This window comes from Triticum urartu, chromosome 2 (genome assembly GCF_003073215.2).
Source record: "Triticum urartu cultivar G1812 chromosome 2, Tu2.1, whole genome shotgun sequence".
Taxonomy (NCBI): Eukaryota; Viridiplantae; Streptophyta; class Magnoliopsida; order Poales; family Poaceae; genus Triticum; species Triticum urartu.
Window position 1 is genome coordinate 35062016 of NC_053023.1, and position 70547 is coordinate 35132562.

Here is a 70547-nt window from a genome sequence, read left to right on the forward strand (position 1 = left end):
GGATGGTCCAACTAGCATTTTTTTTGTCTTGTTTCACAGCTGATTCTATGCAGTCAAGACATCTCTACACTTCTCTATCTTACAATGGATTCCTCTTTTCAACAAATCATAGAGGTCTCTTCCCACTATTGTGGTTGACACTCAATTGTAATAATAATTCTTGACTGGAGTTTGTTGGCACTGAAACGGTTCCTTAGCTTGTCCTAAGTGACATTTTCATGTGTGATTATACTTGCATAAATGTGTGCATATGGAGAATCATGATGAATCTTTTAAATAATTTTGAGTTTTATACATTGGGAACACTGGGTGGTCTTTTAATACAGGAGACATGTTGATTAAGGAGAAACGATATTTCAAATTGTTTGTACGAGTAGGGAATAAGAGATTGTGTATTTTATAGGGAAAATTCAAATTTATAAATAAATTGTCTTGTATTAAGTTTAGTATAGTGTGTTAATCCAAATAGACGTGTGTTGCACGTGCACACTTATTAGTTCAAATAAACGCGCGTTACACGTGCACACTTACTAGTAGTAGTACAAATCAGCAAAGCGAGGTCACCGACGGTCGCGGATCCGATCGTGGCACCCACGCCAAAACGTCCGAGTGAATCCACCATCTTTCCCCTTGATGATTCAGCCTTGCACGACCCCATCATGCATCCACGCTCGACCACCTGTTCCTTCCTTTCCCTGTGCTTTTTCGAAAATCAGATTTGCTTTTGCGTCCAATCACTCGTTATCGATCATAAAAATATCTTCCCGAGCCGTTCTTTTCCCCAGTAATGTAATGTTGCATCCTCCATCTGCCTTGGGATTATCTCCAAATCGAATAAATATCTTTGCCGAATCCATTTTCGCCAAAAAAAAACATTCGCGAAAATAATAATAAAAACATATATTTGCGGGGCGAATAAATAATATAATTAAAGGCAGGCCCATTAATTTTCTTCCCCAATGTGAACGCGCTCGAGCCCATTAATTTCGGCGCTGTAAATAAATATCCTACGAAAATAGAAGGAAATGACATTAAAAAAATAGAAGGAAATACCCCTGAAAAAACTAAAGTAGAAGGAAATAACGTGTTAGCCTTCCACAAAAAAATAGAAGGAAATAATGGTCGCGTCTCGCCTCTTTCTTTCGTTTTTGTAGAAAAAAGTGGAAGAAAATTGCTGTAATAAATAAATAAAAGAAAGAAAGAAACGCGCAGAAGAAAAAGGATGGAGGGAGAGATACGACTATTCTATTATTCCTTGCCCCTGGTCGGGCTCCTTGCTTGCTTTGCATCCTCTGCTTCGCTTCGGCCTTGGGCTTTGCTCCGTCCCCACACGGATACACGCCTCCCCTCGCCGTGGGGGGAGGGAGGGAGATCCGGCCGAAACCCCGACAGAATCACACCTTGCTTGTCTCCCCCTGCAGCCTCGTTGGCTCCGCCCAGCTCTTCTTCTCCGACCCAGCCCAACCCTCTTCTCCACTCCAAGGCTGCTGTTGATCTGCTGGGATTCTAGATGAGATGCTGCAGCGGGCGGCGAGCAACGCCTACTCGTGGTGGTGGGCGAGCCACATCCGCACCACCCAGTCCAAGTGGCTCGACGCAAACCTCCAAGGTTCGTACGATTCTATCATCGTCCTCCGCCCAATCCAATCTTTGCTTACCGCTACTTGTCCTGCCCTTCTTTGCTCCGATTTAATGCTGTCCCCCCCTAGTTCAGGTTCAGATGTCTTACTAAAATCGTCCGTGTCCTTGATTCGATTGGGAATGGCCGGCACCGTGTACCGTGCTGTGCATCTTAGTCGGATGGAATTTATAGCAAATTTGTACTGTTTCTCAAACAGTTGCCCGTGCTTGTTCTCTGAAGAGGAAAATAAACCAGGATGGTTGTCAGGTGTAAAATCAAAGGCAACAAGCCTCAACCAAGATGAACCGTAGTGGTCATCAAAAGCAATAAGCTTCCTCCCATCAGGACTCGGTCAAATCCATGACCAAGTAGTCAAATTGTGGTCGTTTTCTTTTGTTCACATATTGAGCAGACTAAGTTTTGTTTCGACTCCATTGTTCACATCTCGAGGTACCTATGTGTTCCGGTGTTCATGGAAATAATTGTTAATTCATATTTGATCCCATCACTACTGAAACAAAAGCTAGTATCTGTTTATATTTGGCAGTACGCAATGCAGTGTTGCCACTTGTACACATACGAGGTAATTAATACTCGGTGCTATGTGGCTGTGCAGATGTGGAAAACAGGGTCAAGATCATGCTCAAGCTCCTCGGGGAGGAGGCCGATTCGTTCGGCAAGAGGGCTGAGATGTACTACCGCAGGAGGCCGGAGGTCATAAACCATGTCGAAGACGTGTACAGGGCCTACAGGGCTCTTGTTGAGCGCTATGACCACCTGTCCAAGGAGCTGCACAAGGCCAACCACACCATCGCCACTGCTTGTCCAGAGGAAGTGCAGTATGCCATGTTGGAAGAGGAGGACGATAATTTCCCGAGAGCAATCATGCCCATCAACTCGCGCAAGATACAGAAATCGACTGTGGATGACATTCTGAAGAGAAAAAGAGAAGGGACTCCCGGGCGTAACAGGACAGTGCATGAGAAGCCTGATCCTAATATGAGCAAAGATAAGGCCGAAGCAGAGATTGGCAGGCTGCAAAAGGCTATACTTGTCATGCAGACTGAGAAAGAATTCGTTAAGAGTTCTTATGAGAGTGGAATTGCCAAGTATTGGGAGATTGAGAAGCAGATTGCAGATATGCAGGAGGAAATCTGTCACATGCAAGATGAATTTGACGCTCATGCAGCCATTGATGATGATGAAGCCCGTGCCTTGATGACGATAACGGCTCTTCGGTCATGTCAGGGTACGGTTGCTAAGCTTGTGGAAAAATTCGAGGAGTTGATTAGGAGTGCAAAAATGGAGTCAGAGAAAATAGTGTCTCTCCGAGAAAGGTTTTATGCTTTGAGCAGAATTATTGACCCGTCTAAAGAAGAAGTTGACAGTGCAAACATGACAGCGAATGACAGAGTTTATCCCATTACTCAGGAAATACTCGAGTTACAGACTATATATGACAAAATCGAGGACTTCTTTGAAAACAATTCGGAGTCCTCTGTGGAGGAGATGGCATATAAAGTTGATGAACTTGTTGATAAGATCATTAACTTGGAGCTGAAGTTCCCAAAGCAGTCTGCACAAATCAAGCAATTGAAAGAAGAGAATGAGAAGATCAACAACAAATTAGACGATCTACAAGATGAGATGGCACTCCGTGATGATCCAAGCGACTCAAGTGAAGAGCTCAAGCTAGTGGAAGATGAATTGAACAGAACCAGGGCTCTTGAAGGATCTATAATCAAGGAGGAAGTTCTTGTTAGCGCAGCATTTTCTGAAGTTTTTACTTGCATAACTAATATATCAAAGGCATTTGTACCAGTTGGTGCTGAAGACCTGCCTGAGTTGTCAGCTGCAGCTGGAGACAAGGCAACACTGTCTGAAGATGTATCCATGGAAAATGGTACAACAGAGAACAGCAAAACGGACGGAGGAGAAATCAGTGGTATACAGGCGCAAGCTACAGGTGATAATTTGGGCAGACATGGTCCCCAAAATCAAGATGACTCAGAAGTTGTTGATCACAATTCATCAGGTAGTACTGATGGTGTCCATGACTCCAAGAATGGTGCCGAGGAAAGCGTTCAGATGGGGAATTGCTCTATGCAGGAAGGATTCAGAGATAACAAGTCACTACAAGCTGGCAACCATGTTGATCTGATTGTTGGTCCGGACAATGAAAATAGTCTCAACAAGTTGGCAACAGATAGCTCATCAAAAGAAGTAGACCAGAGTTCGTCAGGTGGTATGGACGTTGCTCAAGGGCAAACTGTGGAAGGTGAATATTCACCAACTGCAGCCAGTCAGAATCATCTCCTTCCCTCAGAAAGTCTCAATGCTTTAAATAAGAAAAATGACTCTAATGAAGATGGGTCTTCAGTGGAAGTTGCTGAGAGTTCATTTGGTGGTGACAACAGAACCCAAGACTTGAAGATTGATGGTGATGAAAATCCTGTTCCTGGGAACAGCTTGACCCAGGAGGAAGGATTTGGAGTTAGAGATGGCGAATCACCAAAAGCGATTGCTGAGATTAGTTTAGCTGGTTCTGCAAACTTTGATAGTTTCGGTGAAGAAGGTACGACAGGGGAAAATACGGTGCCCGAAGGTGCTCATAGTTCCAGTGATGCAGGTAAGAACCTGGACTTATGCCATGTGGATGAAGCAAAATCAGGTGAAGAGTTGCCAAAGCAAGGTGGCCAACTTGTTTCTCCAGTAAACATCCTAGATTTGAACACACACGGCGAAGTCGAATCATCTGATGAAGGTGTTCAAAAAAATTCACTTGGTCATGTGAATGCATATTCCTCGGAGGTGAGAGATGAAACCTCTCTCTCTGTACCAGCTAGAGATTCTGAGGAAACCAGAGGAGCGTATCCGGTAATATCAGAAGTACCAACAGATTCAGAAGATAAGGTCAACCACACTTCTGATAGTCAACTCGAAAAGAAAGATCCAAATGTCAAAATGCTTGCAAGCGAAGAAAGTATCTTGGACAACCATGGAAGCAGTAGCAGGCATGAAAAGTCCAATTTGATTTCACAAGAAGATGCACAGAGCGGGCTTGAGGGAAGAGACGCGATATTGCTCGCCGACTACACTGCAGTTCTCCGGAACTACAATGAAACCAAGAGAAGGCTTGCCGAGTTGGAAAAGAAAAACCAGGAACATCTTGAAGATACAAAGGCAGTAATAAGGGAATTGAGGAATGCAAATTCAATGAAATATGTTGAGATCCAATCACTCAAAGGCCTACTGGACTCTTCAGAGACGCCACCCACTGATAGATCAGATCAGACTTTGGTTAGAGAACTTTCAATTGTGAAGGAAACCGATTCGAGCTACACTGATGCACCGGAGAGTGCTTCGGCAGTTGAAATGAAGTTCAGAACTGAAATCGATGAGTTAGTCGACGAAAACCTGCGGTTCCTGACAAGGTACAGCATGGCTTGCCACCAGGTGCAGGACTTCAACAGCAGATACCAGGAGCTACAGAATGAAATGGAGAGTTCTGAAAATAAGAAAATGGGAGGAGGAGAACCTGATGCTGCGATGGCAGAGCCTGAACCTGCTGAGACGAAGTTGAGAGAGCTCAGGACTGAAGTGGACGTATGGTTTGAGCAGAATGTACTTCTCGACCGAGACCTGCAGCTCAAAACTGCATCTCTTTGCAGTCTGCAAGAGGAGATAGCCGAAGCCCTGCGGTCCAGCACGGAGACCGATGGCGCCAAGTTCACGCCGTACGAAGCGGCCAAGTTCCAAGGGGAGGTACGGAACATGCAGCAATCCAACAAGAAGATCGAGAGCGAGCTGCAGGCAGCGTTGGAGCGCATGAGGGAGCTCGAAGGCGAGGTGAACGTCACCTTGCGGAAGCTGAGGGAGAGCTTCGAGCTCTCGTCCAGGCGCTCGTCCCGCCAGGAGGCAGATAGCAGCTACCAAAACCAATTCAAGCATTTCCCGAGCAGACACAGAGTGCCGCTGCGGAACTTCCTGTTTGGTACAAAACCAAAGAAGAAATCGTTGTTTGCCTGCATCAATCCCACATACCAGAGACAATTCAGCGATTTTTGAGGTGTGTGTACCATTTTTTTTTTCTCTTCGCATCGTCTTACGCTTTTTACACTTGTCGGCACCGTAGCCTGTGTTTATCCTGGTAGCTGACGTTTCTGTATTTTGCTTGCAGTCAATAGAACGCTGAAGTGACTAGCAGCGAAGATTCGGCTCATTATTTCCAGGAGGTAGTGCTGATCTATTATTTACAGAAACTCCGTTATAGTCGAGTGGTCCCACTATTTGGATGGGAACACAGAAACAGAGTTGCCTCGTCTTTTTCATAGACAGAAACATTACCATTATACTGTACCATTTGGAAAAACAATATATACATTTACCATACCATTGCTGCCATGTCAACTTTCAAGAACTGTGTTCAGATATGTACGAGGCAGCTGATGTTGCCTCTTGTGTTAGCTTTTGGTTTGTAAGAGCAGCTTTTGTTGAATGAATCTGCTGCATCTGGAAGGAGCATTAGGGGGATGTATCTGGTGCACCGGGGCAATTTGTGCTACCGGTGCACCGGGCGCCTGTTGCACATTCAAAAATGTTTGATTTTTTTTAAAAAAATCTAGTGCATTGACACAAAATCAATGTACGTTGTCACAAAAATTTAAATCAATATTTGAAACATTGCTTGAGATACAAAAATAACAAATTTGACACTGAATAGGTAGCACCAATTACCTTGATGCACCAGATACGTTCCCGGAGCATTAGTATGGTGTCTTGTTTTGCACTGTAATATGGTTTGGTGCTTTATCTATTCATTTCATTGGTTTGGTGCATTATACTGGTTATATGTTCCGTTCATGGGCCTGCCTCTTTTTCATTTTTGTGAATGGGCTAGTGAGAACACCTGGTGACCTCTGGCCTGCTCACAGACACATGGTACTTCTTTTACCCCTCTGATCTTGCGTTGATTTTTCTTTTTGTTGAGGATCTTGGCGTTGATCCATCAGGATAGTTCATTTGGGCTGGTTACTCGGAGTTTCTAATACCGTGTGCTCCATCCTTTCTATGACTGCCAACCCGGCCCCTACGTGCGAGTGGGCCGGCTCAATTAGCGCAGGTCCTTTCCAGTTTTAGGAAGGTTCTAGAAAGTTTTCGTCTGGTTTATTTGTGTTTATATTTTTCTGTTTTTTTTCAGTTTTAATTATTTTTCCTGTTTGTTTTTATCTCTTGTTTATCTTTTCTTTAAAAGAAGTTCACAAAATTTAAAAATCTTCATATTTATTAAAAAGAACTTTCATGTTTTATGTTCCAATTTTTTTAATGTTCACAAACGTTTTAAAAATGTTCACGTTTTTACAAAAACCTCATGTTTAAAAATGCATAAATTTTAGAAAAAATTGATAAAAAATCTAAAAGCCAACTGAAAACCAATTAAACCATTTTTAAGGAAAAACTAAAAAACACACTCTAGCGGAAGAAATTCGCTGGCTACACGCCACCACTTGCTGGTGGCACATGCCCGTAATTCTTTCTGAATCCAACTTCCCAGTTTCCTCGGAGCCAGGTTTTTCCAACTCCGCGACTCCGTCGATTTTGCACTGTGTTTTGCCAGCTTCTCGGTCCAAAAGCAAGGGGTGGATGAGTTTCGCTGTACTCCGAGGCTGGTACGAGGATTTCAGAAGCCAGAGGGCTCCCTAAATTGGCCAGCCCAGTCGTGGAGCACATAGCGTCCCATTCTTGGCCCGCAACACAATGAAGGTATATGGATAGCGGCATGAGTTTCTAAAGGTATAATTGTATAATGGGTTGTTTGGATAATGCCATGGGCTTCTAAAAAGTTATTGCCTGATCAGGCTGGCTTGGAGAACATTATGTAGGCTGGAGAAGATAGAGGTGCCTTGATTGGCAATGCCCCAAATGGAGGATCCTCTATCATCCATGCTAAGAGCATCTCCAATAGAAGATGTAAAAATTTACATCTCTAAAAAGAGGCAACTCCAACAGATAATGCATATTGGATATGTAAAGAGCAACTCCATTAAAATATGCAAATTAGAGATGTACAGTCGCATTTGCAGCTCGGCCAGAGTTGCAATGGAGCTTCGCCGGAGCCTTTGTGCTGCGTTCGAGCTCGCCGGAGTTGCAATGGAGCTCCGGCGGAGCGTTGGTGCTGCATTGGAGCTCCGTCGGGTTGCAATGGAGCTCACCGGAAGTTGTCGATGCTTGGTTGGAGCTCGGGGGGGGGGGGGAGGGGGGGATAGCTGCGCTGAAGCTGTCACGCTCACTGCTGCCTGTTTTGATCCAACGGCCCCTTGCACGCTTATCAGACGGTTTTGTACAGGCAGATGATTTTCTCTAAGAAATCATCCGGCTGAATTTGTAGCAACGCCTAAATATATAGATAGCCATGAAGAACAACGGAGAGAAAAAAATACTACCAAAACTTATAGAAAGCAAATTTGCATAAATTTCCACATATAAGATCTGACGGATACATCGGATTGAGCTACAATTGTTCTCAGGAAATACCAAACCCGATATTAGAATCTGCAGAGATGCTTTGTTCTCAGGAAGTTAAAAATTTTGAGGATGCGCTATTGAGAGAAACTCCCTCCAGTCGGCATGTAATCAGGCGCGCGATTCTCTGGCTGTCTCTGCGGTTCTGCTATAAATACATGGAGAAGGAGCTCTCCTTCCTCTCACGTACGCGGAGTAATGGTATATTCTTGGTGCGTGAGCATGGCTTCTTCTTCCTTCGTCGCTTCGTGGCTAGCCAGCAGCTGCTCCTCATCTCCATTGCGCGGCGTCTCGGGGCTGGTCTGAGGCGGGGCGCGTTACGGTCCCCGCCACGGCGCCGGCTCTGACGGTAGGTATATTGGTATGTATAGCCATATGCCTTGCATGGACATGCAGACCTCCACGATGAGAGTGCATGCATGCTAGGACGCGTACATACAAATATACAATAGCACATAGTAGTAGTTGTTTACGTGTATTTCGTAGTGATCGAGTACTGACGCGTGCATGGGCGTGCTGCAGGTGGTGCGTGCGGGTACCATGGCGACGTGGAGCAGCCGCCGTTCTCCGCCATGATCACGGCGGGTGGTCCCTCCATATTCAATGGCGGCAAGGGCTGCGGCGCTTGCTATCAGGTTAGATGCATCGGCAATTCCGCTTGCTCTGGGTCCCCGGGGACCGTGGTCGTCACAGACCAGTGCCCCGGCGGGCCGTGCAGGCCAAGGCTTGCGCACTTCGACTCAGCGGGAAAGCGTTTCGGCGCCATGGCAAGCCCGGCCAGGATGACACTCGCAACGTCGGCAAAGCTTAGAATCAGTACAACGGTAACTCTCGCTAGCGCGCACACTTATGTGCCAGTGCTCGCCTACGTGCATGTTCGATTCGTGTGATCTCATCTCTTTGATTTCTGGCTCGCTTGCAGGGTTCCAGTGCAACAGACATGGGCTCGGACTTGCTTCAAGGTGGACGCCGGCTCCACCAACTACCTTGTGGTGCTCATCGAGGACGAGGCCGGCGACGGTGAGGGCATCTCCAGCCGTTGGCCCCTCCAAAACGCATAAAAATCGCCTTCTGGGGGCAAGCCGGCGATACAATCAGTGCTGGGGTGGTTTTGCGCCCAGTCGTCGCCCCCAGGCGCCGAAATTGGCCCACTTTGCAGCCCAATTTCGGCGAATAAAGGGCCTATATGGGTGAGAATAGCCCCATATTCGGCGTGGTTTCGCCGAGCGTTCAATTATCAACACAATTATTTCTTATCACATATTTCATCACAGAAAAATCAAATACTTCAACAAAATAGTACAACAACAAATAGTTCAATACAAATTATATAGTTCAACAAATAAAAACTCGTATTTCATCACACGGTGTCCCCCTTGAGCCTCCATAGGTGCTCAATCAGATCTTTCTGCAGTTGATGATGCACTTGTGGGTCTCGGATCTCCTGACGCATACTGAGATAGGCAGTCCAAGTTGCCGGTAGCTGGTGATCAACTTCGGCTAGAGGACCCTGCCTGTAGTATGGTTCAGTGTCAAACACTGGGTCTTCTTGCTCGCTCTCGATGATCATGTTGTGCAAGATGACACAGCAAGTCATAATCTCCCACATTTGATTTGGACCAGGTCTGAGCGGGGTACCGAACAACAGCGAATCGAGATTGGAGCACACCAAATGCCCGCTCGACATCCTTCCTGCAAGCCTCCTGAACTTTCGCAAACCAGGCGTTCTTGCCTCCTGCGCAGGGTTTGAGATCGTCTTCACAAATGTCGACCATCTCGGATAGATGCCATCTGCTAGGTAGTACCCCTTGTTGTATTGGTGCCCATTGATCTCGAAGTTCACCGGAGGAGAATGGCCCTCAACGAGCTTGGCAAAAACAGGAGAGCACTGCAGCACGTTGATGTCATTGTGAGTTCCTGGCATACCAAAGAAGGAGTGCCAAATCCAGAGGTCCTGTGTGGCTACCGCCTCAAGCACCACACTGCAACCGCCTTTGGCGCCTTTGTACATCCCCTGCCAACCAAATGGGCATTCTTCCATTTCCAATGCATGCAGTCGATGCTTCCAAGCATCCCAGGAAATCCTCTTGCTGCATTCTGGGCTAGGATCCGAGCAGTGTCTTCCGCATTGGGTGTTCTCAAGTATTGTGGCCCAAACACTGCCACCACTGCCCGACAGAACTTGTAGAAACACTCTATGCTGGTGGACTCGGCCATGCGCCCATAGTCGTCGAGTGAATCACTGGGAGCTCCATATGCAAGCATCCTCATCGCTGTCGTGCACTTCTGGATGGAGGTGAATCCAAGAGCGCCAGTGCAATCCATCTTGCACTTGAAGTAGTTGTCGAACTCCCGGATGGAATTCACAATCCTGAGGAAGAGCTTTCGGCTCATCCGATAACGGCGCCGAAATGTTTTCTCGCCATGAAGTGGAGCATCGGCGAAGTAGTGAGTAGAGCATGCAGTAGCCTTCGAGACGATGCCGGTTCTTTGCTTTCACCCGCCCCGGCGCCGAGCCACCTCGCCGCGGCTTTTCATTGCTCGCCAGCAGCTGGGCGAGGGCGGCGAGCACCATGAGATGCTCTTCTTCCTGGACGTCGGCCGCGGCTTCCTCCTCCAGCAGCGCGGCGAGCTCTTCCTCGTCATCCGAGTCCATCGCCGAGTCAGGCAAAACGCCGAACACCTTGCGCTCGGTGGGCGTGTACCCGCCGTTAAACCGCGCCTCCGCGGCCGGAAACGGCGGCCGGAAACGCCCAGCTGCTGTGGGAGGGGCTGCCGCGGCGAAGCGCTGCTATTTTCCGGCGGGGAATGGCTATCTAGCGGAGTAGGGCGGCGGCCGTCGCCGGGATATAGCTAGTGGTGGCCGAGGGCGCGGGGGGTGCGAGGCGAGTCGGGGAAAGAAAACCTTGACTTTTCCCCTGTCGGTGTGGGCTAGGCGTGCTTTTCCCTAGCGCCGGAGCCCCCAACTGCTCCCCAGTGCGCCGGGTTCGGCCTGTGACCGCTGGACGGAAAAAAGGTCCGAACCGGCGATTTTCAGCGTCCTGGGGGCGCGACTGGGCCGTTTTTTCGACGCCGGCGCCAAAAAAGTGGCTTAGGGGGGCCTGTTGGTGGCGCGGCTGGAGATGCCCTGACCTGTCTGCGGTTGAGCTTCAGCAGCGCCCCGATGCAGGAGTCATGGGGTGCGGTCTGGAAGTACAACGCCGGGTCCACCCTGCAGGCACCCATATCGTTCCGCCTTACCTCCGGCTCCGGCAAGAAGCTCGTGGCCAGCAATGTCATCCCCGCCGGCTGGCAGGCCGGCAAGACCTATCGATCCATCGTAAATTTCCAGTGATTGATTATGCATGTTAATTAGTTGTGCAGCACGAGTGCGCTAGCTATATGTAGTAATCGAGCCCGTGCCTGGAATAATACTTGCTTTCATGCTTTGAAAAATTGCAAACATAATGTGGAAAAAAAAATGCTTTCTTCAAATATTTTGGCAGCTGATTAAGGATACGATGGATATTGCTAAACACTCAAAATTGATGCCAACCGATTGTTTGTCAATCTTGAGTATTAAATTTATGTTGAAAATCATGACTCCTACAAAGAAAAACTCACTCATAATTTAGGATTTCAAGAACGGTCCAAATAATATACACTGAAAAATAAGGTACCTTCTACTTGTAAGTTGTGAATTTTTATTTAGGCAGCTTAGGTTATGTTACGGTTGTGTTCCAATTAGAATTAAAATGGATCAATTCTATAAATTTTAGTGGTATCCATGAGTAATACAATCTGGAAAATCTACCACTTTAACACTCTTTAAACAAAAATAAAGATTAAAACTGATACAAAACTAAAAAACAAGAACATAAATTTTCCTAAGAAAGAATGAATTGCGGACATTGGATTACCCTAAAAGAAAGAAACTAGAAAAACTTCAAATAATTGATGATAAAAACTGCACACAAATTCCGAGAAATTGCACAGTTCACAATAGCAAAAGAAGCCTATATATAATTTTCACACATGTTGCATCAAACTTGAATTTATATGTCAATGTTATACCTAGTGTTTACATGAAGATTAATAATCTCCGTAGAGACGCGAAGGCACAAAAAACGGTGCATGAGCGCGCGCGCACACACACACACTCAGATGCACACAAACACGTCCCCGTGAACATATCCACACATAGAGAGACATACATGCACACATGCACATACACTAGCGCCACACCAATACGAGCACGTGCACACACACATAATGCACAGAGACAAACACTTATGCACACAACACACAGGCTCGCGGGCATGAACGGACCAAAGGAAAAAAAAAGCGGACTAAATACAAGAAGAAGAAAAGGTGACTTACACAAAATAAAAAATGATGCAACTTACAAATAGAAAAAGTGAAAAAATAATAACAAATCCGTGGAATACTTCCTTATATTTATTCACGGATTTTGTTTTCCATGGTGGCCGGTTTGCTGTAGATTATGGGCTAAAGTTACATGATTTTTCATGATGGTCCTACATTTATGAGTTTATGATTGCCCAAAGTTACTTCACTGATGTAGTGTTTCATAGAGATGGATTGACCTAAAATTTGGTATGTCTTGTTTTATAACCATATAATGGAAACTAGAAGTGCCAAAAACAAATCATCATTGATCTATATTGCTGACATAGCATGTCTTATTAAATGAGGAAATAATTATACTACTAAATATTATATCATGATTTTCTATCATAATAAATGAGGTGCTGCTATGAGACATACAAAACAATCAATGAGGTCGTCTAAAGGACAAATCTATCATAATATGCACTATGAAGGTACTATTATACACTAGTATCATATGCATAATACTTGTTGTGAGAGGTGTAAGTCCTCCTACACTATCTTAATTTTAATCACTAGTATTATTTTTTAGGAGCATGCAACATTAATTTCTAGAGATAAAGATAATACATTGTACAACATGTCTCTTGAATTCTCTAAATGATGTGGCGGGCATAAGAAAATAGCTTCTTATCAACCATTGTGCATGCCCTTACTCGTATCACTTCATCTTGAAGATATATAGCAAAAAGATACCTACATATCACTTTCTTAATATATCTTGAAGTTACACGACTACAACCATCAGTAGGGCATATCCTACGTTGTACAACGATTTGTGATTTGTGTGTATATTGTTTTGATAACTTCAGTGTCTGGTCGATGAATTATTTTTCTGTTTAGGGGTAAAACATGTCATATTATGTAGGGTGATAGTCACATGCAAGCAAAATTAACCAAAGGACAATGATAATATTTCTTTATAATTATCATAATAAAATGTCTACTCACCGAAAAGGCTACCTACCAAATCTGGAAAATGAAACCTAAAATAGCGAACTTAATAAGGGGGTGATCTACCAAAATAATTATGTCTTTATTAATCAAACCACAGAAACAGAATCACAATATGAAAGCAGTTGCGGGACCGGGCCGGTATAGGCGGTGCCACAGTCAGTGGATTCCATGTGGCTCGCTAGAATTATTCGCGTGGCTAGATATGTCACCCACGGTGGGAATAGCGGTTAGAGAAGGAAACTTCCTCCCATTGGAGGAGGAAATAGCCGGATAGCGCTTTGTAATTTTTGTTACTTCGGGTGTTTTTTCTATTGCCATGATAGTAGATGAATATATCAAAGTATTACGCATCCACTACAGAGGCTCTTACCTAGGGGTTCCCGTATGAAACAGAAGGTTGGGGGTTCTGATAATTAAGGAATGTAATTCCTTTGAATAAGCTTTGAAAATAGTGAAAAATCTTTTGCGGATACACTCATTAAATAAAAAATATCCCCTCACCATGGTGTTTAATCAGTGTGTGATCTCTCTGGCTCTCTGCTGACTATAAATACATGGCGAGAGACAACACTTGCTATCACACACATCACTTACCTATCTCCAAGTCATTCCCTTCTTCCTCTACATACGCGGAGCAACCGTATATTGTTCACCGGCGGCGAGCATGGTTTCTTTCTCTCGTGGCTTTCGTGGCTCTAGCTAGCAGCTTCCTGATCCTCCTCCATTCGAGCAACGTCTCTGGCTGGTCCGATTGTGGTGCGACGTGGTACGGTCCCCGAGAAGGAGCCGGCACCGACGGTATGTATTGAGAGCATAATTGGTTTGATACCGACATTTGGCAAAATCAAAAGTTGCCAAATGCTGGTAACTTTTCGTGAGGTTGGAAAAAAAATTGATAGCCAACCAATACTAGCCAACATTTGGTATTTGCCAAAATATTGGCATGCCAACTTTTGGCATGGAACCAATCATGCTCATAGTCTGGCATGGACGATGCATGCAGACCTTGATGATGAGAGTGCATGCATGTTAGGACGCGTATATGTTAGGGAAAAAAATTATGTGCGTACGGGTTGTAAACTCCTCTCCGTGGGTACCCAGCGTGAGATCAAGCCACATGGTCCACCTCGCCATCCGACGATCCACTCCCGTGCGCTGGCTTCCTCGGCTCGAGCAACTCCTATCGGCTCCAGGAAACAAGCCGCAGCCTTTGAAACTTCGGCTCGGGGACTGGCCGCAGGACCGGCCGCATGATCCCTAATCCACCTAGACCAGAGGTCGCCGTCGCATCCTTTGCCGCAGTCGCCGCCGCCGCCGCTGCAATCTTCTCCGTCGTTCTTCACCGGCTGATCGTCCGCTTCCGCCGTCATCTCCTTCGTCCGCCGCCTGCCCCTATTCTGAGTTTCTGACACGGGATTGAGGGAGTGCGGCCGGCAGCCAAACGACGTAGGTACGTCTCCAATCCCCCTTTTCTTCTGCTCGCCGCTGCTCATATTCTCTCATGTTGATTTCTTTTTGTTTCTCGTGTCAACCTATTTTGTTCTAGTGGAAGTGGTCAGCATTAACAGTTAATTAATCACTGTTCAGTATCTTAGCTGCCAGGAACCGTTGATGTCAGCAGAACAATCGTTGGTCTCACCGTGTACAATGTCTCCTCCATGTTTATCCCGGTCAAGCTGCGATGGCATGGATAATACATACATATACTTCATTGTCTAAACTCAACAAACTTGCTAATTCATTCTTTGCAGAAGGAAGTAGGAACCACTTCGGCATAGGAAAAAACGAGACTGACAGGAAACCATTGGAGATGATGGAATGTTTCCTGATTGCTTCTTGTTCGACTACATCCACAAGGCGCGAGAAGCAGGGAATAATTCAAAAATGGTCTCTTTCTGTCAATTGATTTCACGCTAATGAATGTTGATGTTGTGATTTTCTCTAATTCACGGCGCGTGAGCTATGGTTTGATAATGTAAGATAACTTGGGATCTGTACAAGCAGCCAGAAGGGGCTTTGTTGATCAAGTGTTAACATCTAGAACAAGCTGAAGCTTTAGCTATAAGACATGCTCTCAACTTTGCAGCAGAAGCATGTTTTCAGAAAATGGAAATTGCATCAGATTGCTTGACATTGATCAACAAGATGAAGGGCGCAGAGCAAGACAACTCCCATAGTAGTTAGCATCATAATTGATGATATCATATGTATAACCATGAAATTTGTTCTGTATATTTCATCACGTAAATATGTCTTGTAAGGAAGCAGCTAATGTTTTGGAAAAATCAACCGGACATGATGTAGCTTCCTGCTGGTATAATGAGTACCCTGAGATTGCGAGGACCAATTTATGCAAATAACAGAATTTCAATGGATGAAAGCTAATGAAATATCCATCTGACCTCTTTCAGAAAACTGCATGTGTTATCTAGATGTCTTCATAAATCTGTAGTTAAAAATTTCTGATTTTTTCTCTTGTTTCTCAGATTTGCTGCCGGAAGAAGAACCACCAAATTTCGGCCGAGAAAAACGGATTTCGGCCATCTCGGTCAGGGGTGAAAAATACCTTTCGGCGAAAAAAAGGATTTTAGTCAAAATTTGGTCAAATTTCGGCCGAAATTTTTGAAAATGGCCGAAATTCGGCCATCTCGGGCTGGGGCGAGAAATTTCACAAACCGAAAGTCAAAACCTTGCCACCATGGTCATCCTTGGAGGCCACGGTGTCAGATTCCGCCATGGCCACTCCCAACCTTCTCCACAATAGCTTCGCTTCAGACCTGCGGCAGCCCGACCCGCGGCTGCCGTTTCGATCCGTTCATGGGATGAGAGGACGCGTTCGGCGTGCGACGGAGATGACTACGGTTTCTTCCGCTGCACTGAGCGCCGAGCCGGCGAGCTGGGCCGCTAGTCCCATCGTGTAGATGACATTGTTCCGGTCGCTCAGCCATCAGAAATCCACGATCAAATCCCCGCTGCACCGAAGAAGCAGAAGCAGCAATACTCATGCGTATCTGTTCAGATTTCAGAATCAATCACTGCGTAACTCACAGGAGCCGGGATTGACTAGTTTTGGAGCCGAACGCTGGGCTACCGAGCCGAGCGAACAAACGGAACGAGCATCTGAGGAGAGGATCGTCGGATGGCAAGGTGGACCACGTGGCGTGATCTCACACTGGATACGCACAGAGAGGAGTTTACAACCCGTACACACAGAATTTTTTTTCCATATGTTAGTAGTTGTTTACCTGTACTGACGAGTGCATGGGCGTGTTGCAGGTGGTGCCTGCGGGTACCAGGGCGACGTGGAGCAACCGCCGTTCTCCGCCATGGTCACGGCGGGCGGCCCCTCTATCTTCAAGAACGGCAAGGGCTGCGGCGCTTGCTATCAGGTTAGATGCATCAGCCATGGCGCTTGCTCCGGGGTCCCGGTGACCGTGGTCGTCACAGACCAGTGCCCCGGCGGGCCATGCCTGTCCGAGGCTACCCACTTTGACCTCGGCGGGAAGGCATTTGGCGCCATGGCCAAGCCCGGCCAGGCCGACAACCTCCGCAGCGCCGGCAGACTTAGAGTCCAGTACAACCGGTAAGCCCAGCAGAGCGTCATGCATGTTCATGCGATCCATCGATTGATTGTCATCTCTTTCATTTCTTCGCTCGCTCGCAGGGTTCCGTGCAACTGGCATGGGCTAGACATCGCCTTCAGGGTGGACCGCGGCTCCAACCCCAACTACCTTGCGCTGCTCATCGAGGACGAGGCCGGCGACGGCGACCTGTCCGCGGTCGAGCTTCAGCAGCGCGGCGGCAGCTGGGCGCCGATGCAGGAATCGTGGGGCGCCGTGTGGAGGTACAACTCCGGGTCCACCCTGCAGGCGCCCATATCGATCCGCCTCACCTCCGGCTCCGGCAAGAAGCTCGTCGCCAGCAATGTCATCCCCTCCGGCTGGCAGGCTGGCAGGACCTACCGATCCATCGTAAACTTCCAGTAATCAAGTGATCGTTAGATCTATCGGATCGAGTACCTATGTTAATTAATTATTAGCTCCGTGCCTATGTGTAATCTCGACATTGGTACTTCAAATATGGCAATTGATGTGGAAAATTGCTTCTTGGAATATTTTGGCAGATCTGACCAACCAATGGATTTTGGTAAGGGTGTGTCTACGGCACATCTAAAATATGACATGGTTATGTCACATCTAAGTTTTGTTTGTAGCCTCTTATTTGTTTTCTTTTCTCTTCTTTTGCCCTGCTGTGTTTTCCTGCCCCCGACCGGCCTAGCCCATTTTGCAGTAGGAACAGTAAAAATAACAAAAAAAACTAAGGGCACAAGGGGTCTAACACGCGACCTACAGCTTGTCTACGCATCCAGCTAGCGACTTGACATGTTCAGATTTCGTGTCTATAATGCAATGTGAGGCAGCTTGTGTGATTAAGCTATCCCATCATTCTTAAGACGTTGTTTTTATACCATGGCAATAAAATATGAACAATTGTTGTATATAGTTAGCTACCACTAAAAAAGGATTCAGTATGCCTATAGTTATTAGAAAGCTAACATGAATAAACAAACAGATACTTGCTGTACTTACTAAGATTCCACCAAATTAATCAGCAAAACTGTAACTGAATAAGATAGAGATAGAGAAGATGTGTACCCTCCAGCCTCATGGCTTAAGATCCTTGGGAAAACCGGAGTTTGCCCCTACAAAACCGACGCCAATTTAGCCACTGTTTTTGCCATGCCTCGATCTTCTTCTTGGGAGGGATTGTGATGGCCATGGTGGTGGCCTCCGTGGAGACCGTGGTGTAGTGGCATCACAGGGGGAGAGCCAGCATGAACGAGCGGCAGCCGAACCAGCAACACGCAGCACACGGATGAGCGGCAGCCAAACGAGGACGGCTAGCTGCAATAGGTGCGGGCTCGGGACAGTCCATATAGGCTCGATTCAATTGAAGACGCAGGCATTACCCTGCAGGCAGACCAGCAGACCGGAGCAAAAATACCACCAGAATATGCATTGCTTAATGCCCCAAGAATCCGTTAATACAAAATGTGGATCATACAAGCTACACACACATCTAGTTCTCGACCACCATAAGTAGAGAACATCCTAACCTTTAGGAAGTTAATCTCTTGCTCTATTTGTGTGATATCAGACTTTTTAGCAGTGGTATTTAAGCTTGGATAAAGCTTATTCCCAGATGATCAATCAAGTTTGTGACCGTACTATGATTGTACCTATCATATACACACCAAATAACACAGAATTAGTTTCAAAACAAAAAAACCCAGAAGATTAGTAATAAGTATATGTATTCTCATTATGCATATTGCTGAGCATCATAAATGAAAGAATCGAATCTCAAGATGCAACATTTTCACTGTTAGGCATGAGTATCATTGTATCAATGTGCAGGTAGGTACTGCAGGTTTAACAGGATCCATGCACAATGCAAAGAAATTCAGTACAAACTGCAGCTGGAGGGGACTCTCCTCATCAAAATGCTCATGTTGTCAAATTCACAGAGTGTAATCAAGACTGATAAAACGGATGTCTTATTACCCCCGCCTTCAGGGGCTTGGGAAATCAAGTCTGGCGATCATCTCATAACTATTTCTCAGAAAATAAAATAGAAAGGCAGTTTATGTGAAGAGGTCGAGCAATTCAAAATGCTCTACAATAAAACACAGAATTTGCTACAGATAAGTTCCCGTCTAAAAGGCAAAACTGATATACATGGACGTGTGTGAGATTATATTTATTGTACAGTATGTATGGAATTATAATTTCAGCACATTACAAATTTGTCTCTAGATTCAAAACTACCCTTCGATGCTTCCCTACTTTTCTCATAGTGCTGAATAACAGGCAGAGTTCATTCCTGAAAAACATCAAACTGCCACTGAATGGTGTCCATGTGTCATCATTTATTCCCTGTAGACAACCAGATTGGATGACACCATGGCATGCAATCAAATGAGACAAGTTGGGCCTAATTAATCACGAACACAAACCTGATTTCAATGTACAATGTGCCGCTCCATCTCTTCCCTTGAGCCATCAATCAATAGTATGAATTCATGGTCAATCTTAATCTGCTGAACAAGTGTACATGTGTGAAGCACACAACAGAACTGGTTTTGGCACTATGGAAGGTACAGAGAAGCATTCTTACAATATTCTCATATGCTTTGCGGTCTCTTTATCCTTCCTCTCACAGGATATACGACCAGGAAAAGAGTGGGATGGTGGCGGCCGCGTCCAGGTAGTGCAGTCCGTGTGCGCGCGTGGGGAGGGGGCTGCGGTGACCTGGGGCATCCAATGCTGTATACTCCGGATCTTTGAGGAGGCGGCAGGGATTGGGTGCTCTCCTTGATCTTTGGAAGGCGGCGCAGTATGGTTGCTTCGTTGAGCCGGCGCCGGTGACTCGTGCTCGGCAGTCCCCTGAGCAGACGGCCCGGAAGATCCTGGAAGGCACCGCCGCCAGGAGGCGGTTAAGGCGACAGGATCCTGCAATGCGGCGGCAAAGGCAGCTTGCGATGAGAGGATCCTGGGCGGCAAGGGGAAAGTGCGGGGTGGAGTCCTGCACGGGGATGTCATGCAGCGGTGGCTAGGGAAGGCGAGGTCAGCGGCGGCTAGGGTAGCAAGCCAAGCGGGGATCGAGGGGATCGAGAGAAACGAGGGTGCGTGCGTGGGGTGAGGGGAGGGGACGAAAAAACCAACGGAAAAACCACCGAAAAAACGGACGAAAATGGTGGGATGAAAAAAAGCTGTGGATGCAATCCTATCAACTCAAACATTAGGAGTAGAGATGATATTGATGATGAAAAACAGAATAAGTTCGACACAATATGATGACTGTCATATTCACTCAGGGTTGACCTTTTGCTTCTTTGAGTGCCCCTTCTTTTTCTTGGCATCACGGCGCTCCCTCTTCAGACCCTTTATGTCTATTGTTAAGATCAATTTTGAAATCTTTCAGTTATAAAAAACATGAAGCAGATTAGTACATCAATGGATTAAATTTAAACTTCACAACTATTTATAAAACAAATTAGACACAATCCTTCTGGTCTGGAATGTAGATCATGCCCCGCTTGCCGTCAATTACATCATTCGTCACATTTTTCACCTGCAAAAATGGTAATGTACAGTTGAGAATAGATATTGACATACAAGTTCTCAGTGACAAAGTTAGAGCAGGAAGTATGGTTGTTTAGGGCCAATGAGACTAGTCTGCGACCTAACCATCAGGATAACAATATCTGATGAACAAAAGACAGTTGACAGTTGTTCCATTGGAATTACCTTCTTAGCATGACCAGGAGTCCTCATAGCTAGCTTCTTTCTGTAGACTTTTAGCTAGACGATGTAAAAATCCAAGGATTAACCTTTTAAACTGGGTAGGGATGGTGACAACATGCACCTACTTTATAGACAAACAGATATGCATTTGTATATACTCATAAAGGTTTTCATCTAGCATTAATTATGGATTTATACTTCATTGGATTATCTTACCAAACATATAAAAACCAAACTAAAGCCGGCACTGGATTAGATATATGGATAAAAAATAATAGCAGTAGCACTAGGTAAATTAATTTATGTATTGTGATCAGATGTTAAAACTCTTTTTTTAGTAAACTATAACAGCAGCAAAGTAATATTGGGTAAAAAGCATACACAAGACACCCCAGAATGCAGAAGTTTTAGTGTTCAAGGGTCTGAAGAAGTGAAGATGAATGTTAACTTGCAAAATTTTATGCTATGAATGCTTCCATGGCAAGCTCGAAACCACAGGAAAGCTCCAGCATCAGTGGTATAAAAGAAACTCGAAAATAGAATTCTGAATATATCCTATATTTCACACAAAAATACAGAGTAAAACAGCACAAAGATGACGTTGTTTTCACATCAAGTTTCCAGGTGCAGTTGCGCTGTTCGGCAGTAGCACTAGTTCTTGCAGGAAGATAATAAAACAGGGTACTGATCTCAGAAGGCATAGTCTTCACAAGTTCACAGTATTAGATAGAAAGGCAACTAATGATGCAAGCATAGCAGCTATCGAACAGCCAAACAAGACTTCCTTTGAACTGCTGTTGAGTAATTGTCAGTGCTGATATATGTTCTTTGTGATGCAGTAGCGCTGCTGATGGAATAAGACTATCAGAAAGGTGCGATAGGACCCGGGAGCCCCGGCACCCCATTATCCCAGTCGTCCAGTTTTCTTTGACATTCTCACACTGTCTGACTTGTGGCAGATGCTTTCCAGTGATAAGTCTGCTAATCAGCTGCTCTCGTCCAGTTTGACTAGACGGGCTACTGTAGCCATACGGATGCTTTTGACTCTGGTAGAAAACAGTGCAGCGATACTTTTCTCTCTCCTCTGTCTGATTCTCACCATCGCCTCTCGTTGGAAACAATTGTTTTCTCTCTCACACAACCTCTCTTTCCTATCATTTCTACTCTCTCTCATACACACGGACCCAAAAAAAAGTTGTCTCTCCTTACTGTTGTTGCATAGAGAGAGTCAAAGAGGGTCAGAGAGAGGCTGCTCCCTCTTAAAAAACTCCAAAAAGCTTTGCAAGCGGCCGCTCTCTCACACTTTTGCATGCATCTTCTGAAAAAATTTGCATGTCGCACACTCGCTCTCACGGGAAAGAAGCAACAGCGAGTGAGTGGTGGGACAGGTGAACGAGAATCTTGTATAGGACAAACAACTACTACTCCCACTTTTACTGTTCACGTAGCCTGTTAAACCAAGCGGTGATGGAGGACTCCGCACATATCCCAACAAGATGTTTCTCACTGGACGATTGAGATAACCGGGTGTCTAGACACCCGGGTGTTGAAAAGCCAATCTCATAAGACTATAGGAGAGGGCTTGGCACAAAAGAAGGGGAAAACTATTAGGCCCTGTTTGGTTTCAAATAAGTCACCAACTTATAAGTCGAAAAGTATAAAAAGAGACTTATTTTGCCAAACGGACCCAACTTATAAGTCATCCCAACTTATAAGTCATAAGTTGCTCCACCCCAACTTAAAACTTATAAGTCACCCCCTTTCACGTGGGTCTCATCACCTTTACATTAAAAAACAAGGTGGGAAGGTGTGCTCAGGTGACTTATAAGTCAGATGACAACCAAACAGACGTGACTTATAAGTCACTGATTTTAAGTCACCTGACTTATAAGTGCCTGTTTGGTTTCAATAAGTCACCCGACTTATAAGTCAGGTGACTTAAAACTAGTGACTTATAAGTCACGCTTGTTTGGTTGTCACCTGACTTATAAGTCACCTCACACACCTTTCCACACCAATCAACATCATGCAGGTGGTGGGCCCCACGCAAAAGGGGGTGACTTATAAGTTTTAAGTTGGGGTGGAGCAACTTATGACTTATAAGTTGGGATGACTTATAAGTCGGGTCTGTTTGGCAAAATAAGTCACTTTTTTCACTTTTCGACTTATAAGTTGGTGACTTATTTGGAACCAAACAGGCCCTAAGTCAGGTGACTTATTGAAACCAAACAGGCTCTTAGCCACACTAAGTTCTCATGTTTCTCTTTCTCTAGTGTAATTTGTTTTGGAACCAAGTGCAACTCAGCAAACAGTGGCCGTGAAAGGATTCCGGCATGCCAGGGCGCCGTCGCAACACCAAAAAAGAAAGGCGTAGTGGCGGCCGTGGCGGAGCTCGTCGGTTGCGGTGCGTACGCCAGGGCGGCGTCGAAACCGAACAACGCGACGGCGCCGGGGTCTGTGGTGGCAGCCATGGCGGGACGGTGACGAGATACGGCTGGGGGAGGGGAGGGGAGGGGCGGCAGGAAAATACCTCCGGGGAGAAGGCACAGGGAAGAAGGGCACGCCGGCGTCCTGGAGGCGGTTGCGGCGCGTCGGTCGCAGGAGAATAAACTGCGCGTCCCTCGAGGGCTCGCTCAATCGGCACGAAATATGGGATCGGGACGGGCTGGCCCGGGGCAACCCAGAAATTTTCGGCCCGGAAAGGATGATCTCTGGAATTTCTGGTCCACCCCGACCTGCCAAACTAGGCCTCAGTGACATGTTGCACCTAAAAATACTATAAGATCTAAAGCACTAAAAATATAAGATCTAAAAAATATTTAAATAAACTGTAAACATTTTTTTCATTCTGCGAAGATTGATACTACAAGGTTGCCATTTATATATTTCATCACGCCGCATTTCTTTTCTCTTGCTATAAATACATAAATAAACTGTCACCTGACTTCTACACAAAGTTGCATTTGCCATGATCTAAAATCATTATGCACTTGAGCCATTAATCATAGGATGTTGATAGCTATAATAGCTTATTGACATGAGCTGTCATTATGTACCTCTCTCCTTAAACGTGATAACGTTTTCGGTCTCTAGAAATCACTTGAGGGGAGGAGTTTATCCTGACGTATCCATCACACAATTATACTGTGGAGGCACAAGACTCACACTTGTGTCTTTGGAGTAATTGGCTTCAGCCATGTTTCCATCTACGGTGTTACCTAGCGTCGATTTTACAGCCATTATTACAACCATGCACAGAGTTCTATCATTTTCCTTTCGTATAGTACTATGTAATCTTGAATGATTATTTTGAGTTTGTTAGCAGCCTTTTTTTCATTGATTGCAAGATGGTGTATCATTAACACACTTCGATATTGCATGATTATAATGTAGGAAGCTTCATATTTGCTGTACTTTTTTTCTTGTGAAAAAGATTCAAATCTATCATCAAAGTTCATCATAAGTACCAAACACTCAGGATGTATGCGGACTCGGTCTCTTGAAGATGCTTATAGGGTAGTTGTGCGTTTGTGTTTACAGGAATGAGTGTATTCATGAATGTATAAGCGTTTGTGTCTGTGATGTGTTAAAAAAATGCAAACGAAAGCATTAAAAGGGCAGACAAATTCGTTGGGCCCTCCAAGATATGCTTCGGCCTATCCCATGTACTAGGATTATTGATGATGCATGCATAGACAGGTCCCATGGTAGTTGCCAGTAGTTAAGCCTGCTGTCGGCGCAACTGCCAGTTGACGAACGCAAGCGACATCTGCAAAAATTCACCAAACTATCACATGAGGTGGTCTGTTGCATTCATATCGGCTGGCACACTACCAACGCAATACGTTACTGTGACGCCGTCATATCTACCACTGCCTCTCTTCCTAAATGTAAAAGGTTTTGACAGTTTAATACATTTAGAAACAGAGGTAGTAGTGTATATTAGGATCTATAACGTTTTAAAGGCTACCTTTGACCATTAATAAAATTAACAATATATAAGATGCATGATGTAAAAAATTATATCATTAGAAATTGCTTTCAATATGAATTTGACAATACACTTTTTGTTACATACACATCATATATTATTGTTCTAACCGGTGGTTATAGTCGATCTCGAAAACGTATTAGGCCCTGTATATTTGAATGAAGGGAGTAATGCGAAGGGAAGTAAAAAAAAACTTGATCATATATGACCGGCTGGCAGCTACCAAACACTCCGGTAATCTCATTTATTTAGTGCCAATAAGCCTGAGGTGGAAGAAAGTTTGAGGGATTCCAGTCATTTTAAAAGTTACACATACATCAATATGGCCACTGAAATTTCGCGTCTATACTATTTTTTGGCAGGGTTCTCTTGCTCTTATGTTGTTTGGTACAGTTGCTTAGTCTAGATCCACACATCCAAGTCTATGTACGTGTAAAGTTTGCAGCAACAGCAAATTGTGAAGTTTGCATGTATCTAGTGAAAACAAAGTTGGGAATCAAAGAAATTTCTCAGTTTCAGTATCAGTATGCCCTTGTGTTTGGCTCTTCGTTATTTACTTTTGAGCACCCATCTGGATTGGGTTATGAAAACCCATGAGAAGCAACTGGATGCATTCCGGTGTCCCAAGTTACAAACATAAAATGTTCTCACAGTCATTGTGTAATCTCAAATCTGCGTCGCAAAACAAAACAAAAAATCTTCATCTACATAGCAAAAAAGAAGTCCATTCTGCTATTCGAGGATCTGTTGTAGTGAAATGGAAGGTGTCAAACAACTTCCATGGCTTATCTAGTGAAATGGGAGGTGTCAAACAACTACCATGGCTTGCAGCTTTCTTGGGATGCCCACCAGCCATCAAAGGTGTGGCCTTCCCCTTCTCTTCCCATGTATGCCTTCTTTCAAGAGCATGTCTATATATACTAGAAGTAGTGATTCATCCGCGTGCGGGATGCGCGTGTGACTTAGGACTTGGACGACGGCGGTGACGAGGAAGGAGGAGATGCGTTGAGGTACTGGTCGCCCTTCATCGGCAACAGCACCAGCCGGCAGCTGGCCATGAGTCCCTCCACCACAGAGCTCAGCCTGGCGTGGTTCACGAAGCAGCCCACAGCGCGGTGATGCAGGATGTGCTGCTGCTGCACCCACCCCGTGTGCACCACGCCCCTGCCCTTGGTCCTCTCGGCGAACCCCGGCGGCGTGCACTTGGCCAGCTCCGCCTCGGTGTCCGTGCCCTTGGGGAAGTTGAGGACGACGAAGAACAGCCTGTTGGTGGATTCCAGGCCGAGGAGGAGCTCCGTCGCGGCGGCGGCTGGGAGGAACGTCTCGCTCCCGAAGGAGGCGAACACGACGGCGTTGTCCGGGAAGGAGGAGAGCCACTTGGCCCACCGCTCATCGAGCTCGCAATATGATGACTGTCATATTCACTCAGACTGGCCACAGTGGGAGTAACATCACTAGTAACATCACACTTTTCAAGATAATTTTGCTTATGTGGCACATATTTAATGATGAGAGAGGTGATGGTGGTAACTTAGCTAGTTACTGTAACATCACACATACCAAGACAATATGAGTCTATAGGCTAATAAATGAATCATAACATGACAACACACATATGTTACTACCCACTGTGGAGGTAGTAACCTAGCCTAGTAAAATGTGATGTTACTAGTCTAAGTTACTCCCCATTGTGACTAGTCTCAGGGTTGACCTTTTGCTTCTTCGAGTGCCCCTTGTTTTTCTTGGCATCACGGCGCTCCAGCTTCAGACCCTTTATGTCTTTTGTTAAGATCAATTTTGAAATCTTTCAGTTATAAAAAACATGAAGCAGATTAGTACACCAATGGGTTAAATTTAAACTTCACAACTATTTATACAACAAATTAGACACAAACCTTCTGGCCTAGAATGTCGATCATGCCCCGCTTGCCGTCAATTACATCATTCGTCACATTTTTCACCTGCAAAAATGGTAATGTAGTTGAGAATACATATTGACATACAAGTTCTCAGTGTCAAAGTTAGAGCAGGAAATATAGTTGTTTAGGGCCAATGAGACTAGTCTACGACCTAACCATCAGGAGGTTTGTTGGAAGAGAGATAAATGAAAAAGGAGGTTTGTATTATCTTACCTAAGAGATGGTATCAAGATGTCATCTCTCAGAGTACGATTTCAGGAGTGCACAAATAATGGCTAGAGATAAAGATAATCCCTTGTATAACATGTCTTCTAACTTATCTAGATGATGTGGAATACATAAGTAAATACAACCTTATCAACCATTATGCATGCTGTTACATATGACTTTGTCAATATATCTTGAAGACATATGGCCATAAGATAGATACATATGACTTCATCAATATAGTTTCCCCTCCGATAGATACATATGGCTTCATCAATATAGTTCGAAGAAATGCGACTCTAGTATTTAGTACGGGTTGTGTGAGTGTGTGCATGTGTATGTTTGTGTGTTATACTCTTCGGTTATAAAAAGGAGAAGATAGGCACATATATATGGCTAAATAGAAAACCTGGTGAAATTTTGGTTAAAAATGATAATAGGTGAACATTTCTTGAAATTAGGGAACAACTTTTGAAATATAAACATTTTTTGTTTGTGACAAACATTTTATGAATTCATAAATATTTTTTTGAATCAGCAATCTTTTTTGGAAATCTAAAATAAAATGCAAAACATTGTTAACGAATTTAGTGTTTGCCCCCCTCGGGTCTGCATGTTTTATCATTTGCCCCCCCCCCCCCCCCCTCGAACTTCTAGAGCCAGGATTGTTGTTTCAAAGGACTGTATTGATCACGTGTTTTCTTGTACCGGGACCGTATTGAAGCAATACGCAAGTTCCAGGATCAAGTTGGACGTCGCCAGCAACCACGAGGACTATAGATGCAATTAATTATCTGTCAGACCAGTTGTATTGTTTCCTCCCATACAAAGCGAGTTCATTTGTGCTTTACCGCCGATGTCAGGTCATCTCGTATGGCCTCTTTGCTGGATGCTTGGCTGTAGTTTCTAAGTTCAAATTCTCACAAGTATGTATCCTGGGTAAAATACTCCAGCTGTAACATGGGGCACTGTATTAGCCCCTGTTTTTCTCTTGAGAAAAATTTGACCCTCTAGAAGCCTATTGATCTTTAGCCCTCCCGTGCATCAATCTTTTGGCTGGTGAATTAAATCTTCTTGATAAAACAAGACATCTGTTAGGAAAAGGCCTAATATCTGATCAACCTGCATCGATCTAGCGGGTTGTTGCTAATATGCTATGCTATTTATTCCTCCATCGTCCATGACAATGGAATTGTCTTAGCACTGCACCAGTTTTGCTATAGAACCACTACAAGTTAGCATTGTGCCTGGCATTTTAGAGATTTATCGTTCTAACCTGTGTTATCAAACTGATTGGTTTATTCATCCACTGGTTTACAATGTACAAAAGGAGAAGTTAGGTTCTGTAAGTCACAATATGAAAAGCTCACTCGTCTTTTAATTGAGTCGACCAGCAAACAATCCATCGCAATTTACCCAGATTGGATGACTCCTATGAGGCCAAGGGGGGGGGGGGGGCCCCCCCCCCCCCCCCCCCCAAGGAAATTTTTGTAGGAGGACTTAGATTAGTTTTTTTTAAGCATTTGCCCCACCAAACACTGATTTTCGGGTAGCTCCACCACTGATGGTGGAGATAGACTGGAAGAGTAGCAACACCATCTTTCTCCTTCTCCTCAACGACACAACCAACTTCACCAGCGAGAAGAACGCGGCGCCGAACGCAAAGTCGGTGTGCGGCTACGAGATCATAGAGGGCATCAAGACTCGGGTCGAGGCCTCCTGCAACGCCACCGTCTCCTGCGAAGACATCCTGGCCCTCGCCGCCCGTGACGCCGTCACCCTGATACGCCGGTGTCAAGGCTCAACTATGTTTTTCTTGGGACAATGCTAGACTTACGTAAAATCTGTTACGTGTTCTACGTAACCAGCATTGTGTAGACGGCTTATTGGATAGATTGGTGAGGAGGGGCCCACCCCCCGTTAAAATCACAGGGCCGATAGGTTTATAGTTTGGAATTTTACGTAGGTCTTCGTAGCCTCTTCCTAGGTGTAGGATTGTCCATTTTTCTTGTATACGGCTACGCCATGCTCTCTGGACTTCGACTAACGCTGGGTGACGGGCTATCAGAGGACCTGAACCCAGGCGATACAGAAAGAGAAGATAGTGCAGAAGGATTCTGTCAAGCGACGGCTGAGATGGCAAGATAATGTTCAACGGCTCAGATTGCTCCTCACCATTTCACTCAAACTATTACTGTTACTGGCCGTTGTAACAGTAGTTCCTTTTACCACGCTGAGCTGTAAAGAGACTATATTAGCCCCTCTGGTCGATGGAGGAAGGCAGGTTGTAATTCCCCATTTCTTAATGAGCTGAGCCAACTCATAAACTAATATAAATTAGAATATCCATGACCAACTTTTTTGAATTAAATGACTATTGCAGGTTAAACATGAAAAAAATGTGACCATATAATAGTCTAGTAATTATAAGTGCCTTGCAAGTGAGAGTAAATGCAATCAGATGTCGACATACCGTGTTATAACAGACAAACATATAGATTTGGAGTCACATAGTTATGAAATTTTAAGATGTAGGTTTAAGTCTCATCACTCATTCCATTGAAAATCAAATTATGACTAAAGAATATTTGATGGTTGTGCGATATATACCACACAAAACTCGTGTGAAATATATATAAACAGCCAATATTTGAAACTCGGCAAAGATAAATGGGCTTTGGGAAGATGATGCCATAGCTTTGATATACGGAAAAAAGGAACATAGAGTAAAAGCATAAATCAATTCTTTTGAAAGAAAAAAAAAGTCTTCAGAGAATTAAGGAATGCATCCATAGCAAGATCATTTTTATTTGAAAATCACATTTATTTGATAGATGCTGTCGTATTTCTTTATACGGTCTTTTGTAAATGATTAATAAAGTGGTTGTATGCATCGCCCAAATACAGAGACGGAGATCTTCCTCTTTTAAAAAAAACTAAAGAATGGGGCAGCAAAGTAGAAGTCCATTCTTGGGAAAGTAAAATTCTTGGGAGAATTAAAGAATGGGGCAGCAAGCCGATGAATAGTAAAATAAATTTTTATTTAAAAATAACATTTATTTGCCTCCATGGACATGGACACGAGACCAAGTAGCAAGCAAAAGCATAGTACATCATCTTTTCAGGCCCTCACGAACTTTTTGAAATCCCTGACGAAATCGTCCGCCAACCTCTTCTGCACGGCGTCGTCCATCAAGAAGTCCCTCCATTTAATCCCTTGGCCCTCCCACCCGTCCGCCATCGCCGTGTCCACGGCGTCGCTCACGTCCCCGCGCCCGAACCACCCGTCGCTGTCGCGCCGCGCCACCTCCGCCCCGACGCGGAGGTCACGCGCGAACAGCGCCGCGTTGAGGTACTGGTCGCCCTTCATCGGCAGCAGCACCAGCCGGCAGCCGGCCACGAGCCCCTCCACCACGGAGCTCAGCCCGGCGTGGTTCACGAAGCACCCCACGCCGCGGTGCCGCAGGATGTGCTGCTGCTGCACCCACCCCGTGTGCACCACGCCCCTGCCCTTGGTCCTCTCGGCGAACCCCGGCGGCGTGCACTTGGCCAGCTCCGCCTCGGTGTCCGTGCCCTTGGGGAAGTTGAGCACGACGAAGAACGGCCGGTTGGTGGATTCCAGGCCGAGGAGGAGCTCCGCCGCGGCGGCGGCCGGGAGGAACGTCTCGCTCCCGAAGGAGGCGAACACGACGGCGTTGTCCGGGAAGGAGGAGAGCCACTTGGCCCACCGCTCCTCCAGCTCGCCCTGCGGCGGCTCCGGCACGACCGGGCCCGTGACGAGCACCGGCTTGCCGTGCTGGGCGGTGAGGTAGTTGATGTAGGGGCCTTCCATCTCGAAGCACGTCTTGATGACGAGGGCGTCACTGGCCTGGACGCCGGCGAGGACGCGGTCGTACACGCACGGCTCGCCGTGGAAGCTGGTGAACACGTAGCTGAAGTCGGCGGCCTGGTAGGCCGGCACGGTGGTGATGCTCGACGACGGTGGGAAGCCTGCGGGCGGCGACGTGAGGTCGTCCGCGGTTGGCAGCTGGCCGCCGGCGCCGAGGCGGCGGGCGGGGTTCATCAGGTAGGCGCCGGACACGGCGGAGAAGACCGAGAACTGGAGCGCCTTGATGCGGAGCGGCGCCGCGAGCTCGGTGACCCACGGGGTGGCGAAGTCGAACAGCAGGGCGTCAGGACGGAGCTCCGCGAGCAGGGCCGCCACCTGCGGCCTGGTGCCGTCGACGGCGACCTTGAGCAGCTCGGCGCCGTCCGCCGAGACCTCGGCCGTGCTCTCGGCGCCCTCGGGGAGCCCCGGCACGCGCTGGAGGCGCAGCGGGGCCACCGCCACCGCGCCGGCCGCCGGCCCCAGCATGGCCTCGACGCGGGGCACGTTGGCCGCGGCCGACAGCAGCGTGACACGCACCCCGCCGGCGGCGACGAGCTTGCGCGCCAGCTGCACGAACGGGCTGATGTGGCCGAAGGCGAGGAAGGGGAACATCACGACGTGCATGCTGTCGACTGCCATCCTCAGTCGAACGCTGGATCGATCGATGTGGTTTGCTTGTGACTCTTTAGCAGCTTTCGGTGGACGTTTTATTGACAAGACCTCACTCTTTAGCAGCTACCAGGAAATTCCAGCTACCACGCCGTGCTGCAACCACTGTTTAGTGCCCTTTAGGTAGTCCCATTAAATAAATACAATAAAATCCGGTCATTCAATCTATATCTACATATCTATCAATAAAGTAAGCATGTCCAGGCTTATTTACTGACAGGATTTCACTGTTGCAGTGCAGCGTTTGTGTGATGCAGCGGCTACCACGTGCTCCGTGTTGCAATTGCAAGCACTGTCCGGTGCCCATGAACACACACACACAACGCGTACTAAAGAATGGAACCGCATAGCTTCAAGATATATTGACAAAGTCGTACCTATGTGTTCATCATCTTATTTCTTTTAGGTAATAACACCAATGGTGCTTGAACTTGTCACTGATGTTTACTTTAGTGTTTAAACTTAAAAAATACATTAAGCTGGTGCTAAAACTTGGCATGAACATACAAATATGGTGCTAATCTCATTCGTAGACATAAAGTATGCTGATGGCGCCGTATGTGGCTGACGTGGATTTTAGTTGAATACTATGCTTCTTTGACAAATGGGCCCTTTCTGTCAGTACACAAGAAAACAGAAATGAAAAATGGTGACAGACAGGCTTCGAATCTGCGAACACAAGCGAATGGGCGAATCTGCGAACACAAGCGTATGGGCGCAAAACGTGCAAAATGGTGATAGACTGTGCATGTATTATTAAATTATAAAATTAAAATGTACATATGAAAATTAACTCACGGATTATATTTACATTAAGCAAAAACTAAGAATATAAGTCATGAGAGAAATTAATACACCAGTGAATATTCGTAATTATTTTGTAAATGTTGTTATCCATAAATTCTATAAATTAAATATAAGCCATGCATGTACAAAAATTTTGTATCCATTATATCTAAAATAGTATTTTCTAAATAATAGGTTAAAATTTCTTTAAATTACATGAACATTTTTAGTAAGTTATTTTATTGCATACATCTATATATTTTTTTTGTGTGCACCCGAATATTTGTGTACCATGAGGTTATTAATTATGTACCACAAATATTTATAACACACGGCATGGCATGGGGGGCTGGTTTATAAAATTTTAAAATAATACACGCACACGAATATTTGTATACCACGAGGTAACTATTAATACCATCTAAATATTTGAATCTAACTTTATTATATTATTATAATCTACAGATGTTAACGTGTGCAAAATGCAGAGTGGTAGCATGTGTATCAGTGTAATTATAATTGCAGATTTTTGTAAAAAAAAATAACATGTGATAAATGGGCCGCACTGACTACAGCCTATTTAAGTATCACGCCTACATTATAAATGAGGGGCCAGTGTTTGCACGTGACCAAAGGCACCTCCAGCAAATTATGCCAAGATCCATGTCGATGCAGCTGTACGAACACATAGAGGGGGAACGGCGGTAGCTATTTGCAGGGACAGCAATGGTGTTTTCTTGGGGAGCTCAGCTTTGGTCATTGACGGGATTTGGGACCCAGTGACACTAGAGGCTATTGCATGCCGGGAGGCTATTGCCCTAGCGGAAGATCTTCATATTCAGCAAATGGTGGTTGCTTCAGATTGCAAGCGGGTTACATAACAAGAGGACACAAGGGCTCCTATGGTTCGATCATCTCTGAAATTAAGTCCAGATCATTACCGTTCCAATGTAATTTCTCTTTTGAGGGTCGTCATGTTAATTTAGAAGCTCATAAGTTAGCTAGATTTGCTTTAAGGTTAGCTTTTGGTCGTCATGTTTGGCTTGGCCAGCCTCATGACATAACTTGTATCCCACTGAATGTGGTCTTTGAATGAATAAAGGTTATTTCCCTCAAAACGTGACGCTATCCGATGGAGTGGCTTGCCTAAAAAAAATCCGATGGAGTGGCTAGGGTAAGCTCGACCACATTGTCCAGTTCTCTGGTCCGAACCCTATTGGGTAACGTTTTTCGTTTCAGTTTTCTTGTGTACTGACAAAACGGGCCCCACTAGTCATAGAGACATAAGTATTTTACTAAAATCATGTTTGGTCGCTACAAGTGCCACGTCAGCCAAATACGGTGCCACATCAGCACATTTTACATCTACAAATAAGCTTAGCACCGTATTTGCACGTATGCGTCAAGTTTTAGAACTAGTTTGAATTATTTTTCAAATTCAAGCACTAAAGTGAACATCCGTGGCAAGTTTAAACACCACCGGTGTTATTACCTCTTTTTTTTTAAACACAGAGTACAACATAGATGCACACACACACTGATACAACGCCGATCAATGACTGGAGTCATGTAGCTTCAAGATATACAGATGAAATCCATTAGATATACCAGGTACAACGTAAAAAAGGCCCTACCGACGGTTGTAGTCGAGCCCCTTTAAGATATATTAAGAAAGACACATTTATGTATCCTTTAGCTATATGTTTTCAAGATATATTGATGAAGCCATATGTCGAAGGGAATGCACAATGGTTGATAAGAAACTATTTTCTCATGCATTCCACGTCATTTAGAGAAGCTAAAAGATATGTTATCTTTATATCTAGTAATTAGTGTTTGCATATTCCTAAAGTCAGCCTCTCGCATTTAGTAACATAGTTAATCCATAGTGCATAATATCATAGTCTGAAAATTAAAACGACCTAAGTAATTATTTTGTATGACTCATAATAGCATCTCATTTACTATGATATGGTATCATGCTATGATACCAATACCTTTTTTTTCATTTAATACTATGTTTTGTCAGTGATGGGCCTAGTTGTCATTGCATGAAGCTGCATGACATTACACTATATACCACACTGGGAGATCTTAGACATGGCATCCCATACAATGGACAGAGATGCCACATCTTTGATATCATCTCTTATAGCTAAGAAAAGAGGGGGGAGGGGGGGGGGGTCTTTCTCTTCCAACTCAACAATTATTTGACATTGCTAATATATCACCTTATTTTCCCTAACTATCTTTTGGCTATATAGGTCAAAACTGACTTGTTTTCGGCACACATAGTTCCTATTGTCTTGTTATGGAACAAGGCATAAGCAGATACCAAAATTCAGGGTCGATACATGGGCAGGAAACACTATGGCAGTGAAGTAACTTTGGGGAACCGTAAACTCAAGATTTTAATACCATGTTCAGAAACCAAGTAACTTTAGGCCAAAATCTACATCAAAGCAGCCACAATGAAAACAAAATCCATGAATAAATTGAAGCACGTAGCCCATATACTTGACATTATTTTTTAGTGTATATGGTATTTGGACCATTCTTTGAAATCTTACATTAAGTGACTGAGTTTTCTTAGGCATGATTTTCAAGCATAAATTTATTACTCCTTCTGATCCATATTAATTGTCGCTGAGGGAGTACTCAAAAGATTGATGAACAACTTCATTGGCAATAATCTTGAGGGTTTAGCAATATCCATCTTATCGTTAGAATATTAGACAAGTCACATTAGCTAAACGTCAGTCGATTGAATTTCAAATTTGGGGTCAATCGATTTTAAGATTTTGCCGGAGTGAGCCAGAGGGAAGGAAGGAGAAGGAAGGGGCTCGCCGGAGGGCTACCCCATTATCTATCTTAGGGTTTAGGATGGGGGCAGTGGTGGACGACGGTTGTGGGGCGGTTGTGGGGCTTCGCCGAAGAAAAAAAAACTAGATGCGCGCGGGGCTAGAGGGATGGCCGGGGGCGGCGGCAAGACCGGCGGTGGGGGCCGTTGGGGGGGGGGGGGGGGGGGGGGGGGGGGGGGGGGGGGGGGGGGGGGGGGGGGGGGGGGGGGGGGGGGGGGGGGGGGGGGGGGGAGGTTAGGCCGGTGGTAGTTGGTGGTGGAAGGAAGGTGCTTGGAGGTTGAAGAAAAGGTGTGGGCCATTGATTTTCCGGCGGTTGAAAAAATCGACTGACCCCAAAGTTTTTTCCAGCTGATTGAGGTATAGCCGGGCCCTAGACAGACATACAACACATCTACCAAAATATTCCAAGAAAGCAATTTTTTCCACATTATTTGAAAATTTTCAAGCATGATGGAAACATCTACTATTTCCGTATCGAATTATCAATGTCGATTACACAAGGCCACACATGTGCCCATTGGTACTCGACAAACCGATCAATCACTCGATCACTAGTAGTTTACGATGGACCGGTAGGTCCTTCCGGCGTGCCATCCGGAGGGAATGACATTGCTGGCGATGAGCTGCTTGCCGGAGCCGGAGGTGAGGCGGATCGATATGGGCGCCTGCAGGGTGGACCTGGAGTTGTACTTCCACACCGCACCCGACAACTCCTGCATCGATGCCCATCCGCCGCCGCGCTGTTGAAGCTCGACCGCCGACAGGTCTCCATCGCCAGCCTCGTACTCTATGAGCACTGCGAGGTAGTTCGGGTTGGAGCCTGCGTCCACCTTGAAAACGATGTCCATCCCGTGCCAGTTGCACGGAACCCTGCGAGAGAAGAAATCGAATATTACCTTCGTCCCAAAAAGTTTGTCTTAGATTTGTTCAGATACTCATGTATCAACTTTTTTGACATAGGAGTAGACGACAGTTGATCGATGGAACATGCACGGAGCACTGGGCGTGAGAGCTGTGTGCGCTAGCTAGCTAGCAAGAGCTTACCGGTTGTAATGGACTCTAATGCTGCCGGCTTTGCGGAGGTTGTCGGCCTGGCCGGGCTTCGCCATGGCGCCGAACGCCTTCCCGCTGAGGTCGAAGTGGGCAGCCTCGGCCAGGCACGGCCCGCCACGGCACTCGTCTGTGACGACCACGGTCACCGGAAACCCGGAGCAAGCGGCATTGCCGGTGCATCTCACCTGGTAGCAACCGCCGCAGCCCTTGCCGTTCTTGAAGATGGAGGGGCTGCCCGCCGTGATCATGGCGGAGAACGGCGGCTTCTCCACGTCGCGCTGGTACCCGCATGCACCACCTGCAGGACGCCCATGCACCGATGCACGCGCCAGTACAAATAAACAACTATATACGCGTCCTAGCATGCATCAAATCCATATACTCTCTTCAGCCGAAAAAGCTTGTCTCTCAAATGGCCAGTGTTAGATACATCCATATAAGAGACAAACTTTTTCGGATGAAGAAAATATATGACTATAAATATTGTATGTGTGTGCACTTACGTACCGTCAGTGCCTGCACCTTCGGGGGGAACATACCATGTCGCGCCGCCATGAGACCAACCGGAGACGCTGCACGGAAGGAGGATGAGGAGGCAGCTCATGGCTAGAGCCGCTAAAGCGGCGAAGGAAGAAGAAGCCATGCTTGTTCCGCGCAGGCCAGTCCGTAGAGAAAGAAGAGGGAACGAACTGGAGGCAGATCCGGTGGTGTGTGTGATAGCAAGCGTAGTCTTTTGCCATGTACTTTGATTTATAGGCTGCAGAGAGCTAGAGATATCGCATGCTGATTAAATATGGATTCGAGGGGATATGTTTTCTTATTTAATGAGTATATTAGTAAAGATTTTGGGACTATCTCTATCCATTAGGCCGATCACAATAATAAGTATCATATGAGCATAGAGCTAGAGATATCGCAGGCTGACGGTTAAATACAGATTTGAAGGGATTCTTTTTGCTTAATGAGTGAGTGTAACAGATTTTCATTTCGTTTCAGGTCGAATGTTCTATCCTATAGTTGGTTGACATATATGTGACCATTTTGACCCGCTGCCAACAATCCCTCCCCTCCACCTCCACCTACTGTATTTTTTTCAGTGTACCTCCACCTACTGTATAGTGTAGACTTAAGAGCATCTTCAACGCCGATCTGTAAATTTCTCTGGTATATGTCCATTTTTATGTCCGGACGTGGTCCGCAAACATGGTACAGGAGGAAGCAATACACCACTAACTGCAAAATAACCAGCTGAGAAGAGAAAAGGTAGGTGGTGACCATGCATGTGGTGGAATATTTGTGGATTGGGAGGAGAGTGAGAAGAGGGGGACCATGCATGTGCAGATGGGAGAAGAGAGAGAAGAGAGGGACCACTTATGTGATTGGTTGCATGTTCAGACTCTGGCAAAGCCTCCCCACTTTTGTCTTCAAAATACCGGATTTTGGACGTCCGAACAACTTCGCGGATTGATACATGTCCCCATTAGATTGCAAAAGTGAACAAATGTGTCCGGACCAATGTTTTACATGTCTTCCTTGGAGATGCCCCAAGACTGAGAGGTGATGTGCCAGCCAATGATTGGATTCAGCGGAGCCCATCTGGTGAAATCCAAGGGAACGAGAATTAGTTGAAAGATTACGTGAAAAGTATGTAAACAACCCATAGGTGTTTTTTTTTTCAAAGGAGGATTACCTCGGCCTCTATCAAAATGATCCATATAGCCATGGTATTAATCAAAATAGCCACCAAATACATAGTTTGATCAAAATAGCCGAACCGTTCGTGGGCAAGGTCGACAGTCGCTCGCTCGAGGACGGCCAAGCGCCGACGGTCGAGGGCTTCGACTGCGCCTTCAAGGACAACGGTGACGCCGAGGACAATAGGTCACGGGTCACTATTTTTAAATATTGTTCCGTCTCATAGCAATACACGGGTATTTAGCCAGTAATTTATTACTTGTGAATCAAAAAGGCTCGTGTGTTCCTACCGGGTGGAAGGCATTTCTCCAACAAGAGGTGTCAATGGAACTAATTTTCAATGAACTGGAGTTTCCCTCCTTTCCATGTGCCCTTGGGTAATAGAAAGGCCAATATATTTATCATCTTAAACCAAAATTTCACCAGGTTTTTTCTTTAGCCCTATATGTATGCCTATCTTCTTCTTTGTAAAACCGAAGAGTATTACACGCAAATACATACACATGCACACACTCACACAACCCGTACTATACTGGAGTGGCATTGCTTCAAACTATATTGATGAAGACGTATGTATCTATCGTTTGATTGTATAAATCATCAATGACATTTATGTTTTGGCTCTATATGTTTCCACCATCTTCTTTCTATAAAACACTGAGTACAACATAGACACATTCCCAAAACACAGAATGATCCAGGAGCCACCCATCCTCAAGATACATTGACGAAGTCAGATGTATATATCTTTTGGTTGTATATGTATATATCTTGGTCTCCAGAAATAGTGTGTACTCTCATTTTATTTAATCTCCATATTAGCTATGTCCTACATCAAACTTTATAAAGTTTGATCAAGTTTATAGAAAACAATAAGAACATTTATAATAGTCATATATATGTTATGAAAATATATTCAGTGATGAATTTAATAGTATTTGTTTTTGATTTGGTAATGTAGATGTCAATTATTTCTTCTACGAAATGGGTCAAAATTTACAAAGTTTGACCTGAGACAAAGCTAATATGCAATGCAAATAAAACGGAGGGAGTACAACATAACATAGGCCTTACTGATGGTTGTAATTTTGTACCGTCAAGATATATTGACGAAGTCATATGTATCTATCTTATGGCTATATGTTTCAAGATATACTGACGAAGTCATATGCAAGGGCATGCATAATGGTTGATAAGATTGTATTTACTTATGTGCTCCACATCATCTAGACAAGTCAGAAGGCATGTTATACAAGGGATTATTTTTATCTCTAGCCATTATTTGCGCACTCCTGAAATCGTACGACTGAGAGATGACATCTTGATATCATCTCTTAGCTAAGAGAATACAAACCACCTTTTCATTTATCTCTCTTGCAACAAAGTCATATGTATCTATGCTTTGTATATAGAACAACACTAGTTTGTTTTCGGCACGCCTAGTTCCCACTGTCCTCTTATGAAACAAAGCATAAGCAATTACCAAATTTTAGGGTTGATCAATGTGTAAGAAACACTAAGACAAATAAGGAACTTTGAACAATCGTAGACTCATGAACATCATGGGAAATCAAGTAACTTTAGGCCATAATCTACAAAAAAATCAGCTACCATGGAAAACAAATTAAAATCCATGCGTGAATTTAAGGGCACACTCTGTTTCAAGACCTGGCACTATTTTTCAGTGTATATTAATTAATTACTTGGACCATTCTTTGAAATCCTAAATTAAGCAACTGAGTTTTTTATAGGCGTCATGATTTTCAATATAAGTTTAAACTAGAAAGACTGACAAACAACTCAGTTGGCAGTAATCTTGTGGGTTTAGCAATATTTATCATGTGGTCAGATCTGCCACATCAATTGCCATTTTGAATTATCAATGTCGATTACAGACATGCACGTGGCTAATAATTAATTAACATAGGTACTAGATTCGACTGATGGAATGATCACTCAATCACTGGAAGTTTGCGATGGATCGGTAGGTCCTGCCAGCCTGCCAGCCAGAATGGATGACATTGCTGGCGAGGAGCTTCTTGCCGGAGCCGGAGGTTAGGCGGATCTATATGGGTGCCTACAGGGTGGACCCGGAGTTGTACTTCCACACCATACCCCACGAATCTTGCATCGGCGCCCGGCTGCAGCCGCGCTGCTAAAGCTCCACCGTTGACCGATCACGGTCACCAGCCTCGTCCTCAATGAGCAGCGCAAGGTAGTTCAGGTTGGAGCCGCCGTCCACCCTAAAGGTGATCTCCAGCCCATGCCAGTTGCACGGAACCCTGCGAGCGAAGAAATCAAAGAGATGACAATCGATCAATGGATCGAATGGAGGATGATGAGGCAGCTGCTAGCTAGAGCCACAAAGGAGGAAGAAACCATGCTCGTGGTGAACAATATACGGTTGCTCCGCGTATGTAGAGGAAGAAGGGAATGAACCTGAGATAGGTAAGTGATGTGTGTGATAGCAAGTGTAGTCTCTTGACATGTATTTATAGGCAGCAGAGAGCCAGAGAGATCACACACTGATTAAATGTCGTGGTGAGGGGATATTTTTTATTTAATGAGTGTATCCGCAAAATTTGTTTCACCGTTTTCAAAGATTTTTCAAAGAAATTGCATTCCTTAATTTTCAGAACCTCCAACCTTCTATTTTAGACGAGGAACCCCTAGGTAAGAGCATCTGTAGTGGATGTTTAATACTCCGATTTATTCATTTACTGTCATGGCAGTACAAAGAACACCTCAAGTAACAAAAATTAACAAGCGCTATCAGCTAGTTCCTACTTCAGTGGGAGGAAGCTTCCTTCCCTAACCACTATTCCCGCCAACGGTGACATCTCTAGCCATGCGGGTAGCTCCGGCAAGCCTCATGGAGCCCACTGACTGTGGCCCCACTCATAGCTGGTCCTGCGACCGCTTCCATATTGCGATTCTTTATTTGTTGTCTGATTAATAAAGACATAATATTTTGGTAGATCACCCCCTTATTAAGTTTGCTATTTTATTACATTACATTTTCCCAGATTTGGTAGGTAGCCTTTTCAATGAGTAGACATTTTAATATGGTTATCATTGTCCTTTGGTTAATTTTGCTTGCATGTGTGCATAATTGACTATCACCCCCATACAGTATGACATTTTTTTACCCCAAAACAGAAAAACAATTCATCGACCAGACACTAAAGTCATCAAAACAATATATACACAAATCACAAATTGTTGTACAATGTAGGATAGGCCCTACTGATGGTTATAGTCATGTACCTTCAAGACATAACGATGTGATATGTAGGTATCATTTTGCTATATATGTTCAAGATGAAGTCATATGAGTAAGGGCATGCACAATGGTTGATGAGAAGCTATTTTCTTATGCCTTCCACATCAATTAGAGAAAGCAAAAAACATGTTGTACAATGTATTATCTTTATCTCTAGAAATTAATGTTCGCATGCTCCTAAATAATTATAGTGATTAAAATTAAGATAGTGTATGCCTTATACCTCTAGAGAGTATTATGTATTTGATACTAGTGTATGATAGTACCTTCATAGTGCATGTTACGACTGATTTGTCCTTTAGATGACCTCATTGATTGTTTTGTATGTCTCATAGCAGCACCTCATTTATTCATTATTTCCAATTATGATATAATATTTAGTATCATGATATAATATTTATACACTATCATGATATCATTATTTCTTCATTTAATGATATGCTATGTTAGTAATATAGATCAATGATAGTTTGATTTTGGCGCGTCTAGTTTCCATTATATGGTTATGAAACAAAGACATACCAAATTTTAGGTCGATCCATGTCTATGAAACACTAGATCAGTGAAGTAACTTTGGGCAATCATAAACTCAATAGATTTAATTAGGACCATCATGAAAAATCAAGTAACTTCAGGCCATAATCTAAAGCAAATCGGCCACCAAGGAAAACAAAATCCATGAATAAATATAAGGAAGTGCTCTACAGATTTGATACTATTTTTCCACTTTTGCTATTTGTAAGTTGCATGAATTTTATTTTGTGCAAGTCACCTTTTCTTCTTATGTTCTCTGAAAATTTATTCAGAGACCATTCTTGAAATCCTAAATATATTATGTTAGTGGCTTTTTTTTTGTAGTAGTAGTAGTAGTCAAGATTTTCAACATAAATTTAATACTCGAAAGACAGTTGGCATCTTTTTTTTTGCGAGGGAAAAGGGGACTTTATTACTTAAGGTGGAGAATCTGCCATACAAATGCTAACAACTTCACTAGTCCCCAACCCAAACCACACGGTGGTGCGAGGTGTGCATCTACCATACACAGCAAGGCAATGAGCGACCTTGTTCTGCCATCGGCTAATATGAGTAAAAACTATCTCCCTCGTACTATCAGCAATCAACACTTGAATCTCTTGCACCAGTGCCGTGAACATTGATCGATCCCGCGTGGGACTCTTAATCATCATTACCGCCTCCGCACAGTCCATCTCGACAACAAGGGGAAGCAAGGTCCTGTGCATCGCGAGCTCGACGCCCTCTTTACATGCCAAAAGTTCCGCCTCCAGGGCGTTATCACATGTACGTATTTCCCTGCAGGCTGTGTAGATAATGGTGCCGGTATCATCCCGCAGGACCATGCCGCCCCCGGCTGCACCCGTCTCCTGTACGAAACTTCCATCCGTATTCAGCTTGGCCCAGCCTTCAGGCGGCCGAGACCAACGCAGCTCCTCACGGTCCTGCTTGTCTCTAGCTGTAGCAGCCTCAAATTTGGTGGCCGGTAAGTGCAACACCATTTTCCCTTTGTCCATGTTCCCCAACGGGTGCTGCTGAATACACAACAAGGAGCTTATGTAGCCATGGAGGAAATGACGTGAGGCTTGTGTTGGTGGTGCTTGTTTCCCATGCGTGAGCTCATTCCGGATGTACCAAGTCCGCCACATGGTCATTAAGACGATCATGCGGACTGTATCAGGGAGTGGCTCCAGCAAACTAAAAAGCCATTCTGGACCAGTGTTATAGATATTGTCGACGTCCGGGATCGGCCAGTCCAGAGCCATCGCACGCCATAGATTTTTTGCCAGTGGAAAGATCAGTTGGCATCAATCGTGAGCGTTTAGCAATATCCATCGTATCCTTATAGTACAAAATTATTAAGCAGATAAAGAGCAGATCAGCTGCCAAAATATACGAAGAAAGCATTTTTTTTTCCACACTATGTTTGCAATTTTTCAAAGCATGACAGCAAGTATTATTCCGGGCACGGGCTCGATTACTACATATAGCTAGCGCACTCGTGCTGCACAACTAATTTAACATGCGCACTCAATTGATCCCACTGACGGAGCAATCACTGGAAGTTTACGATGGATCGGTAGGTCTTGCCGGCCTGCCAGCCGGCGGGGATGACATTCCTGGCGACGAGCTTCTTGCCGGAGCCGGAGGTGAGGCGGAACGATATGGGTGCCTGCAGAGTGGACCCGGCGTTGTACTTCCAGACCGCGCCCCACGACTCCTGCATCGGCGCCCAGCTGCTGCCGCGCTGCTGAAGCTCGACCGCAGACAGGTCTCCGTCGCCGGCCTCGTCCTCAATGAGCACCGCAAGGTAGTTGGGGTTGGAGCCGGCGTCCACCTTGAAGGCGATGTCGAGCCCATGCCAGTTGCACGGAACCCTGCAAGCGAGCGAAGAAATCAAAGAGATGAGGATCACACGATCGAACATGCACGTAGGCGGAGCACTGCCATAAGTGTGTGCGCTAGCGAGAGCTTACCGGTTGTACTGGATTCTAAGCTTGCCGACGTTGCGGAGGTTGTCATCCTGTCCGGGCTTGGCCATGGCGCCGAACGCTTTCCCGCTGAGGTCGAAGTGCGCAGCCTCAGCCTGGCACGGCCCGCCGGGGCACTGGTCTGTGACGACCACGGTCGCCGGGGACCCAGAGCAAGCGGAATTGCCGATGCATCTAACCTGATAGCAAGCGCCGCAGCCCTTGCCGCCATTGAATATGGAGGGACCACCCGCCGTGATCATGGCGGAGAACGGCGGCTTCTCCACGTCGCCTTGGTACCCGCACGCACCACCTGCAGCACGCCCACGCACGCGTCAGTACTCGATCACTACGAAATACGTACACGTAAACAACAACTACTATGTACTATTGTATGTACCTACCGTCAGAGCCGGCGCCGTGGCGGGGACCGTACCACGTCGCGCCGCCGTCAGACCAGCCGGAGACGCTGCGCGAATGGAGGATGAGGAGGCAGCTGCTGGCTAGAGCCACGAAAGCGACGAAGGAAGAAGAAGCCATGCTCACGCTGAACAATACACGGTTACTTTGCGTACGTGAGAGGAAGGAGAGTCTCTCGCCATGTATTTATAGGCAAGCAGACAGCCAGAGGGATCGCGCGCTGACTACATGCCGATTGGAGGAGAGTATTCCATTCATTCAATTAGCGTATCCTCAAAGATTTTTAACTTCTTGAAAACGAAGCATCTTTGCGTCGGGTTTGGTATTTCTGAGAAACAAATTGTAGCTCAATCAATTGGAGGAGAGCTTTTTATTCAATTAGCGTATCGTCAAAGATTTTTAACTTCATGAAAACAAAGCATCTTTGCAGGGATTCTATATCGGATTTGGTATTTCTGAGAAATAAGGGTCTGTCTAAGACTCAGTCGACCGAGACTTCGTGAAGTCTCAGTCGGCTGACGTCAACTAAGGAAGATTAGGCCTGTTTCCTAGGTTGCTCTCTGCTGGACTGCATCTGGCTTAGGTTCTGGGCCTTTTTTGTTTTTCTGTTTGTTTCCTTGCTATTTTGGGCCGGGCTTCTTACTGTGTTTGTGTATTTGGACTAGCTTGTTCATTTGTTTTCTTTGACGCAGCAAAAAGGTACTCAACAGAAAAGGAACAGGTTTAAGTACTTAATTAGTCTCTGTACCAAGAAGCACTCAGCTGTCAGCTCGTTGTGTGTGTGTGTGTGTGTGTGTGCGCTTGTTTGGCACGCTTGGGGAAAAAATAAGAAAAAAACATCAACTATGCATATGTGTGCTGGTTCGCTGGAAAATTTCGGTAGATTTATAAATTTTTTATGATTATGCTAATTCCCAGCAGCTATAAACAAGTGTTTATAAACAACAAAAAAGAAAAAAAACAGCTGCTATGTTTTTTGACAAAAGACAATTACTACTACTGATTATAACTGATAGTAATTCAACATATCATGCCCTGGACACAATTTGCTAGCAACACTACTCTGATACTGGACAGATGCACATTTCAAAAATCAAAAGCTGAACAAAAAATATATAATTGGAACAAATGACCAGCAGCTACTATTTATGATGCCTGAACAAATTTGCAAGAAAAAAAATGACTTAGCAATCAATCAAAACCTCAGTCAACCTGTTTCTATAGAGTTTAAAATATACAAAAAATGGATTCCTATAGAGTTTGAAAATATACTATCCAGCAGATAAAAAAAAAGTTTGATAACAAAATATTCTAAGTCTTGGATGTAAACAAGGGGACTGGGCAACAAAAATAGACAAAAAACTTTGGCTACTTCATTAGTTTCATCGACAATTTAGACACACACAAAAAAGCTAGACTTTATAACTGATTTAAGTAACAAAACAAAAAAAAGGAAATGAAAAAAAGAAGATACTATGTTTTTTCTGTAATATAATAAAAAAAACAATGAAAATGGTCCCTCCACACTCTTGGTAAGAAAGGACATGCAGTTGCGCCCCTCTCCCGCCGCCGCCCTTCGACAAAACAAAGGTCAGTTGCAGTCTGATAACTAGACATGCAATTGCAGTCAGTGGTGACACTACACATTGTGTGCCTAGTGTCAGACATGGAACTGCCCCTCCCTCTCCCGCCATCCTTCGACATAACAAAAGGTTAGTTGTGGTCGGGAAGGTGGACATGCATCTGCAGTCAAGGACGACAGCTGCAGTTGCATGCCTAGTGTCAAATATACAACTCCCCCTCTCCCTCCGTCGCCCTCTAACAAAACAAATGTTAGTTGCAGTCAGGTGGGGGCACATGTAATTGCAATTGGGGATGACGCTTGCAATTGCGTGCCTAGTGTTAGACATGCAACTATCCTCCCCTCTCTCGCCACACTTTAAAAAAAAAGACCGGTTGCGGTCGAATAGGTAGACATGCAATTGCGGTTGTGTGCCTAGTGTTAGACATGCATCTACCCCATCCCTCTCCCGCCATCATGCGACATAACAAAATGCCAGTTTCAGTTGAGAGGGTGGACATGCAATTGCAGTTGAGGTAACACTTGTAGTTACATGCCTAGTCAAACATGCAACTTTCCCTCTCTCTGTCACCGCCTCCAACGAAACAAATGTCAGTTGCAGCCGGGTGGGTGCACATGCAATTGCAGTCAGGGGTGACTCTTGCAATTGCGTGCCTAGTGTCATACATGCAACTGCCTTCCCCTTCTCCCACCACCCTCCGACAAAACAAAGGCCAGTTGCAGTCGGGCGCGACACTTGCAATTGCGTGCCTAGTGTCATACATGCAACCGCCTCCCACCGACAAAACAAAAAGTCAGTTGTAGTGGGTCAACAGGTAGTTGCAGCTAAGGGCGACACTTGCAGCTGCATGCCTAGTGTAAGACATGCAATTACCTCCCCCCCACCATCACCATCCTCTCACGTCGCCCTCCGACAATACAAAGGTCAGTTGCAATCGAGCGCAACACTTGCAGTTGCATGCCTACTGTCAGGCATGCAACGGGCCCCCTCTCCCCTGCCCACTGACAAAACAAAGGTTAGTTCAGTCAGGTTGGTAGACATGCGGTTGCAGTCAAGGGCGGCACTTGCAATTGCATGCCTAATGTCAGACATGCAACTACCACCCCTCTCCGGCCACCCTCTGACGGAAAAGGTTAGTTGCAGTCATATGGGTAGAGATGCAATTGCATTCGGGAGCGATGCTTGCAGTTGTGTTCCTAGAGTCACACATGCAGCAGCGCCCTCTTCTCTCCCACCGTCCTCCGACGCAACAAAAAATTTAGTAGCAGTCAGGTGGGTAGACATGTTGTTGCAGTCAAGGGTCAGTTATAAGTCATTGGGGGTAGACATGCACTTGCAATCGAGGGCGACAATTGCAGTTGCATGCCTAGTGTCAAACATGCAATTGGCCCACCTCTCTCGTCGCCCTCCGACAAAACAAAGGTCGGTTGCAGTCGAGGGCGACACTTGCAGTTGCATGCCTAGTCAATGGGGATAAGTTAACTAGGATATGCAATAGACATATTTTATGACCAGACAAGCAAACAACGATTTCTTAACTTGGGTATGAAAAAAAGCAAACATATAATCATAGATGAATATACAAAAAACAATTACTAGCAAAAAAATGTATAAGTAGATATATTAACAGGATGTAGTCACAAAAATGGAAAATGCACAAATTCTGTTGACTAACAAACAAATTATGTTGCTTTTAAAAGAGAAGCATTTCGAAAACTAGACAGAAAAACATATATACACGCATACTACTGGAACCGCCACTTGAAAACTAACATAAACTCTTAATTGACTAACATCAATTCTGTTACGTTTAAAACAAAGAATAATTTCTAACTTGAAACCACTAGACCTCCCAGCCAAAATTGATCCATACTACTGGAGTTTCGTATAGATTCCACCCAGATATACAGTATAGGGAAAAAGGGACATATAGGATATTCTCTCTACTTGAAAAAAGAATAGCAAAAAAGAACACAAAAGGGCACACATGGGGATATCCTCTGCTAGAATGGGGGAATATAAATAAAAACTTCCTAAACTCTGGTGATCCAAACTACTTTTTTACTACTGGAAAAAAAGAAACTAATAATCTCTACTTCGTCCAAACTACTGGAACCGAGAGAACCCCCTCGGATCTCTACTTAATCCAACCTACTTAGTGGTGCTTTGTCGAGGTAACACCAAACCAGCAGATAACTAGTTATACTGTAGACATGTGATACCCCACACAAGCAGATAACTAGGTTGTCGACATGTGTATCACTACTTAGTGGTGCTTTGTCGAGGTAACATCAAACAAGCAGCACTACATGAATCTTACAAACAACATTGATCTGACGATCACATATGTCCGCCGAGACTTCGTTAAACTCAAACACATTTTTAGCAAATCTTGTTAAGAAAATTTCAACTATCACATCCACATTTACTTATAAAGCATCTGGTGGATGTACAACTGGGAATGATATTTTAAAAAATTAGGTAGGCATTTTTTGCAAAAAAGGGCCCGTTAGAATTTAGAAAAAAAAATACTAAAATCAAATAAAAGGAAAAAAGGAATAAATAAACATGGAAGAAATAAAAATAAAAATAAGACTAGAAGAAAAAACCAGAGAAAACGGGACAAAGACAAAAGAAATAAGTCAAAATCATACAAAAAGTGAAATGAAAGGTGAAAAAAAAAGAGAGAAATGTGCTGAAAAAAATAAAAGACAAAAACTAACAATTTCTTGGGCAAAAGAGAAACCACCGTGACCCCCTCCCATACAGGCAAACTCGCTTGTGTTGGTAAAAGAAGGGACAAAACAAATTACAACAAAAAGATACAATGGAATCTCTGGGCTGCAGTAACAAAAAGCACAAAGCCCAGAAGCTAAACAAAAAAGGTCCTCTTGTTTCTACAGGCTCGTAAAACCACCCGGCCCTCTTACCAGCGCAGCGACAAAAAGGCCAGAAGTTCGAGCCAGCCTACACATGCACACGAATCTTGATGGTCCTGCATCCTATGGCCAAGACATCGACTGAGACTTCGCGAAGTCTAAGTCAACTGAGATTTAGCAGCCCCCGAGAAACAATTGTAGCTCAATCAGTGATGTATCCGTCAGATCTTATATGTGGAAATCTGTGCAAAATATTTCCTTTTATAAGTTTTGGTAGTTTTTTTTCTCTCTCCGTTGTTCCTCATGGGCTATATATATATATATATATATATGCTCTGGGCCAAGAAGATTACCAGGCTACTAGTCCATAAACACAATGGGAGAGAGAAACAATATGTAGCAGATTTGTCTGGGGGAGGGAAATCCCTACTCGCCGCATTATACGACAAACTGACGAGGATTCCCACAGGTAATCCAGTTTTGGGAACTCGGGATGGCCCGGCCCATTTGCGTGGAGAAGTATCCAATCCGGTTTTGGGAACATTTTGGAAGGCCCCAGTCGGTTTATACCGGTTTTGGGAACCTTCCAGAAGGTAACAAACATATTTTTTTATTCTGTCTTTTAATTTCGTTTTTTCTTTTCTTTTTTATCATTTTTTTTATACTTTCTTAAAAATGTTCACGGATTCAAATTTTATTGTTCAAAAGTTTAAAAAGTATACACATTTCGAAAACTGTTCAAAAATTTCAAAAAAACTCCTGTTTCCAAAATAAATCTTAAAACGTTCGGGTTTTTGAAAATATTTGAGTATTCCATGTAAGGTTCCCATTTTTCAAATATGTTCATAAATTCAATAAAATTTTGGTACTTTGAAAAAATATTCTTGTTTGCCAATTTTTTTTTGTATTTTAAAAAATGATTATGTTTTAAAATTTGTTCATAGACTCGAAAATTGTTCATGTTTTCCAAAAATATTTGTGTTTTTTAAAAAAAATCAGAAATTAAGAAAATTTTCCCATTTTTCAAATTTGTTCATCCATTTTAAAAGTGTTTGAGTTTCCAAAAAATGATCATATTTTCAAAAAAATCAGAATATTGAAAAATATTTTTGTTTTGAAAAAAAATAACAAATTCAAAGATTGTCCGCATTTTCAAAATGGCAGGTCCACGGCTTGTTCTGGTGGCGACAATTATCGCTTGGTGCTCCAGAGAGCTTGATGTAATTTTCATTATGTTCGAGTGTTTTGTACTTCTGATGAACTTTGATGATAGATCTTTATCTTTTTCGTAGAAAAAATGTACAGCAAATATGAAGCTTCCTACAGTATAATCATGCAATATCAATGTGTGTTATGATAAATCGGCACCTTCTTGCAAAAAAGAAAATAAGCTGCCAACAAACTCAAAACAATCATGCAAGATTTCAAAGTATACGAAAGCAAAATGATAGAACTGTGTGCGTGGTTATAATATTGGCTGTAAAATCGACGCTAGGCAACACCGTAGATGGGAACATGGCCGAAGCCAATTACTCCAAAGACGCAAGTGTGAGTCTTGTGCCTCCACGGTATAATTGTGTGATGTATACATCAGGATAAACTCATTCCCCAAGAACATTTCTGCAAACGTCTAAATGGTATTCCCTCCTCTTTAAAAAATTTGTCATGCTTTTAGTTTAAATTACATATGAACAAAATTACCGTATGGACACATCAGGATAAACTCCTCCCCTCAAGAGAAAAGAAATGTGACGTCACGAAACATACAAATGGCAACCTTGTAGTATCAATCTTTGCATAATGAAAAAAAAATTATACGGTTTCTAAGAAGATATTATTGTTAGGGTTTTTAGATCTTAGTATTTTTTTTAGGTGCAACATGGAATTACGCCACTGAGGCCTGGTTTGGCAGGCCGGGGCGGGCCAGAAATTTCAAAGATCATACTTTCTGGGCCGAAAGTTCCCCACTTACTAATTTATTTGGTAGACCGGGTTTTGCCCCGGGCCACCCCGCCCCGATCCCAGATTTTCGTGCCGATTGAGCCCTTGAGGGACGCGCAGTTTATTCTCCTGCGCCGCAGCCACCTCCAGGACGCCGGCGTGCCCTGCCTTCTCCCCGGAGGTATTTTCTTGCCGCCCCTCCCCTCCCGCCAGCCGTTTCTCGCCACCGTCCCGCCATGGCTGCCAACACAGACCCCGGCGCCGGCGCGTTGTTCGGCTTCGACGCCGCCCTGGCGTACGCACCGCAACCGCCGAGCTCCGCCACGCCTTCTTGTTTTTTTTTTAGTGTTGCGACGGCGCCCTGGCGTGCCGGAATCCTTTCACGCCCACTGTTTGCTGAGCTGCACTTGGTTCCAAAAGGAATTACTAGAGGAAGAGAAACATGAGAACTTACTGTTGCTAATTGTTTTCCCCTTCTTTTGTGCCAAGCCCTCTCCTATAGTCTTATTCCATCAGCAGTGGTACTGCATCACAAAGAGCATATACTGTATATCACAACTGAAAATTACTCAACAGCAGTTCAAAGGAAGTCCTGTTTGGCTGTCTGCGTCATTAGTTACCTTTCTATCTCATACTGTGAACTTGTGAAGACTATGCCCCCTGTCAAGATCATGTTCAGTACACTGTTTGTGTTATCATCTTCCTGCAAGAACTGGTGCTACTGGCGTAAAAAAGAACAGCGCAACTGCACCTGGACAGTTGATGTAGAGACAACATCATGTTTGCACTGGTTTACTCTGTATTTTCGTGTGAAATAGGATATATTCAGAATTCTAATTGTGAGTTTCTTTCATACCATTGATGCTGGAGCTTTCATGTGGTTTGGAGCTTGCCATGGAAGCATTCATAGCATAAATTTGTGCAAGCTACTCCCTCCGTCCCATAATATAAGAACGTTTTTCACACTAGTGTAGTGTCAAAAACGTTCTTATATTATGGGACGGAGGGAGTAGCATTCATCTTGAGCCCCTCGGACACAAACTTGTGCATTGTAGGGTGTCTTGCTTATGGTTTTGACCTAAATTACTTTGCTGTTGTTATGTTGACTATGAATTGAAAAAAGAACTTTAACATCTGATCACAATACTTAAGTTGATTTAAGTAGTGCTACTTGCTATATTTTTTATCCATATATCTAATCCAGGGCTGGCTTTAATTTGGTTTTTATATGTTTGGTAAGATAATCCAGTGAAGTCTAAATCCATAACTAATGCTTGAGGAAAACAATTATAAGTATATGCAAATGCATATCTGTTTGGCTATAAAATAGGTGTACCTTTTAACCATCCTTACCTAGCTGAAAAGGTTAATCCTTGGATTTTTACATCGTCCAGCTAAAAGTTTACAGAAGAAGCCAGCTATGAGGACTCCTGGTCATGCTAAGAAGGTAATTCGAATGGAACAACTGTCTTTTGTTCATCAGATATTGTTATCCTGATGGTTAGGTTTCAGAGAACTATACTTACTATAATTTTGTCACTGAGAACTTGTATGTCAGTATGTATTCACAACTACATTAACATTTTTGCAGGTGAAAAATGTGACGAATGATGCAATTGACGGCAAGCGGGGCATGATCTACATTCCAGACCAGAAGGTTTGTGTCTAAATTGTTTTATTAATAGTTCTGAAGTTTAAATTTAACCTATTGGTATGCTAATCCGCTTCATGTTTTATTTTACTGAAAGATTTCAAAATTGACCTTAACAAAAGACATAAAGGGTCTGAAGCAGGAGCGCCGTGACGCCAAGAAAAACAAGGGGCACTTGAAGAAGCAAAAGGTCAACCATGAGTGAATAATACAGTCATCATATATTGTCGAACATATTCTGTTTTTCATCATCAATATCATTATGCTTGTTCCAGAGTTATTTTTAGTCTGCATTCGGTGTTGAGTTAGCTAGGTAGTTCTGTATCAACTTTTAGATACAATGATGATGGAACTTACGGTGCTATATGTCATGGTTCGTGTTCTTGGCCTTGGTCACCATAATATTGTCCATATTCTTTGGTTTCAATCATGTACAGCCTTTATCATCGATCAAAATAAAGTTTCACTATGCTTGTTTCAGATTTGATGTGACAAGTCGGCTAATTAACGTTTTGTATCAGTTTAAATGCTAACAAAGCTTGCTTCTACAGCTTAGTTATTTTTACTTTTTATGTGTCCTTTAATTAGATTTGTGTTGTATACTGTGTCCCACATTTGCTGAGATAAATCATCGATCTTCCAATTCTATAACAGTTTATGAAATCAGTCAACGTCCCACCCAGTACAGATTCCATCGCTGCCGGCAGCTAACGTTAACTCTGTTTCAACATTTTGTTTTCAGCTGAGGAAGAAGAAGAAGCCCGCTCCCAAGAGTGCAAAATGAAGGCGAGTGAAAGCCATGACTCAAGTGACACGCACCAGCTGAACCAATTGTCTCCTTAGCGTCTTAACATCGTCCGTAAAATTTAAGCTTTGTACTGGCTACCTTAAAGTCACTGCCGGGTTTAAACACCTTAATCATCACAGCGATCTTTTGAAAATAGTTTCTGCCAAATGCAAGGTCTTATGTATGGGTCTAGTGTAGTGTCAAAAACACTCTTATATTATGGGGCGGAGGGAGTAGCATTCTTTTTCTTTTATGAGTAGATTTTTAATTGTAGTACTGCTATTTGCAGCATCTTATCTCAATATAGCAACCACTGCCTATGAAACAACAACCTTTGTAGAAAGGGGATTGTTGATGGGAGAGGATTGTGGATGAGAGCGAAAATTGGGGATTTTTACATTAAAGCAAGCTTGATTACTAGCCATCGTTGGGCATTTCGCCTGGTACAAAGCTCCGCGACTAGTGTTGGAATTTCAGTTCAAACCAAGGATGATCAGCACAGCAGCTACAACCTTGGGCATACAACCTTGGTGCTTGAGGTACTAGTCGGCAGCTACTTTTTACTTTCAGCTGGTACGAGTGATTAGGTGAGTGCTTTAATCATTCACATACACTTTGTCAAGTCATCCATCTGTGCCTAAGCCGAGCACACAGATCATAACCTGATTCACTGCATCATCCTTCATATAATATGCAGCTACGTTCTGTCTTTTCCCATCATCCATAATCTTGAGTATAATGTGCATCTACGTTCTTTCTCTTCCTGCTGTCGTCTAGTACACGAGATGCGTGAAACAGGGCACGAGTAGCAGTAGCTTCTCTTACGTATAGCCGTAGTTCCGTAGCAGAATCAGCAAATTTTGGCAGATGTTGCTTTGCTCCCTGCCAATCACAAGTTCACAACAGATGCATCAGTGTACTTCAGCACAACCCTCAAACTCTGGATATACACCTGATGAATTCTGTCACAAAAACGAGAAATAGTAATTTATAAACCGATTGAACTCGCGCAGACGCTCTGGTGCTTCTCCTTGGCGAGCCAGGCATTTTTTTTGTGGGTAATAGTGCAGTACCTATCAATTCTGAGAGTCCGGCCACGGTTCTCTGCTGGTGACGGAGGAAGAGGTCCCTGTAGAGCCACTCTTCTTTTATCTTACTTTTGAATGTTGTGAGAGCAAGTATAATAAGGTGACATAAGCAGGCTGTAAGGATTTAAATATTATATTGGTGTTGATCGGAAAAGAGAAAATGAGAGAGAAGAGAAGCGGATGTAGACTTACAGCCGGCTGTATCACAAGTTCCAAGAAACTTTGTGAGAGTGGAAGATGGATCCTATGTTGACAAAGTAGTACTTTCTTATAGCCAATTATTATACGTGTTGGCTATTACATTAGTTATAAATGACATGGCAATGTGTTATAGCCAACAGATGGCTATATTATTAACCATGCTCCGAGGGCTTCTCTATCACTTTAGTTTGGGATCTCGTTTTTCTTTGAGAGAAAACGGGACCAAAACTGGCAAACCGTCTCATCCGGCTTTTGAATGAGGAGTGATAAATCCCAGATGTATGCTTGTCCTCGTCGGCGTAAATCGTCGGTTGACCCTTCGATTGTAGCAATGAGATGGGTGGTGGGTGGGTTTGAAAATCTGACCTCGGCCGATGTCATCTTACTCCAACCACTTGCGAGATCTGATTGTTGAGGATTATTGACTCTTCGGCTAGTCCTGATGTCGAGCACTGGAATTCTCCCTCGCGTTCTCCTCGGACCCAATCTGACATCGGGGCTAGAGGAAGTTTCTACAAGATCCGATCTGACACGAATCCTGGTTCTTTATTGTTGACCTGGCCACTTATCTTAGTCTGGGGAGGGGTCGTCGGATACTGCCCTGGTGGCAGATCCGATGATGGTCATGCACCTGCGCCCTAAACCTGACTTGACGTCAGCATTGGATCGCGTGCCTCATACTGGACCTCGGTGTGGCTAAACGACCTTTCTACGAGGGCTGCGCGAGCCCGCAGTGTGCTCCAAATCGCCGGATCTAATGATACGGTGTGGGATCGAGGTTTTGACCCGCCCTAGGTGGCCAATCGAATCGGCGAGGAAGGCAGCGCTTGTGACGCCCGGGTATTTGAGCTACAGTAAACCTCTGTTAATGATGCCACGTCACGATGGTTACTGTTGCTAATCTCGTGTTAGTTTGAAACCGATTCAAATTCAAATTCAAAATCGAGTCAAACGGTAAATTCTTCAAACGTTAAAACTAAAATGTTCAAAATGGGACAAATAAATCCTAAGTCCAAATGGTGGAGGAACCACATTTTAGTAAAAAGATTTAAAGCACTAAAATGATTTAAACAGTAGCTAAACAACTATTTAAACGACTTTGGTATTTTATAAAATACTAGACTGTTTTTATCAGGGTAAAACTTTTTATAGTAGTGGATTGTTCTGAAACATTATTTTAGGGGCTATACATATATTTGTATAAAATTAAAATTAATGTGTAACTAAAATAAAACAAAAAAAAGAAAATTATGAAAAGGTAAAAAAAAAGGAAAGGAGTAAAACAACCCTCCCCCACTGGGCCACTCGGCCCAGCTGCTAGCTAGGCCAAACCCTAGGCCGGCCCACCCCCTGCCTACTAACCCACTCCCCCCCGAAACCCTAAGCGGCCCCTCCCCACTTCCCCCACGATTCCCCCCCCCCGACCTCTCCCACTCCCCATTCTGGATCGGGTCGGGGCACCCGACGCCCTGGTCGCCCGATGCCCCGGCACGTCCCCGCCGCCCCACCGCCGTCCTCCTCGCCTCCCCCTCTCCCGATCTGCGAGCTCCGACGCCGCGCTCGACCCGCCGTACGCCGCCGCCTTGTCCTCGATTCACCGCCGCCCGGAGCTCCACGGACACCGCCCGGAGCCCGCGCAGCCGCCCGAGGACCTCGCCGGACCTCCTCGCCGGTCGGCCTCCTCCACGACGCGTCTCCTCCGTCATCCTCCTCGACCCCCGCTGCCTAACCCCTACTGCCCCAGTGAGCTCCCCCCTCTCCCCTCTCCCCTGCGCGCCCAGCCCCTCCCCCCGTGCTCAGCTCCGTCCTCGCCGCTGCCCGTGGACGGCCGCAACCGGCCAACCCCGCGGCGCCCCGCTCACGCGTCTCGCTCCGGCGCCCCACCTTCGGCCTCCTTCCCGTACGCCGCGCCAATCGCTGCACCGCCGCTTCCTGCCTTGCTCTGCTGCTACCCGCTAACGCCGCCGCCTGTAGCCCGCCTCCGGCCGGCCGTTGCCCGCTGGAGCACCCCGCCGTTTGGCCACCGCTGCTACTAGTCGTGGGCACCGGAGCCCTTGGCTCCCGTGCGTGTCCAGCTGCCCGGCTGTGGCCGCCGGCGCCTGGTGCCCCTGTGAGCCCAGCCGGCCTCCCCTGTTGACTTAGCGCTAACTAACCCCCTAACCAGACACTGACAACGGGCCCCACTGGCACTAATTAACCTCAGTTTGAAATAATCACAAATAACTAAAATATTAAAACTGTGAGAATGACAGCTGGGCCCCACTACCCAGGTTTGACCAGTCAACAGTTGACTAGTCAACTGCTGACTGGACAATTGACTGGGTCAACCTAGTCCCCTGGCCCCACATGTCATTGACTGTGGCTAGCCCTTAGTGGGTATAAAAGGTATATCCTGTTTTAATTCGAATTAATAAATAATTTTAGAAAAACTTTAAAACTTTGAAAAATCGTATAAAATAATCTGTAACTCGGATCAAAATACTTTGTACATGAAAGTTGCTCAGAACGACGAGACGAATCTGGATACGCAGCCCGTTCGTCCACCACGCATCCCTAGCATAGCGAACACGCAACTTTCCCTCTTCGGTTCACCGGTCCGAAAACGCGAAACACCGGGGATACTTTCCCGGATGTCATCCCCCTTCACCGGTATCACCTACTACCGCGTTAGGACACCTCTAACACCGTTACTTGTCATGTCATGCATCACTATGCATATGCTTGCATTATATTTATTGTTTCTTCACCCTCTTCTCTCGCTAGACACCGAGACCGACGCTGCTGCTACCCAGTACGACTACGGTGTTGACGACCCCTCTCTCTTGCCGGAGCAACCAGGCAAGCCCCCTTTGATCACCAGATATCGCCTATTCTCTTCTATACTGCTTGCATTAGAGTAGTGTAGCATGTTACTGCTTTCCGTTTATCCTATCCTGATGCATAGCCTGTCCTTGCTACTACTGATGTTACTTTTACCTGCAATCCTACATGCTTAGTATAGGATGCTAGTGTTCCATCAGTGGCCCTACACTCTTGTCCGTCTGCCATATGCTATACTACTGGGCCGTGATCACTTCGGGAGGTGATCACGGGCATATACTATATACTTTACACAGTTACATTACCTGCGGTACTGTTCGGAGATGGGAGCTGAAGGGGCAGGTGGCTCCATCCCGGTAGAGGTGGGCCTGGGTTCCCGACGGCCCCCGACTGTTACTTGAGGCGGAGCGACAGGGCAGGTTGAGACCACCTAGGAGAGAGGTGGGCCTGGCCCTAGTCGGCGTTCGCGGATACTTAACACGTTTAACGAGATCTTGGTATTTGATCTGAGTCTGGCCACTGGCTTATACGCACTAACCATCTACGCGGGGACAGTTATGGGCACTCGACGTCGTGGTATCAGTCGAAGCACTTCGTGACGCCAGCGACTGAGCGGCGCGCGCCGGGTTGGACCGCGTAACGTGACTTCCTTTGTAATGGAGGTTGCTAGGTCTGCTCTCCGGCCGCGTACTCAACGTGCAGGTGTGCTATGGGCGATGGGCCCAGACCCCTGTGCGCTTAGGTTTAGACCGGCGTGCTGGCCTCTCTGTTGTGCCTAGGTAGGGCTGCGACGTGTTGATCTTCCGAGGCCGGGCATGACCCAGGAAAGTGTGTCCGGCCAAATGGGATCGAGCGTGTTGGGTTATCTGGTGCATCCCTGCAGGGAAGTTAATCTATTCGAATAGCCGTGATCTTCGGTAACAGGACGACTTGGAGTTGTACCTTGACCTTATGACAACTAGAACCGGATACTTAATAAAACACACCCTTCCAAGTGCCAGATACAACCGGTGATCGCTCTCTCACAGGGCGATGAGGGGAGGATCATCGGTTAGGATTATGCTATACGATGCTACTTGGAGGTCTTCAGTCTACTCTCTTCTACATGCTGCAAGACGGCGGCTACCAGAAGCGTAGTCTTCGAAAGGACTAGCTATCCCCCTCTTATTCCGGCATTCTGCAGTTCAGTCCACATATGATAGCCTTATTCCAGTTGATACCAATGCATACATATGTAGTGTAGCTCCTTGCTTGCGAGTACTTTGGATGAGTACTCACGGTTGCTTTCTCCCTCTTTTCCACCTATCCCTTCTACCTGGTTGTCGCAACCAGATGTTGGTGCCCAGGAGCCAGACACCACCTTCGACGACGACTCCTACTACACCGGAGGAGCCTACTACTACGTGCTGCCCGCTGACGATGATCAGGAGTAGTTTAGGAGGATCCCAGGCAGGAGGCCTGCGCCTCTTTCGATCTGTATCCCAGTTTGTGCTAGCCTTCTTAAGGTAAACTTGTTTAACTTGTGTCTGTACTCAGATATTGTTGCCTCCGCTGACTCGTCTATGATCGAGCTCTTGTATTCGAGCCCTCGAGGCCCCTGGCTTGTACTATGATGCTTGTATGACTTATTTTATTTGTAGAGTTGTGTTGTGATATCTTCCTGTGAGACCCTGATCTTGATCGTACACGTTTGCGTGTATAATTAGTGTACGATTAAATCGGGGGCGTCACAGCGCTGCCGAAAACAAAGATTTGGCTTGGCACAAAGGTCATGTCACCGCCAATCTTGATTGTCATCGGATTGATGCAACTACATGGCGAGACCTGCTTGGGCCACCAAAGACAGAGTCGATTCCGGCATATCTTGGGTAGAGGGAACCCCAGCTGGTAGCCTAGATGTAATGGTAAGAGAGACAAGAGATTTTACCCAGGTTCGGGCTCTCTAAGAAGATAAAACCCTACGTCATGTTTGTATTTTATTGATTTGGGAAGTAGTACAAAGTATAGGTTGGTCTACCATGAGATCAATGATGTCCTCTACCCCCTGGCTTATATAGTTACCATGAAGCCTAGGGTTATAGTAAGCTTGGCTATGTATAAGTGTTGCAGACGATAGCTAAGTCATGGAGTATGCGAAAGTCTTTAAGAAAATTCCTTCTACGCGCCATGGGCCGCTTTTGATGTTGCCGGCTGATGAACTGGAGTTAATTGCAAGGAACTACCACACTTCGGCACGTTGTGACGAATCAGTACCACTAGTCACTTTTTTTGCCATGCAGCGCCAACTCTAAGCCTAAGTGTTGCAAAACGGTCTGACAGCCGTATAAGTGCGTATTGACCACGTATCTAACCTACCGGGCCCACGCGTCAGGTGCCACAGTGGCTTACCCGCACGCACCCGTATCGGTCGCTCCATGTAGCCGGGTCCGGTCGAACCCAACCGGAGCCAGCCGCACTCTGTCCCTCTCCTCGCCCCATCGCCCTCGTTTCTCCAGCCGCTGCTCGCCCCGCAGACCGCCGCGTCCGCCACCGCCGCCTGATACGTCTCCATCGTATCTACTTTTGCAAACACGTTTGCCCTTATTTTGGACTCTAACTTGCATGATTTGAATGTAACTAACCCGGACTAACGATGTTTTCAGCAGAATTGCCATGGTGTTATTGTTGTGCAGAAATAAAAGTTTTTGGAATGACCTAAAAATCAACGGAGATTATTTTTGGAATATATAAAAAATACTGAAAGAAGAATCCACGTCAGGGGGCCCACACCCTGTCCATGAGGGTAGGGGCGCGCCTACCCCCCTGGGCGTGCCCCTGCCTCGTGGGCCCCCTGACGCTCCACCGACCTCAACTCCAACTCCATATATTCGTGTTTGGGGAGAAAAAATAGGAGAGAAGGATTCATCGCATTTTACGATACGGAGTCGCCGCCAAGCCCTAAACTCTATCGGGAGGGCTAATCTGGAGTCCGTTCGGAGCTCCGGAGAGGGGGATCCGTCGCCATCGTCATCATCAACCTTCCTCCACCAATTTCATGATGCTCACTGTCGTGCGTGAGTAATTCCATCATGGGCTTGCTGGACGGTGATGGGTTGGATGAGATTTATCATGTAATTGAGTTAGTTTTGTTAGGGTTTGATCCCTAGTATCCACTATGTTCTGAGATTGATGTTGCTATGACTTTGCTATGCTTAATGCTTGTCACTAGGGCCCGAGTGCCATGATTTCAGATCTGAACCTATTATGTTTTCATGAATATATGTGAGTTCTTGATCCTATCTTGCAAGTCTATAGTCACCTATTATGTGTTATGATCCGTTAACCCCGAAGTGACAATAATCGAGACCATTACCGGTGATGACCGTAGTTTGAGGAGTTCATGTATTCACTATCAGTTAATGCTTTGGTCCGGTACTCTATTAAAAGGAGGCCTTAATATCCCTTAGTTTCCAATAGGACCCCGCTGCCACGGGAGGGTAGGACAAAAGATGTCATGCAAATTCTTTTCCATAAGCACGTATGAATATATTCGGAATACATGCCTACATTACATTGATGAACTGGAGCTAGTTCTGTGCCACCCTATGTTATAACCGTTGCATGATCGATTGCATCCGACATAATTCTCCATCACCGATCCAATGCCTACGAGCTTTTCATATATTGTTCTTCGCTTATTTACTTTTCCGTTGCTACTGTTACAATCACTATAAAACCCAAAAATATTACTTTTGCTACCGTTACCATTATTATCATATTACTTTGCTACTAAATACCTTGTTGCAGATATTAAGTTTCCAGGTGTGGTTGAATTAACAACTTAGCTGCTAATACTTGAGAATATTCTTTGGCTCCCCTTGTGTTGAATCAATAAATTTGGGTTGAATACTCTACCCTCGAAAATTGTTGCGATCCCCTATACTTGTGGGTTATCAAGACTATTTTCTAGCGCCGTTGCCGGGGAGCATAGCTCTATTCTTTGAGTCACTTGGGATTTATATCTGCTTATCACTATGAAGAACTTGAAAGATTAAAGAACCAAGATTTTCCCTCAACTACTAAGGGAGGTAAGGAATTGTCATCTAGCTCTGCACTTGATTCACCTTCTGTTTTGAGTAAACTTGCGACACCTACACATGCTATTGATTCTGATAGGTCGCATGTTATTGATGATGCCACTTCTTCTTTGCATGATACTTATGATGAAACTACTTCTATGCTTGATACTACTGTGCCACTAGGTGAATTTCTTGATGAACAACTTGCTAGGGATAGAGAGAATGAAATTATTGAAACTGATAATATTGATGAAAGTGATGATGAAGATTCTCCCCCTAGATATGAATTGCCGGTTTTGCCTGAGGGTTGTGTTATGGATAAAGAAACTGCTAGAGACTTTCTTGCTTGCAATGATAGATCTGATCTTAAGAAATTATTAGCTAAGCTTAAAGAAAAGTCTTTGAATGCTAGAATGAAATATGATCTTGTTTTTGCTGCTTCACGTATCTTTATTACTGATAAGGATTATGATTTCTCTGTCGATCATGAGTGATACGTCTCCAATGTATCTATAATTTTTGATTGCTCCATGCTATATTATCTACTGTTTTGGACATTATTGGGCTTTATTATCCACTTTTATATTATTTTTGGGACTAACCTATTAACCGGAGGCCCAGCCCAGAATTGCTGTTTTTTTGCCTATTTTGGGTTTCGAAGAAAAGGAATATCAAACGGAGTCCAAACGGAATGAAACCTTCGGGAACGTGATTTTCTCACCGAATACAACTCAGGAGACTTGGACCCTACGTCAAGCCAATTAACAGGAGGCCACGAGGTAGGGGGCGCGCCTGCCCCCCCCCCCCCCCCCCCCCCCCCCCCCCCCCCCCCGCAGGCGCGCCCTCCACCCTCGTGGGCCCCCTGTTGCTCCACCAATGTACTTCTTCCTCCTATATATATCCACGTACACCCAAACGATCAGATACGGAGCCAAAAACCTAATTCCACCACTGCAACTTTCTGTATCCACGAGATCCCATCATGGGGCCTGTTCCGGAGCTCCGCCGGAGGGGGCATCGATCACGGAGGGCTTCTACATCATCATCCAAGCCCCTCCGATGAAGTGTGGGTAGTTTACTTCAAACCTACGGGTGCATAGTTAGTAGCTAGATGGCTTCTTCTCTCTTATTGGATCTCAATACAATGTTCTCCCCCTCTCTCGTGGAGATCTATTCGATGTAATCTTCTTTTTGCGGTGTGTTTGTTGAGACCGATGAATTATGGGTTTATGATCCAGTCTATTTATGAATAATATTTGAATCTTCTCTGAATTATTTTATGTATGATTGGTTATCTTTGCAAGTCTCTTCAAATTATCAGTTTGGTTTGGCCTACTAGATTGGTTTTTCTTGCCGTGGGAGAAGTGCTTAGCTTTGGGTTCGATCTTGCGGTGTCCTTTCACAGTGACAGAAGGGGCAGCAAGGCACGTATTGTATTGTTGCCATCGAGGATAACAAGATGGGTTTTTTATCATATTGCATGAAACTATCCGTCTACATCATGTCATCTTGCTTAAGGCGTTACTCTGTTTTTAACTTAATACTCTAGATGCATGCTGGATAGCGGTCGATGAGTGGAGTAATAGTAGTGGATGCAGGAAGGAGTCGGTCTACTTGTCTCGGACGTGATGCGTATATACATCACCATACCTAGATATTCTCATAACTATGCTCAATTCTGTCAATTGCTCAACAGTAATTTGTTCACCCACCGTAGAATACTTATGCTCTTGAGAGAAGCCACTAGTGAAACCTATGGCCCCCGGGTCTCTTTCTCATCATATCAATCTCCATCACTTTATTACTGCTTTGCTTTTACTTTTCACTTTGCATCTCTATACCAAAAATACCAAAAATATTATTTATCATCTCTATCAGATCTCACTTTCGTAAGTGACCGTGAAGGGATTGACAACCCCTAAGCGCGTTGGTTGCCTTGAGCTATTGTTTTTGTGTAGGTACGAGGGACTCGTGCGTAGCCTCCTACTGGATTGATACCTTGGTTCTCAGAAACTGAGGGCTACTTTGCTGCATCATCCTCTCCTCTTCGGGGAAATCCAACGCAGTGCTCAAGAGGTAGCAAGAAGAATTTCTGGCGCCGTTGCTGCGGAGTCTGCGCAAAAGTCAACATACCAAGTACCCATTACAATCCCTATCCCCCGCATTACATTATTTGCCATTTGCCTCTCATTTTCCTCTCCCCCACTTCACCCTTGTCGTTTTATTCGCCCTCTCTCTCTCTCTATCCTCCCTCTCTTTCTCTATTTGCCTCTTTTGCTTGTTTGCTTGTGTTACCTTGTGCCTTCCATTTGCTTGCATCTTTGCTTGCTAATAATCTATTGTTATGGATCCACTTAAAGTGTTCTACTTGGATCATCTTCGATCCTTATGCGCTCGTGCTGAAACCCTAATACCCTAACTAGCCTAGTTGATGGGAAATCTTTAGATGAGCATGCTCATTTTATGCGTCATCGTTTGTCTGAAAAGGGGAAGCTCTTATGGTATCATATAAATAGTTTGCTATGCTATGCTTGGAATCTTTGTGATATTTGTGATTTTACTTGTTGCTCTAAGAACCCTAAAAAACACCTTCCCTACCTATGTGAGTTCAATGATAATGAAATCTTATCTTCTTATGCAAAGGGTGTTTATAGTTACTATGATATCGAACAAATTGAAGAATTTGTCGTTTTTAAGGGTGCTCATGAAGTTGCTTCTTTGATTGAAAAGTATGATTTCACTCTCAATAAATCTGAAAATTCCATCATACTTAAATATTGCAATGAAAACCTTACCCATAATGTCTATGTCCAAGAATTTATTGAAAGAATGACTGTTGCTTCGAAAGAAAATAATGATATGCATGAATCAATAGATAATGATCATTCTGATGATTTGGTTGAAATATCCCTTGATGAACATGATGATTGCTATGCTTCTGGCCATGATGCCAATATTTATGAAGATGAATCTGCTATAGTTCCTTATGTTACACATGAGATCGTTGCTATTGCACCCATACTTGATAGTTCCTTCGATGAAAAGCATGATTGTAATGATGTTATTATAAATTCTCTTAATGTCAATTGTGTTAATGATATGCAAAACCCTAAGCTTGGGGATGCTAGTTTTGCTATGTCCTCTACTTGTTACAATGATCATGATTGGGGTGATTCTTCTTTTGATCTTGAAAATTTATTTAAACCCCATGATGAATATGAGATTGATTATAATGTTTTAAATAATATTGAAAGTGGGTTTGGAAGAATGTCAACTTTAGATCCCACATATTTGGAGAATGTTCAATCTCATGAAGTTTTTGATAAAAGTGGGTTTGGAAAGGTCATGACTTTAGTTAATGTTGATCCCACTATTTCGGAAGAGTGTCAACTTTGCATGCATGTGGATCAAGTTGAGAATATTTTATGTGATAGCTATTTTGTTGAATTTGCTTATGATCCTACATGTAATTATTATGAGAGAGGAAAATATGGTGGTAGAAATTTTCATGTTACTAAATTACCTCTCGTTATGTTGAGATTGCTATTGTTTCCTTCCTCTTCCTTGCATATGCTAGTTTTTGCTTACCTTGATAATTTGTTTGCCTATAAGATGCCTATGCATAGGAAGTATGTTAGACTTAGATGTGTTTTTCACGTGTTTTATGATGCCCTCTTTGTGCTTCAATTCTTGTCTTTCATGTGAGCATCATCAAAATTATCAATGCCTGGCTATAAGGCTTTAAAGAAAAGCGCTTGTTGGGAGACAACCCAATACTTTTCCTTGCTGTTATTTAATAAATAAATTATCTAGCCTATGTTTTGGTTGTGTTTTTTGTGTTTAATTAGTGTTTGTTCCAAGTAGAACCGTTGGGAAGACTTGGGGAAAGTCATGTTGAACTTGCTGTTAAAAACAGAAACTTAAGCGCTCACGAGAACTGCTGTCATTTTTATTTGGAAAGTGATATTTAGTTAATTATTTTTTCAGATGATTAATAGATAAATTCCTCACGTGCAGAAATTTATTTCAGAATTTTTGGGGTTCCATATCTTGCGCTAGCTACATATTACTACAGATTGTTCTGTTTTTGACAGATTCTGTTTTTCGTGTGTTGTTTGCTTATTTTGATGAATCTATGGCTAGTAAAATAGTTTATAATCCATAGAGAAGTTGGAATACAGTAGGTATAACACCATTAAAGAATGAGTTCATTACAGTACCTTGAAGTGGTCTTTTGTTTTCTTTCACTAACGGAGCTCACGAGATTTTCTACTTTAAGTTTTGTGTTGTGAAGTTTTGAAGTTTTGGGTAAAGATTTGATGGATTATGGAACAAGGAGTGGAAAGAGCCTAAGCTTGGGGATGCCCATGGCACCCCCAAGATAATCTAAGGACACCTAAAAGCCAAATCTTGGGGATGCCCCGGAAGGCATCCCCTCTTTCGTCTACTTCCATCGGTAACTTTACTTGGAGCTATATTTTTATTCACCACATGATATGTGTTTTGCTTGGAGCATATTTTATGATTTGAATCTTTGCTTGTTAGTCTACCACAATCATCCTTGCTGTACACACCTTTTGAGAGAGCCATACATAATTTGGAATTTTATAGAATACTCTATGTGCTTCACTTATATCTTTTGAGTTATATAATTTTGCTCTAGTGCTTCACTTATATCTTTTAGAGCACGGTGGTGGATTTGTTTTATAGAAACTATTGATCTCTCATGCTTCACTTAGATTATTTTGAGAGTCTTAATAGCATGGTAATTTTCTTAATAATAATATGCTTGGTATTCAAGATTTGTAAAACTTTCTTTTGAGTGCGTTGAATACTAAGAAAAAAATTGATGCTTGATAATTGTTTTGAGATATGAGGATGGTGATATTAGAGTCATGCTAGTTGAGTAGTTGTGAATTTTAAAAATTCTTGTGTTAAAGTTTGTGATTCCCGTAGCATGCACGTATGGTGAACCGTCATGTGATGAAGTCGGAGAATGATTTATTTACTGATTGTCTTCCTTATGAGTGGCGGTCGGGGACGAGCGATGGTATTTTCCTACCAATCTATCCCCCTAGGAGCATGCACTTAATACTTTGCTTTGATAACTTCTAGATTTTTGCAATAAGTATATGAGTTCTTTATGACTAATGTTGAGTCCATGGATTATATGCACTTTCCTTCCTTCCACCATTGCTAGCCTCTCTAATACCGCGCACTTTTCGCCGGTATCATACACCCACCAAATACCTTCCTCAAAACAGCCACCATACCTACCTATCATGGCATTTCCATAGCCATTCCGAGATATATTGCCATGCAACTTTCCACCGTTCCGTTCATTATGACATGCTTCATCATTGTCATATTGCTAGCATGATCATGTAGTTGACATCGTATTTGTGGCAAAGCCACCGTTCATAATTCTTTCATACATGTCACTCTTGATTCATTGCATATCTCGGTACACCGCCAGAGGCATTCATATAGAGTCATATTTTGTTCTAAGTACTGAGTTGTAATTGTTGAGTTGTAAGAAAAATAAAAAGTGTGATGATCATCATTTCTAGAGCATTGCCCCAAGTGAGGAAATGATGATGGAGACTATGATTCCCCCACAAGTCGGGATGAGACTCCGGACGAAAAAGAAAATAATAATAAAAAGAGGCCATAAAAAAGAGAAGGCCCAAAAAATGAGAGAAAAAGAGAGAAGGGACAATGTTACTATCCTTTTACCACACTTGTGCTTCAAAGTAGCACCATGATCTTCATGATAGAGAGTCTCCTATGTTGTCACTTTCATATACTAGTGGGAATATTTCATTATAGAATTTGGCTTGTATATTCCAATGATGGGCTTCCTCAAAATGCCCTAGGTCTTCGTGAGCAAGCAAGTTGGATGCACAGCCACTTAGTTTCTTTTTGAGCTTTCATACACTTATAGCTCTAGTGCATCCGTTGCATGGCAATCCCTACTCACTCACATTGATATCTATTGATGGGCATCTCCATAGCCCGTTGATACGCCTAGTTGATGTGAGACTATCTTCTCCCTTTTTGTCTTCTCCACAACCACCCTTCTATTCCACATATAGTGCTATATCCATGGCTCATGCTCATGTATTGCGTGAAGATTGAAAAGGTTTGAGAACATCAAAAGTATGAAACAATTGCTTGGCTTGTCATCGGGGTTGTGCATGATTTAAATACTTTGTGTGGTGAAGATGGAGCATAGCCAGACTATATGATTCTGTAGGGATAGCTTTCTTTGGCCATGTTATTTTGAGAAGACATGATTGCTTAGTTAGTATGCTTGAAGTATTATTATTTTTATGTCAACATGAACTTTTGTCTTGAATCTTTTGAATCTGAATATTCATACCACAATTAAGAAGATTTACATTGAAATTATGCCAAGTAGCACTCCGCATCAAAAATTCTGTTTTTATCATTTACCTACTCGAGGACGAGTAGGAATTAAGCTTGGGGATGCTTGATACGTCTCCAACGTATCTATAATTTTTGATTGCTTATTATCTACTGTTTTCACATTATTGGGCTTTATTATCCACTTTTATATTATTTTTGGGACTAACCTATTAACTGGAGGCCCAGCCCAGAATTGTTGTTTTTTGCCTGTTTTAGGGTTTCGAAGAACAGGAATATCATACGGAGTCCAAACGGAATGAAACCTTCGGGAGCATGATTTTCTCACCGAATACAACTCAGGAGACTTGGACCCTACGTCAAGCCAATTAACAGGAGGCCACGAGGTAGGGGGCGCGCCTGCCCCCCCCCCCCCCCCCCCCCCCCCCCCCCCCCCCCCGCGCAGGCGTGCCCTCCACCCTCGTGGGCCCCATGTTGCTCCACCAACGTACTTCTTCCTCCTATATATATCCACGTACACCCAAACGATCAGATACGGAGCCAAAAACCTAATTCCACCACCGCAACTTTCTGTATCCACGAGATCCCATCATGGGGCCTGTTTCGGAGCTCCGCCGGAGGGGGCATCGATCACGAAGGGCTTCTACATCATCATCCAAGCCCCTCCGATGAAGTGTGAGTAGTTTACTTCAGACCTACGGGTCCATAGTTAGTAGCTAGATGGCTTCTTCTCTCTTATTGGATCTCAATACAATGTTCTCCCCCTCTCTCGTGGAGATCTATTCGATGTAATCTTCTTTTTGCGGTGTGTTTGTTGAGACCGATGAATTGTGGGTTTATGATCCAGTCTATCTATGAATAATATTTGAATCTTCTCTGAATTATTTTATGTATGATTGGTTATCTTTGCAAGTCTCTTCGAATTATCAGTTTGGTTTGGCCTACTAGATTGGTTTTTCTTGCCGTGGGAGAAGTGCTTAGCTTTGGGTTCGATCTTGCGGTGTCCTTTCACAGTGACAGAAGGGGCAGCAAGGCACGTATTGTATTGTTGCCATCGAGGATAACAAGATGGGGTTTTTATCATATTGCATGAAACTATCCCTCTACATCATGTCATCTTGCGTAAGGCGTTACTCTGTTTTTAACTTAATACTCTAGATGCATGCTGGATAGCGGTCGATGAGTGGAGTAATAGTAGTAGATGCAGGCAGGAGTCGGTCTACTTGTCTCGGACGTGATGCGTATATACATGATCGTACCTAGATATTCTCATAACTATGCTCAATTCTGTCAATTGCTCAACAGTAATTTGTTCACCCACCGTAGAATACTTATGCTCTTGAGAGAAGCCACTAGTGAAACCTATGGCCCCCGGGTCTCTTTCTCATCATATCAATCTCCATCACTTTATTACTGCTTTGCTTTTACTTTGCCTTTTACTTTTCACTTTGCATCTCTATACCAAAAATACCAAAAATATTATTTATCATCTCTATCATATCTCATTTTCGTAAGTGACCGTGAAGGGATTGACAACCCCTAAGCGCGTTGGTTGCGTTGAGCTATTGTTTTTGTGTAGGTACGAGGGACTCGCGCGTAGCCTCCTACTGGATTGATACCTTGGTTCTCAAAAACTGAGGGAAATACTTACGCTACTTTGCTACATCATCCTCTCCTCTTCGGGGAAATCCAACGCAGTGCTCAAGAGGTAGCAATGAGTTAATTACTTTGGTTGAATCTGATCCTTTTTATGGCTATGAATCTGAAACTGTTGAGGCACATCTTACTAAATTAAATGATTTAGCCACCTTGTTTACACGTGATGAGAAAACTCGCTATTACTTTATCCTTAAGTTGTTTCCGTTCTCATTAAAGGGTGATGCTAAAACATGGTTTAATTCTCTTGATCCTGGTTGTGTGCGTAGTCCCCGGGATATGATTTATTACTTCTCTGCTAAATATTTCCCCGCTCATAAGAAACAAGCTGCCTTAAGGGAAATATATAATTTTGTGAAAATTGAAGAAGAGAGTCTCCCACAAACTCGGGGAGGCTTCTCCAATTACTTAATCCTTTTCGTGATCATCCTCTCAAGAAAAATGAAATACTTGATATCTTTTATAATGGACTAACCGATGCTTCCAGAGACTACCTGGATAGTTGTGCTGGTTTGTTTTCAGGGAAAGAACTGTTGATCAAGTTGAATTGCTATTGAATAATATGTTGACAAATGAAAATAATTGGACACTTCCTGAACCAACTCCTAAGCCAACTCCGAGGAAAAGGGGCATTCTATTTCTCAGTCCTGAAGATATGCAAGAGGCAAAGAAATCTATGAAATAAAAAGGTATTAAAGCTGAAGATGTTAAGAATTTACCACCTATTTAAGAAATACATGGTCTTGATAACCCGACACAGGTAGTAAAGGTAAATTCTCTCTATAGATTTGATAAATGTGAAATCCCATTTACTAAGTTTGCTAGCCAATGCTTGGATGAGTTTGATGAATTTATGGTTAAACAAGAAAACTTCAATGCTTTTGTTGGTAGACAATTGAAACACAATGCTGATATGCTTGAACACTTGAGTGATTATATGGCTAATGTTAAAGGTGAACTTAAACTTATTAGTAAACATGCTTCTATGGTTACCACTCAAGTAGAACAAGTACTTAAAGCTCAGGATGATTTGCTCAATGAATTAAATAATAAGAAAAATGATAATGATGTTAGAGTTATGACTAGAGGGGGTAAAATGACTCATGAACTTTTGTATCCTGAGGGCCATCCCAAGAGAATTGAGCAATATTCTCAGAGAACTAATGTTGATGCACCTAGTCCTTCTAAAAGGAAGAACAAGAAAAATGATAGGACTTTGCATGCTTCTAGTGAACCTGTTGGTGACATACCTGAGAACCCCAATGATATTTCTATTTCTGATGCTGAAACACAATCTGGTAACGAACATGAACCTAGTGATAATGTTAATGATGATGTTCATGTTGATGCTCAACCTAGTAATGATAATGATGTATGATACGTCTCCAACATATCTATAATTTTTGATTTCTCCATGCTATATTATCTACTGTTTTGGACATTATTAGGCTTTATTATCCACTTT

General features: G+C 44.1%; 7 protein-coding genes and 1 long non-coding RNA gene across 8 annotated transcripts; 5 read left to right on the plus strand and 3 right to left on the minus strand.

Annotated features, from left to right (window-relative positions):
* The first annotated feature begins 1248 nt into the window (after positions 1 to 1248).
* LOC125535456 (protein NETWORKED 2D-like) lies at positions 1249 to 6054 on the plus strand. Its single transcript, XM_048698504.1, has 3 exons — positions 1249 to 1609; positions 2238 to 5690; positions 5802 to 6054. The coding sequence occupies exons 1-2, from the start codon at positions 1516 to 1518 to the stop codon at positions 5687 to 5689; spliced, it is 3546 nt and encodes a 1181-aa protein (XP_048554461.1). The 5' UTR covers positions 1249 to 1515; the 3' UTR covers position 5690; positions 5802 to 6054.
* A 1489-nt stretch (positions 6055 to 7543) lies between these two features.
* Positions 7544 to 9204, plus strand: LOC125534883 (putative expansin-B14). The gene is made up of 4 exons (XM_048697938.1): positions 7544 to 7838; positions 8451 to 8492; positions 8666 to 8994; positions 9082 to 9204. Exons 1-4 carry the CDS (start codon positions 7544 to 7546, stop codon positions 9202 to 9204), a joined length of 789 nt encoding a protein of 262 aa, XP_048553895.1.
* Positions 9205 to 11306: 2102 nt separating this feature from the next.
* On the plus strand, positions 11307 to 17475 carry LOC125534884 (putative expansin-B14). Its single transcript, XM_048697940.1, has 4 exons — positions 11307 to 11442; positions 14189 to 14287; positions 16766 to 17072; positions 17154 to 17475. The coding sequence occupies exons 1-4, from the start codon at positions 11307 to 11309 to the stop codon at positions 17473 to 17475; spliced, it is 864 nt and encodes a 287-aa protein (XP_048553897.1).
* LOC125540887 lies at positions 14742 to 15885 on the plus strand. Its single transcript, XR_007297401.1, has 2 exons — positions 14742 to 14939; positions 15241 to 15885. It is a non-coding gene; the product is annotated as an uncharacterized LOC125540887 (long non-coding RNA).
* A 12458-nt stretch (positions 17476 to 29933) lies between the features above and the next one.
* LOC125540888 (anthocyanidin-3-O-glucoside rhamnosyltransferase-like) lies at positions 29934 to 31512 on the minus strand. Its single transcript, XM_048704420.1, has one exon. The coding sequence runs from the start codon at positions 31418 to 31420 to the stop codon at positions 30035 to 30037; it is 1386 nt and encodes a 461-aa protein (XP_048560377.1). The 5' UTR covers positions 31421 to 31512; the 3' UTR covers positions 29934 to 30034.
* Positions 31513 to 35506: 3994 nt separating this feature from the next.
* LOC125540889 (expansin-B15-like) lies at positions 35507 to 36856 on the minus strand. The gene is made up of 3 exons (XM_048704421.1): positions 36658 to 36856; positions 36142 to 36448; positions 35507 to 35967 (listed from the first exon to the last, which is right to left on the minus strand). The coding sequence occupies exons 1-3, from the start codon at positions 36791 to 36793 to the stop codon at positions 35649 to 35651; spliced, it is 762 nt and encodes a 253-aa protein (XP_048560378.1). The 5' UTR covers positions 36794 to 36856; the 3' UTR covers positions 35507 to 35648.
* Positions 36857 to 43143: 6287 nt separating this feature from the next.
* On the minus strand, positions 43144 to 43924 carry LOC125540890 (putative expansin-B14). The gene is made up of 2 exons (XM_048704422.1): positions 43618 to 43924; positions 43144 to 43518 (listed from the first exon to the last, which is right to left on the minus strand). The coding sequence occupies exons 1-2, from the start codon at positions 43872 to 43874 to the stop codon at positions 43197 to 43199; spliced, it is 579 nt and encodes a 192-aa protein (XP_048560379.1). The 5' UTR covers positions 43875 to 43924; the 3' UTR covers positions 43144 to 43196.
* Positions 43925 to 50515: 6591 nt separating this feature from the next.
* LOC125540891 (ribosome production factor 2 homolog) lies at positions 50516 to 53242 on the plus strand. Its single transcript, XM_048704423.1, has 5 exons — positions 50516 to 50615; positions 51829 to 51881; positions 52026 to 52091; positions 52183 to 52275; positions 52828 to 53242. The coding sequence occupies exons 2-5, from the start codon at positions 51855 to 51857 to the stop codon at positions 52867 to 52869; spliced, it is 228 nt and encodes a 75-aa protein (XP_048560380.1). The 5' UTR covers positions 50516 to 50615; positions 51829 to 51854; the 3' UTR covers positions 52870 to 53242.
* The last annotated feature ends 17305 nt before the right edge of the window (positions 53243 to 70547 follow it).

Bases quoted from the DNA above. Each gene is read 5' to 3' on its own strand.
- LOC125540890 (XM_048704422.1), bottom strand. From the start codon at position 43,874: ATGATCACGGCGGGTGGTCCCTCCATATTCAATGGCGGCAAGGGCTGC. The intron at 43,519-43,617 runs GTAAGCTCTCGC...GCTCGCTTGCAG, and splicing joins CTTAGAATCCAGTACAACCG to GGTTCCGTGCAACTGGCATG.
- LOC125534884 (XM_048697940.1), top strand. From the start codon at position 11,307: ATGCAGGAGTCATGGGGTGCGGTCTGGAAGTACAACGCCGGGTCCACC. The intron at 11,443-14,188 runs GCAAGACCTATC...TCGTGGCTCTAG, and splicing joins CCCCGCCGGCTGGCAGGCCG to CTAGCAGCTTCCTGATCCTC. The intron at 14,288-16,765 runs GTATGTATTGAG...GGCGTGTTGCAG, and splicing joins AGAAGGAGCCGGCACCGACG to GTGGTGCCTGCGGGTACCAG.
- LOC125534883 (XM_048697938.1), top strand. From the start codon at position 7,544: ATGGAGGATCCTCTATCATCCATGCTAAGAGCATCTCCAATAGAAGAT. The intron at 7,839-8,450 runs GTTGTCGATGCT...GGCTGGTCTGAG, and splicing joins TGCAATGGAGCTCACCGGAA to GCGGGGCGCGTTACGGTCCC. The intron at 8,995-9,081 runs GTGCCAGTGCTC...CCAGTGCAACAG, and splicing joins TCGCTAGCGCGCACACTTAT to ACATGGGCTCGGACTTGCTT.
- LOC125540889 (XM_048704421.1), bottom strand. From the start codon at position 36,793: ATGGCTTCTTCTTCCTTCGCCGCTTTAGCGGCTCTAGCCATGAGCTGC. The intron at 36,449-36,657 runs GTACGTAAGTGC...GGCGTCCTGCAG, and splicing joins CGAAGGTGCAGGCACTGACG to GTGGTGCATGCGGGTACCAG. The intron at 35,968-36,141 runs GTAAGCTCTTGC...CTTCTCTCGCAG, and splicing joins ATTAGAGTCCATTACAACCG to GGTTCCGTGCAACTGGCACG.
- LOC125535456 (XM_048698504.1), top strand. From the start codon at position 1,516: ATGCTGCAGCGGGCGGCGAGCAACGCCTACTCGTGGTGGTGGGCGAGC. The intron at 1,610-2,237 runs GTTCGTACGATT...GTGGCTGTGCAG, and splicing joins GCTCGACGCAAACCTCCAAG to ATGTGGAAAACAGGGTCAAG.
- LOC125540891 (XM_048704423.1), top strand. From the start codon at position 51,855: ATGAGGACTCCTGGTCATGCTAAGAAG. The intron at 51,882-52,025 runs GTAATTCGAATG...ACATTTTTGCAG, and splicing joins CTCCTGGTCATGCTAAGAAG to GTGAAAAATGTGACGAATGA. The intron at 52,092-52,182 runs GTTTGTGTCTAA...TTTTACTGAAAG, and splicing joins TCTACATTCCAGACCAGAAG to ATTTCAAAATTGACCTTAAC.
- LOC125540888 (XM_048704420.1), bottom strand. From the start codon at position 31,420: ATGGCAGTCGACAGCATGCACGTCGTGATGTTCCCCTTCCTCGCCTTC.